Genomic DNA, 72,089 nt, shown 5'->3' on the forward strand with positions numbered 1-72,089 from the left:
TACAACATTGCTCAATAAAGATAATACATCATGATAAAATATTCAAATGTGGAAACATGAAAATGATGCCACCAACAAAGAAGCCCTGTAGATTATTGCAGATGAAGATGCCTCCGAATGGAATTTCACCAAGAGATATAAATGAACAATTGACCCCCCATAAAAAGATCATGTTGGCATTTGCAAATAATGGCAGAGTGGGCTTCTAATTTCAATAATTACAACTTCTCAAAATGAGATATAAGAGACTTCAACAAATACTGCTAGTGATCTAAACTGAGATCCAAGCAAAATACAAGTACCAAATAGGCCAAAAAATGACCAAATATTGAAAGTACAATTTCTACTCACAATCACTACAAACTAATGGCAAATTATGAAAGTAGACAAAAAATTATGCACTTTCAAAAAAATGACACCTGAAAAGGAGTCCATATGAGCCCGAACGAAGCCTCCAAAGTTGTAAAAAATGAGATTTCATGATTTTCGAAAAACCTGTATCCGAAAATCAGAAAAATCTTGCACCATTGTACAGACCATGAAATTATACCCCCCCAAATAAAAATTTCTCGAAAAAAGGAGTTCGGATGAGTGAGATATCACTATTTGAAAATTGCCTACAAAATTATAAAATCTGGAAAATTTCTGTCGCAACTTCAAACTTCAAATGCCTCTAGATTTGGCCTCCGAAGTCCGATTTAGATGAAACAAAAGGCAAAACTGACTTTCATGGACCTCTTCAATCCAATGGTGACCTCAAATTTGACCCATCAAGCTCTAATAATAACCTGCAATAAAAGGCTCCAAAATGCAAAACCCCAAATTTCTCTCAATTGGCAAACCAATGACAGTCTAATGGCTTTGATACCATGTGAGACATAGAACAGCTAGGAATTGAACCTAGGACCTTCCATACACTACTAGAATTCTCTACCACTGAGCTACTAGCCTCTCTTGGATCAGTCCATCATCAGTCCGAGTGTGGCTTAACACCAACACCCCCCTTAAGCCACACCTCTCGTGTGCTTGGGGCTCCTAGCCTGGACCTGGCTCTGATACCATGTGAGATTTTGCCAAGATCTAGAGGCAATGGAAAACACAAATAAGAGAGACAAAATAGATGATAGGAATAGACTGTATTCTATCAAGATGCAAAATACTGATCAACTAGATCATCAATTGTTCAATGATTGTCCGTACAAACAATATAGATGAGCCTGCTTATATAGGCAAGGCAATATGGATATATGAGCACACAAACATGACATGTGGCTCAATAAGAAACAAGGGTAGGTAGGAAATAGGTGTGGTAGGTAGGAGAAATAATATAATATTCCACAAGAGGTGGATCACCCACCGAAGGTGGAATTATCACTCCACAATAAGTGGATATGATAGAGTAGTAACACGATCAACATCATAAAAGGTGGAATTTATCCTACACACACTATACCAATGTGGCACAAACACCCAAGTGTCTCATACCCAAACTACTATTAAATGCATGTACCTAAGTAAACTTAAGTAAGGTGTAATAATATCCATGATGAATAATTATTTACACCAACACTTATTTATATAAATTAGGCTCATTCAAAACTAGGGATATGAAATACACTATTGATCCCCTTCACTTTTTCATAATAGAATAAAATCAAGACTATACCATGATAAACAATCTTTGAATGAGAATCATCTTCAAGTTACACCTTCCCTCCATCATATTCTTTATATCTTGTAAACCAACCTAAAAGCGAGTGTGATTAGATCTTGAGTTGAGATTTTGGGATATTGTTTGGGATGGTCTTGTGTATCTTCATTGCAGATGGTTCATGATTTGGTGCTCCTCAAGTTATCTTTCTTCATGACAGTTGTTGTCGTTTGAGTCTTCTTGAAGTTCACATGTTGATTGATGAAGAATTGATAAGTGGTGTTGGTGTAGTTGTTACTAATGATTCTAATGTGCTTGCTAGTGTTTCCTAATTGTGTCCTATTTGTTTTAATGATCCTCATTGATCGTTGTGTGAGTTTTTGGTGATTTTGTTGATCCAGTGATGTTCTTCGTGTTATACGGTTTTCCTGGTGGTGTAGCATGTTGCGGTTGATCTTGGCGTGATTTATGGTGGTGTTGCATATTTGGAGATTTATTTTAGGTCCATGTTATGTCATGTATATAATTATATTGGTTTGGTGGTTGATCTTTGTATCATGTAATGTAATTTTGTAATTGTGAGTTAAGGGTTTAGCCGACCTTGTTCTGATTAATTAAAAAAATAGGTTTTCATGACCCGAAACCTTTAACAAAGGATATTAAGATAAGACACCAAAAAGATCAGTGCTTAAGAACCACATACAAAAAGACTGGCAAAAAGCCAGTGAACTGAAAGGACAACAAAACAAACAACAACAAAGAAACAAAGAAGGTGCTACATAGTAATTTTCTTCAACAAGTCCTCCGCCTTTATCACCAGCTCGTCGTAAGTGGCCCCGACAGCTTTAAGGTCTTCCAGATCCTTGTTAGGCTTTTTGTCCTTCTTTTTGCCTCTGGTGCGGGTTCTGGGGCCTTGAGCTTTCCCTATTCCTTCAGTTTCCAGGTAGTTTAGCCGACCTTGTTGTCAAGGTTGATGAATTGTATAAATAGGTGATATTGTCATGTAATTTGGGTATTGAGGGTGTGTCTAGATTATCAGAGAGTAGTGTATGTACAAACAAGGATTCATCTTTCGGTGTTGTGATTGAGAAAAGATTGGTGTTGCAGAGCAGACAGTTGTGCTTAACCAGAACTATCATTAGGCATTTGGAGATGCTATTATTGTAATTGATTCCTTTTGGATTGTAGTTTGAATCTTGTTGTAAGTTAGTGAGACTTCCCTGAGGGTTGTAGCATTCCATCTCATTATATTTTGAGCAGTGAGCTCTAGGTAGTGTGCCTAGATGCATGTGCATTCCCCATTGTAATATTTTCACATACTACTGTAGAGTATTATCTTATTGTGGGTAGGTTCCCGTCGTGATTTTTCCCTTAACCGGGTTTTCCATGTCAAAATCTAGGTGTTGTGTGTTGTGCTATCTATTTGCTTATCTTTATTATTGTTGCAGTTTATCAGATCTGTATTTATGATTAATTTTGTTGATTCGGTGAAAACTGATTCACCCCCCACTCTCAGTTTTCCTTCTTTGTTGCTACTAACAATTGGTATAAGAGCTAGATCCTTTGGAAGAAGCTTAACCGCTTGACAAAGATCTGGGATGGCAACTAGAACTAGAGGTGTTAGCTTTAAGAAGGAGGGTTCAATATTTGATGGAAGTAACTATGCTATATGGAAGAACCAGATGAAAGTGTACTTGAGATGTCTTGGATAAGATTATTGGAAGATTTCAAAGAATGCCTATTCTTCTCCTTCGAATAGATTGATGATTGTTGATGAGATCAAGGAAGATGAATATAACATTAGAGCAAAGGAATCATTATTGAGTTCCCTAACTGGTTCAGAGATGACAAATGTAATGGGACTTCGGACCACACATGAGATCTGGGAGAAGCTTGAGACCCTGTATGAAGGAGATAAACAAGTGAAAGTTGCTAAGTTGTAGAGTTTGAAAGGGAAATATGAGATGTTGAAGATGGGAGAAGATGAGAACATAATTACCTTTATGTCTAAGGTGAATGACCTTGTCCAAGGTATCAGATGTGATGGTGGAACCCTTGAAGAAGATGAAATTGTTGCTAAGGTGCTGAGATCTTTGCCTCCTACTTCTAAACATAAGGTAGCTACTATTGATGAGACTCAGAATGTGACTACAGTAACAAAAGATGTGTTGGTTGGAAAGATTGTTGCATTTGAGTTGAGTGAATTTGGTGAATCACATGGAAAGACCGAGACAACATTTAGAGCATCTATATCTGGAAAGTAGAAGTATGATCCTGAAGAATGCAAAATATCCAGATATGAAAGAGAAAAGAGAGAGACGGAAAATCAAGAAAGAAAATTGGATGAGCTTGAAGCATTAATTGCCCAGAGATTTCCTAAGGAAGCTGGTAAGTATGATGAAAAATTGCCCTTGAAATGTTTCTCTTGCAATAAGGTATGACATTTTGCTTCTGGGTGTCCAGAGAGAATGACTAAGTATGATAGGCATGATAAATTTGATAAGCATGATATAAATGATAGATACGAGAAGCACAAAAGGTATGACAAGCCCTACAAGTCTAACCAGAAGTATAAGCATTAGAAGAAATGCTATTATGTTTTTTATGAAGGTGTTACAGATGAATAATTAGAAGGACATGAAGTGTTTCTTAATATTAGAGAAGATGGACCGGTACCTGTTGATTTCACAAGCTGCACTATTGAGGAGAAAGCTTTAGCTGCTAAAGTTGAAGAAAAAGATGAATGGGTGATTGATAGTAGGTGTTCACATCATATGACTAGTCATAAAAGCAAAATTGTGAGTATGGAAAGATATGATGGTGGAATAGTGAGATTTGGAGATGAAAAACCTTATGTGATTTGTGGTAGAGGTTCTATTTCCTTTGATGGTAAGCATAATACTGATGATGTCTTGTATGTTGAAGGTTTGAAGCATAATATTTTAAGTGTTGGAGAGATGGTTGACAAAGGTTATGATTTACAATTCAAGAATGGTAATTGTAAGATCCTAAATGCCTCCGATATAGAGATTGCATCTGGAACTAAGACTGAAGGTAATATTTTTCATTTGAATGCTAGTGAGAAAAGTTGTTTGATTGCTCAAATTGATGAAAGTTGGTTGTGGCATAGGAGAATGTGTCATGTTAATTTTGATTCAATGATTAAGATTAGTTCTATTCAAGTTGTTAGAGATCTGCCTAAGATTGTTAAGCCTGTTAATCCGGTGTGTAAGGAATGTCAATTAGGTAAGCAAACAAGAATTTCTTTCAAGATCAAGAAGTATACATTTGATGGACTGCTAGATCTTATGCATGCTGACCTGTGTGGACCTACAATTATTAGAAGTGTGTAGGGTGACAGATATTTTATTTTACTAATTGATTATTATTCTAAGATGATGTGGGTTGTCTTTTTGAAGGAGAAATATGAAGCATTAGATAAATTCAAGATATTCAAAGAAAAGGTTTAGACTGAGTCGGGATTGAAGGTGAAATGTCTGAGATCTGACAAAGGTGGATAATTTTGTTCTGATGAGTTTGATTCATTCTGTGAGAAGCATGGGATTAGAAGACAACTATCTGCTCCTAGAACCCCTTTGCAGAATGGAGTTGTTGAAAGGAAGATCATGTTTGTCTTGGATGTTGCAAGGACTATGCTGATTGAAGGGAATGTTTCGAAGATCTATTGGAGAGAAGCTATTAGCATTGTTGTTTATACATTCAACTGAGTTCATATTAAAGGTGGTACTGGTAAGACTCCTTATGAGTTATGGTTTGGTCATGTTCCTACTTAGAGATATTTCAGAGTATTTGGTAGAAAATGTTGTATCAAGAGAGATGACAACATAGGAACGTTTGATGTAAGAAGTGATGAAGGAATTTTCTTGGGATATTCAACAAAGAGAAAAGCCTACCAGTGCTACAATAAGAGAATTAGAAAGATACTAAAAAGTGCAAATGTGAAAGTGGATGAGAACCTTGGAAAAAAGATCAGAGCTTGCAGATATGATGATGGTCAGCACATTGTTCTAAATCCTATTCAAACTGGAGAATCAAAGCAGAATGATCCGGTAGAGACAGTTAATCCAGATGTTGATGCTGCTGGTGGAGAGGTGCAGGAACCTAAAAATTAGAACAATCAGAAGACTCTGAGGTATGTAAGATTGAATCATTTTGAAAATTATATTATTGGTGATAAAAATAAAGGTGTGATGACTAGAAGAAGGCTATTTGCTGAAGAAGTATGTTTGATTTCTAAAGTTGAACCTAAAGATGTTGTTGAAGCTTGTAAAGATGAAATTTGGATGAGAGCTATGGAAGAAGAATTAGATTATATTGAAAAGAATAACACATGGGAGCTTGTGCCTAGACCTAAAGATAATAATGTGATTGGTACTAAATGGGTATTCGGGAATAAATTGAATCAAGCTGGTGAAGTTTCCAGGAATAAAGCAAGATTGGTATGCATGGGATATTCATCGAAAGAAGGGATTGATTATGAGGAGACTTTTGCTCCAGTAGCCAGACTTGAAGCTGTTAGACTGTTGCTTGCATATGTTGCCTATAAATATTTCAAGGTGTATCAGATGGATGCCAAATTTGCCTTTCTAAATGGTGATCTTGAGGAAGAAGTCTACATTAAGAAACCTGATGGATTTTCATTATCTGATGATGGAGACATGGTATGCAAACTTAAGAAAGCTCTTTATGGGTTGAAACAATCCCCTAGAGCCTGGTATGATAGATTGGATAAGTATTTGCTGAAATTAGAATTTAATAAAGGGAATCTTGATAGTAATATGTATTTAAAGATTGAGAATGATAACATCTTGATTGTTGAAGTCTTTGTTGATGATATTATCTTTGGAGGAGATGATGACTTGAGTATGAAGTTTGCTAGTGATAAGCAGAAAGAATTTGAGATGTCTATTATAGGGGAGATGAAATTTTTTCTTAGGTTTGCAAATTTCATTAACTGGAAAAGGTATTTTTATATCTCAAACTAAATATGTGAAGGAATTGTTGAATAAGTTTTAGTTTGATGACTCCAAACTGGTTGGAACTCCTATGGTGGTTGGCTGCAAATTGTCTAAGAATGACGAATCTCCAAAAGCTAATCAAAGTTTGTACAGATCTATGGTTGGTGGATTGCTATATCTTACTCATACTAGGCCATACATTATGCATGTTGTGTGCATGGCTGCTAGATATCAAACTGATCCAGAAGAAAGTCATGTCACTGCTATAAAGTGAATATTCAGATACTTGAAGGGAAGTAGGGATTATGGTTTATGGTATCCAATGAATGATGATTTTATGTTATGTTCTTACATTGATGTTGATTGGGCTGGTGGTGTTGATGACCTGAAGAGTACCTCTGGAGGTGCCTTCTTTTTAGGCAAGAAATTGGTTTCATGAGCTAGTAAGAAATAGGATTCAATGTCCTTATCTACTACTGAAGATGAATACATTAATGTTGCTGGTAGTTGTACTCAGGTGGTTTGGATGAAGCAAATGCTGAAGGATATTAGAGTTATCTATGATGAGCCTATTGTCATATACTGTGATAATTCCAATGTTATTAACATGTTAAAGAATCTTGTGCGACATTCAAATACTTGAAGGGAACTGCTTTCAAGTATATTCAGATACTTGAAAGTCATGTCACTGCTATAAAGTGAATATTCAGATACTTGAAGGGAACTAGGGATTATGGTTTATGGTATCCAATGAATGATGATTTTATGTTATGTGCTTACATTGATGCTGATTGGGCTGGTGGTGTTGATGACTAGAAGAGTACCTCTAGAGGTGCCTTCTTTCTAGGTAAGAAATTGGTTTCATGAGCTAGTAAGAAATAGGATTCAGTGTCCTTATCTACTGCTGAAGATGAATACATTGATGTTGTTGGTGGCTATACTCAGGTGGTTTGGATGAAGCAAATGCTGAAGGATATTATAGTTATCTATGGTGAGCCTATTGTCATATACTGTGATAATTCCAATGTTATTAACATGTTAAAGAATCTTGTGTGACATTCAAAGACTAAACATATGTCAATCAAATATCATTACTTGAGAGAAAAATTCAATGAAGAGGAAGTGAAGCTAGAATATGTGTCTACAAAGGAACACATTGTTGATATTTTCACTAAGCCTTTGCCTGCAGACATATTTGTCTATTTGAGAGACAAGTTAGGGGTATCCACCCCTCCTCATGAAAACTAGGTGCATTGAGTTGCATCATTTCGATAGATTTTAGAGCCTTATCTTTCTATCTGGGTTGATGAGTTGATGCTGCTACTCAGCCGGAGTAGTGAATATGTGTTTCAGATGATTAATTGTTAGTTTATCCTAAGGGGGAGATTGTCCTTCTTTGAGGATGAGTTTTGGGGAGTGAAGCATAATGTGTATTATATCTTTGGCATTGTTTGCAAAGGGGGAGAGAAGCATGTGAAAAACTATTTTATCTGCTTGATCTTAGGGGGAGTCTGTTGGAGATGTTTTCTTTCTTTGTATTGATTGTTTTCACATTCATATGTTGCCATCAATGCCAAAGAAGGAGATTGTTGGACATTTTTGCTGCTAGGATATGTTGTTGTCATTGATGTCAACATATTCCTATGATTTATTGGTTTTGGTGATCCAGGAAGCTTAATTCATCATACCATATGATCCGGTTTTGCATTTTGTTTTTCTGATCAGTGCTTTGCAGAGTTCAGTATTTCCTCCAGTATATTCCGGTGTGATCAGATCTTGAGATGAGATTTTGGGATATTATTTGGGATGGTCTTGTGTATCTTCATTGTAGATGGTGCATGATTTAGTGCTCCTCAAGTTATCTTTCTTTGTGATAGTTGTTGATATCTGAGTGTTCTTTAAGTTTAGATATTGATTGATGAAGATTTGATAAGTGGTGTTGGTGTTGGTGTAACTGTTACTGATGATTCTAATGTGCTTGCTGGTGTTTCCTAATTGTGTCCTATTTGTTTTGATGATCCACATTGATCGTTGTGCGAGTTTTTTTGGTGATTTTGCTGATCCAGTGATGTTCTTCGTGTTATGCAGTTTTCCTGGTGGTGTAGCGTGTTGCGGTTGATCTTGGCATGATTTTCGGTGGTGTTGCATGTTTGGAGATTTTTTTTAGGTCCATGTTATGTCATATATATCATTATATTGGTCCAATGGTTTATCTTTGTATCGTGTAATGTAATTTTGTAATTGTGAGTTGAGGGTTTAGCTGACCTTATTGTCAAGGTTGATGAATTGTATAAATAGGTGATATTGTCATGTAATTTGGGTATTGAGGGTGTGTCTACATTATCAGAGAGTAGTGTATGTGCAACCAAGGATTCATCTTTCAGTGTTGTGATTGAGCAGAGATTGGTGTTGCAGAGCAGATAGTTGTGCTTAACAAGAACTATCATTGGGCATTTGGAGATGCTATTATTGCAGTTCATTCCTTTCGGATTGTAGTTTGAATCTTGTTGTAAGTTAGTGAGACTTCCCTGAGAGTTGTAGCCTTCCAGGTCATTATATTTTGAGCAGTGAGCTCTAGGTAGTGTGCTTGGATGCATGTGCATTCCCCATTATAATATTTTCACATACTACTGCAGAGTATTATCTTATTGTGGGTAGGTTCTCACCGTGGTTTTTCCCTTAACCGGGGTCCGGGTTTTCCAGTTCAAAATCTTGGTGTTGTGTGTTGTGCTATCTATTTCCTTATCCTTATTATTGTTGTAGTTTATCAAATTTGCATTTGTGGTTAAGTTTGTTGATCCAGTGAAAACCGATTACACCCCCCCCCTCTTAGTTTTCCTTCTTTGTTGTTGCTAACACCTCAAGTGTTGAAGGGGAGTTCTCTCTGTGTGTGTGTGTGTGTGTGTGTGTGTGTGTGTTCATTTACACATCCATTATTTTCTATCAAGCATATCTTTAATCTACTTGTTTCTTTATCATTTTTCTTTTATTCATCGCTATTATCTTGGTTATCCATGGAGGTGGAAGCATCAAAATGGGGGTCTAATTGAGGCAGACCTCTTAACACAACCCCAACAATTTTCTTCTAGTTTGTGTGTAGGTTCATCATCAAGGAAGGGAGATTTATTTGCTAGAGACTTCAATCGTGGACTGGTTGTGAACCTTCTTCATCCCTCTTTGTCTTCTTTTAACTGTTGTTATTTCATATTAGCTCTTTTGTTTAGCATAACATATTTAGTTTAGTAATTTTGTTATATCCACATTCACTGTAAAACTTCTATACTTTATTTGTACCAAATGTTAGTGTACCACATTGGTGTCCCATCTGTATGTGTTCATCCTAAGAATAGAGACTTAGAAAAGGTTGTTCAAAGATTTCAGTGGCTTGTCTATTTAGTTTTATAGTTTGTATTCCATGGCTCACCAAAGCAGGCCAGTAAAGTGAGGTAGTGCGAAGGTTGGTTTTTGTAATCGCTATCAAAATGGTTAGATGGATTAGTGTCGTGCCTATGAAGTGTATACCTACCGCTGCAACACAAAACACTCAATAGACCATTACAAGCATGGTTAGCAAATTTAAAACAAAGAAAGATAAAACCATGGCTAATCGATCTATTGCCTCCTAATAAATGTGCGTGTAGATTTGCTCTTAGATATAGATAAGAAAATTACAGTGACTTGACTACATCTAGATGGAGGATTTAAGATGATAATAATGCATTTAAGCTAGAAAAGAGAATGATTAAGCTACATGATCCAACAATTATGCTAGAAAATAAGCTAGATCTAAGAATGCAATTGCCTATAATAACAATGCTCAAATGATATGCTAAGATCAATATGCCTATAGTAACAATGCTTGAAATGCAAAATGAGATGGGATCATTATTGCTACAAAATGGGGTCTATTTATAGGATTTCAAAGGCCAGGGGTCAGGTGGCATGAGTCAACGGTCAAGATTAAGTATGAAGATATCAATGGTGAAATTGGAGGAGGTTGGAAAAGAGGTTGAATGAAAGGGAACATTTACCATCTCTATGGTGACAAGTGTCAAGAAGCTTTGCTCATGAGAGAGAAAGTGTTTAAGGAAAGGGGACATGTGGCCCAAGAATGCCATGTGTCTCAAGGGAAGAGTAGGTTTAATTAAACCCAGGGTTAGATGGAAGGGGTTATGTTAGAAGGGGTTAGGTTAGGTGGTTAGAAGTTAGGAGGCATGTGGGTAAATTTGAATTTAAAAATTCAAATAAGACTAATTAATTATCAATAACTCATGTTTTGATTTGTTTTAATTAATTAGAAGATTAGAAGAATTAATTGAAGATGGGGGGGGGGAGAATAAATTAATTTGAATTAATTAATCAAAGGGGATTATGAAAATGAACTTATTAAATAAATCCTTAGATTTATTAATAAGTAGATGAAAGGGGGAATTTAATCAAATTGCTTAGTGAATTCAATTAAATTGGGAAGGGGGATTAATTAAATAATTGCTTATTTAATTAATTATCTTCAGACCATTTTTAGGTGTATACAATTAGTAATCAACATAAATCAAACCATTTCAAAACAATATCAAGAAATATTAACATAAATTATAAATGGAAAACATGAATAAATATAAAAAAAATTACTTCCCTTAATTATCCCTATGCCATTTGTTCTTCTTTGTCCTTCTCTTCATGACCCTGATGCTCCAAGATTAACAAATGAAGATTTGGAGAGATGGATGGAGTTGAATGTGGATGGCTCTCACATTAGCATAACATAGGGTGAATGGACAGATGTTGAAGTGGATTTGGATGCAAACTAAAAGAATAAGATTGCTAATGGAGTGGATTTAGAATCAAAAGAGGTATTATAAGAATGCAATGAAAAGTGGATAAGAAACTGAAAGGAAAGAATAAGAATATGATGAAAGTGGATGATTTGAGATGAATGGAGGTTCTAATTTATAAACTTTGGGGATTTAAAATGGATGATCAAGATTGGAAGTTAAATGAAGGGTTGATTGAAGGTGAGGAGATGAGTTGGATAAGGCGCATAGCCTTTTGACATGTGGACCAAGTGTCAATCCTTGGGAAGAACACTTGGCATGGAGAAGAGTGAAAAATGTGCTCACACATCTTGGAAAGAACACTTTTCATGGGGAAGAGGGCAAGATTTGCTCACACATGTGAGAGAAAATCTTGGGAAGACCATGACTTGGCTGACAAGTGGAAAAACTTTTATCAAAGTGTAAAGGCTATAGGAAGGGGGGTTATGATATGTGGACTAAAAGGGAAAGGTGTAGGGTGGCCCCATGAGGAAGAAAATTTTCACACGTGTGGGAACCCCTTGGGTCAAAGGTGAGGTGGAGAGGTGAAATAACATGTGCATGCAAGTCATTTATGATGGGAGTCACATGTGGATTTGGGTAGGTGTGTAACATTTAAAAATAGAATAAATGTAAATAGGGATTAGGCTTTGGTTAATTAGCTTAATGAAGGGGTTTGAAAGGTGGGTTTGTAGAAATCACCAAATTAATTTAATTAATCAAAATTAGGAGGAGGATTGAAATATTACCTAAGTTTGAGTTTGATTTATTGAAATAAATTAAACTTTAGAGGAAATGAGACATATATAATTAATTAATAAATTAATTATATGGATGGTAGGGAGAAATTAATTAAATATGGTTTAATTAATTTGGACATAGGAAAGGGCTAACATGATTATACTAATTAATTATGCAATACAGGGTAATAAATTAAATATTAATTTAATTAATTTTATGTGTCTATAGTTTGTTCCTTGAAGTCAATCACTTTGAAAGTAGCAAATCCCATCCTCTACAATGAGTTCATATTGAAATAGGCACCAATATATATCAATCACACACCTTCAAATGCATGAGGGGCAAATACAACAACTAAAGAATCACCTTCATCCTAGAATGATCTCTTAGATTCATCATTACAAATTAATTTTCTATTCATCTTGTTCTCCTCATAGTCATTTCTTAGATGTCTAGCTTTCCATAGTGCCCTCAGTTCATCTTGAAATTATGAAAATATTTGGATCTTTCATAGGTTTGGATCTAAACTTATCTTGTTCCATATCCTTCTTTCATTTTTCTATAGATCGTTTGAGAACCACTAGGGCTTCTTTAGTCAATGTAGAACTGTTCCTTCACATTTCTTCAAAGAGTAAAGATGCAACCAATTTATCCATATTGAACTTGGTCGTAGTTCTATTGATGTCCATAGTAAGGTGGTCATGTGAATCTAGAAAATAGCATAGTAGACTCATACACCAATCCTCCTCCATTTTTTACCACATTGAAGATATTTAGATGTTTAGCCATAAATCTACCATCCAAATAAATTTATCCATTTTCTTTTGAAGGTTTTTTGCAGTCTCTTCATGCACATTCAACAACAGTAAATCAACCAAAGTGAGTCTAATACTTGACCCTTTTCTTGTAAATTCATCATGTCCAAATATTCTTATGATGTAGCTATAGGATTGGATCCAGATACTATAGCTCATAAATCTTAGTCTACAAGCACATCCTCCATAGTGAGATTTCACAAATCAAAGTTTATATTTGAGAGCTTCTCCATCCCTATCTTTGATATTCTTTTCATCTCTTCTTGCTATAAGATAAAAACCCTATCTATGAAAGATCCCACTCAAATGAATAATAGTTAAAAAAGCCCTCTACCCAACACTTGGAATTTGAGGTTATCATGATTTAATACCAAATGAAAGGAAACTAGAGACAAGAAAAAGGGGGTTCGAGGATTCAAATGCATACAATAATCAAGAATTGCGAAGAAAGCATAAACATACAAATGAAACCTTTATACCTCTTCTTACTCCCTCAGATTGAGACTTTAGTGAAGTGAAGAATACACCCCTTCCTCGCTTTATTTGATTAGCTCCTTGGTGGGATGTACATTGCTCTCCACTAAAACAACAACAAAGGATTGGATGTGATATGGATGGATTGACTAGCTAAGTGGGGAATGAAATGGGCATGATAAGGATGTTATGAAGAGAGTTCTAAGCCTAATTGGATAGCATGAACTTTCACTAAGATTTCTTGTGAAATGAAGGGAGGAGACTCTAATTTATAGATTGGAGAGGCCAAAATGGAGGGCCAAGATTGATTTTAAATGGAGGGCTAGGATTAAGAGAAAGTGGGAGAGAGGATTGAGAGGACAAGGTGTGGGATTTAAGAGATTTGCCATAAAGGTATTTATTGTCTCCACACACCTCAAGGTACATGGGGAAGAGATCCTTAAGTACATTGAGAGAATAAAAAGGAATTTAAAATTCCTTGGGAGAGGACAAGAGAATTAAAAATTCTCTAATAATAGATTGTGTAGGAAAAATAAAAGAGAAAAGGAATAAAAAATTCCTTGGGAAGAGAGGGCATGGGGAGATTCAAGGAATTCAAAATTCCTTGGATAGATAAAAGGGTGGCATTTAAGGTTGGGAGGTGAGATGGGAAAACCATTTATGGAAAAGAGTTGACTTGCTCCTAATCTTGGGGATTAAGATTGTGCAAATGATTAAGAGAGGTGATTAGATGGGCTAATAAGAGATTAGAATGCAAGTTGGAAAGTTAGGAGGATGCATGACATGATGAGAGAGAATGAGGGGGAATTTAAAATTAGAGGATAATGATAAGAAAGATTAATTAGGCTAAGTGAGGATTTAGAAGTGATTTGTAGGAATCACATGATTTTAGAAGAAAAGGGGAATAATCAATTTTGATAAATTGATTATAAGGTTGCAATGATAAAATGAATTAAGATTTAATTAATTTTAAGAAGAATAAAGACCAACACAATTTAATAAATTAATTATATGGAAAGGCTTAAATTAATTAAATATTAATTTAATTAATTTTAGATGTATAGATTTTGCCCCTCTTTGATATAGCGTCATGAAGTGATATTACATCAAAGAAGAATAAAATACAGTGGATAAAAGGGATTAAGAATAGTAGCATGATGCCCTAGTCATGATTTTAGAGGAGGGATGACAAGGTGGTAGTGGTATGCCCCCTCGAGAGTGTTAGCACATATTTTTACAAATTTTTTTTGTGCTATATATGGAGGCTTTTGCATATAGTTTCATCATAGGAGCACTTATTACTGGATTGTATGTGCAGGCGATGTGTTGCAATGTATTCATAAAAAAGGCATCACTTGGGCATATTCAAGGGAAGTGTTGAGTATGATGGCATTCTGGCAATCCTCATCTTCACAGTTAGTCTCATTGCAAGAGTAATTTTTGGAAGGTCAGCATAGAGCAAGGTTGTGAGCATGTGCAGAGAGGTAAAGGGTGTGGGAGAAACCCTTCAGTATGATTATTAAAAGTTGCATCCATAAAGAGGGCTTTCTTTTGCAAAAACTGCAAAATTTTGCTTATCGACATAAGTCATCCCGATGAGATCGTCTAAGGAGGAATGAGTATGTTGATAGGAGTAACTCATGTCGACGATGTTTCCTAAAGCGTGAGCGGTGGGAAAAGGTGCGACTAAGTGGAAATCCATCAGGGCAAGTTACGACGATGATATGATAGGATGTCGGAGTCATCGGGATAAGATACACTATCGACAATGAGGAAAAAATGTCATCCTGATACTTGATGGGGTTATCGGTGGAGCTCTTGCCGACAACTGATGGAGTGATGTCTTCATAGCGGTGACATCGGGTTATCGGGAGGTCCCAATTTATGTTACCCCAATACCTGATGCATTAAATGGAGAAGGCGACTCTATCAGAGAGACTCTCCAATAAAGTGATACCAAGCAAGAAAGGGAGTCAGACTCATCGAGATAACATACATTGTCGGGGAGATACGTTTTGGGTTATCCTGATGCCCGATGAGGAAGATGAGCTCGACACAAATGAAGTGACTACATTGGGAAATCCTATGCCTATAGACCGAAGAAACCTGATAAGGAGTGTAAGGTGCAAGAAGACTCATCAGGATAGCTTACCCTACCGGAGAAACATTCTTAAAGTTGTGCCGATGCCTGATGGGAAGAATTCCATAGAGGGCGGATCTATCAGGGAGACTATAACTATCAAAAGTGAGGGAAATACGCTACTCCGACACCCAATGAAGCAATCAGTGAAAGTTAGTGTGTGTGTGAAAAAGTGAACCTGTAGCTGCAAGCACAACACTTCAATTAAGTCATTATATGCATGGTTAGTAATCAATAAGCAATAAGAAATAAACCATAGCAAAGCGACTAATTGCCTTCTAAAAGATGTGAGTATAAGATTGCTCTCAGATTTTTATAAGCAATACTAGTGACTAGACTACACCAAGACGAAGGATTTAATCTATATGATATTAAGCTATATGGATGCAAGATGGATGAGCAATTCAAGCAAATCCAAGCAACAATGCATGCAAGCAATAATGAACGTAAAATGGATGCAAGTAATCTAAAAAAGCACAATGATTTCAATGACTCCAGAGCAAAATTAGCGTGATAATAATTTCCAAGCGTGTTCTCAAAAATCTCTGGGGTGAATTGGAATGAGAGCTGAAGACTGAATTTATAGAGAATTACAAAAAAGCTCAATTTAGGATTAATTGAAAATAATTGAGAAATCAGGTTGAGTTAACCTTGAGATAGATTCCAATTATAGTTTAATTGAAATGCATTCAAATTAGAAGTCCAAGTTGCATTGGAAAATAATAATAAATTAATTCCATGCACATCTGATAAAAATAGATAATTCTTCAATTTAATCAAGAAAAGAGTTTTCTTAATGCAACTGAACTTCTTTTTCTGAAAAGCTTTGAGTTCCAATTTTAGAGAATAATTCAACAATTCAATTAAATTGCTTTTCTGATTTCAAATTCTAAATTTAGAAAAAGAAATAATATCTCAAGTTTGATTTCTCTCTCTCTTCAATTCTTTTTTTTGTTTTGAGTTTTGATTTGTTTCAATTCAACTCTTTGTAATAAATTAATCCTTTTGCATGATTGAATGGCAAATTTATTAATTAATTAAATATGCAAAGATATTTAATAAATTAAAATGGGATAATTGATCAAAATGATTATTCTTGAAATAATTCAATTAATTAAATAAATATTTAATTAATATTGAGTGGTTGATTTGCCATGTGATTTTTTGATAATTAAGAAATTAATAATGTGCTCAAGATTGATTTAATTGCCTTTGGTTAGGACCTTGGTGATGTTGTCGAGATTAGGGGCCCATGGTTTAGATGACCAATTTTAGGGTATTACATTTGCCCCTCTTTGAATTAATGTGCGAGCAGCGCTTTGATTCAAAGAATGTGTGATGTCTAGGAGATGCCAGTTCTGAACTTGATTGATCACGAACTAGATAAAAAGTGAGGTGTTAGCTTGATTCGAAGCGACAAAGCTAAATGAGGTCTGATTAAAGTGATACCGATCCCAAACTTGATTGAACTGAGGAACGATAGAAAACAAAGATACTGAACTTGAACTTGATTGATCAAGAAGCGGATCTTACTGATCTAGAACTTGATTGATCTTAGATATAGTGAATAATGATAAAAATTGATCTTGAACTTGATTGATCAAGACACGATGAGCGAAGAATAAACCATCTAGCTTGATCAAGAAATGAATACTGAACACCCACTTAGATTTAGAATGACCAAAGAAACTCTTTAAACTTTTGATTGAGTTTAAACGAATAATCAGTTTGATTTGAAGCGATGAAACTGATTAATGTTAAGAGATTAATTTAGATGAAAAACAAATATCAGCTTGATTTGAAGTGATGAAACTGATATGCCCCTAGCGATTGATTGATTCAGATGATCAAGAGATTTCAACTTGATGTGAAGCGATGAAGTTGAGATGCCCCTTAGCGATGAGGATTTTAATTAGAAGGATTTTGCTCGACTTTTGATGAAGATTTGAAAAAAATTCTCGACTTGTGAGATGTGAAGTCATAAGGTCACGAGTATGCCCCCTTGGGAGCAAAATCAAAAGATAGTGAGGGTAGTTGATTATAGGCAATTGTTTGGCGAAAATAAGTGATTTAAGCACAAATTGATTTTGAGGATTTTTCTGAAGATTTGGCAATGATTGATGAGAAATTGAGCGTAGAGTTGATAGGTAGAATTGAAATGTGGATGTGTAGAATTGAAATTGAATTAAGATTCAGCGTTGAAATTGAGCGCAATTTGAAGAAAGAATGAGCATTAATGAAAAAAGTGCTAAGTGGTCAAAATTGTGAAATTGACTAGCAAGACAATCTCGAATTTCGATTTCGATCTTGAAAATGGAATCAGAGCAGGCACATTAGCCAAGGGTACAATTTTCGTGTCCATCGGAGCAAGTTGAAAAATTAGGTTTTAGGCTATATATAGGACAAAAGTGTCATTTTCAATTCATTTTAACCCTCCAAGTTTGAAAATTCAAAAAACCTTCTGCGAAGAAAAATGGTGGTCCCTACTCGTCAGCATCAATTCGAGCACCAAAGACGACATAATCGACCCCGAAACAACGAGCCAGTGGTAAGTGATCAATATTTAGCCTTTGTATGTTTCCAAATTTGAATTTTTTTGTGTATTTTTCACATTTTTGACGGGTTTGAAGTTGGGTTTCTTGGTTTATCGTGCAAGACAGGATCCTGTCTCGTACGAGAAAATGGCAAATTGTGTTTTTTCGTTTCAACCCATTAGATTTGTTGTACGAGAGAAACCCTTGTGTCGTACGATAGGCCAATTAAAAGACCATTTTGTCGTGCTATGTATAAAAATTTGTCGTTTGAGGGTATTTTCTCATACGATAGCCATTTCTGACTTGTACGAGATTCTGTTTAACTGTGTTTTGTCATTCGGAAAACAGTGACAATTTTTGAAAGTGTAAACATGAAATTTTGGTTTTGTATTTAACTTATTTGGATTTGCGTGATGTTTAACTCCTCTTGTAGGCTAATTTGGAATGTTTTCTGATGTTCGTTGTTGGGTTTTGCAGGTTTCTTTACCTCTTGTGCTCTTCAGATGTGTATATCCGCCCACGATGGCTTTAGTTCGGGATTTGTCTGAGGTTGAGTAGGCTCATGTTGATTTATGCGGCTTGGCTCATTTGATGAGATTACCTGATATCCATGTGAACCATGGGATGCTCATGGCGTTAGTAGAACGATTTCATTCGGAGCATAATACCTTTCATTTGCTGGTTGGGGAGTTGACCATCACTCCTTAGGATATGTACAGGATTCTTCGTATCCCTTTTGCTGGGGATAAGGTGGACTATGATACCGCATTGTTACCTAGACTGCAGGCACTGAGGAATGTATTCAGGGATCCAGATATCTTGACTCGTTCTATGAGTTGGGATATACTGATGAGCAGGTACAGTGAGGAGTATCCACTAGCATGTGTCTTAATAGGATTTATTGGGTGCTTTTTGATGCCAGACCGATGGCAGCAGGGTTTCCAGAGCGGATGGGGCCGGATGCTTGAGCGATTGATAGAGTCCCCTCAGAGACTTGGCTGGGGTTCTTGCTTACTGGCCTAGATGTATCGAGAGATGCATGAGATTGTTTATAGAGAGGGGCAGAGCATGGCTACTGGGGTGTACATTTTGCAGGTGTGGGCTTGGGAGCACCTTCCCGTGTGTCGGCCGATAGTGACAGACAATAGGGAGTCAGGACAACCAATCATTTATAGATATACTGGATATATCACGCACCCCCATCTGGGCTAGACAGACTACTGGAGATGGCAGCTCGATGACTTGATAGCTGTCGTATGGCGACCATATAGAGGGTTAGAGCCATGGGATGACTGGCGGGCAGTGCGCAGAGATCTATTTATCACATGCCTAGTGATTGGTAGATCGTAGACTGTTGTGGAGCGATTCATCGTTTCACGAGTGATGAGGCAGTATGGCCGGCCTCAGGGGATCTCACAGGAGTTTACAACATATGCTAGGTATGCGGACGAGGAGAGGTAGGGTTGGGGACCTAGGCTATCTTATGCCTTGGCTATGCAGGAGCTGACATGTTTACCTCGCTTGAGGTGGGATTACCTGGAGGATATAGCAGATGCGGGGGTATTGCCCCAGTACAGGGATTATTTGCAGCAGCATCCATTCCCTCAGTTTACGGATCCTGGAGAGCATGCTCCTCATATCGAGGATGTTGAGGATGATGCCCCTGCACCGGCATAGGGACAGGCACAGAGACAGGGTCATAGGTAGGGATAGGGCCAGAGACCAGATGCTCCATGACGAACTAGTGGTGATCCTGGTACCAGTAGCAGCGGAGTGCGAGCTGACATTGGACAATAGAGGGGTGAGGGTGGATCCCTTGGGAGAGTAGGCATGAGGTTGGGTGGGGGAGAGGAGGAGTGGGCAGCTCCGAGGCAGGTCCGTCAATGACGAGAGGAGCAAGGCGGAGCCACAGGTGGAGAGGGTGGTGGAGATGGTGGCGGAGAGCCTGCAAGAGAGCAGGGGGCTAACACGGGTCGGTCGATGAGAGCACGTCTTGCAGAGCTACAGTCACAGTTGTTAGTGGCGCAGACTCAGCTTGCGGAGTGAGATCGACAGCTAGCCGAGGTGAGGACTAAGCGTGATCACCAGATTGCGGCTTTAAGAGCAGAGTCGAGAGAAGAGATAGAGTCTCTACGACAGGAGGTCCTTCTCCAGAGCAGTAGGGCATCTTCTTATGTAGTCGCGTATAGTGTTGTATTTCCTATTGCACAACAGGTGCAACCTTATTCGCAGTATATGGCCAGATCGGAGGGAGTGTGAGCACCTTGACAGGATCCCGGGCATCAGGATCCTCCTCCTCCACCAGGCGATGAGGGAGAGGGTGCCAGCTAGATGATTCTTTTTGTAGCTCGAATATATTTTTTTTTTTGTAGACACACCCATTTGTGTTTTTGTAGCCTATACGATTCTTGCTCCGATGGGAGTTTGTACATGTCATTGGACATCCTTTTGTACTCTTAGACTTGAGATGATATATATATATATATATATATATATATATATATATATATATATATATATATATATATACGAGATCCGATTTGACTTCATTGTACTTGTGCCAATTCGATTATGAGATGTTTCTATATGCTTTATTCTATATGTATGCACTTCTTTTTCAGCATGAATGTATGTATTACAAATGATAATGGATGTCTATGTTTTTGTTTCTTTTCATATGCAAATAAATGAATGAAAATGAGCAGTGCAAATTTTTTTATTTTTTTGTTTTCCATGTAATAAGATGAATACAAATGATTAATAATAAAATGAATGAATCTACATGAAATGTTATGTATGCAACTAAACGTCTCAAAACACAAGGACTCGATCGGAGAAATAATGATAAATAGATCACTTAGCGTAAGAAATGATGATGCTTTCAGCTCACATTCTGAAGATAAAGAGATTATTATTATCACACCAAAATCACCCTAGATTCACTAAAATGCAGAATGAAATGCAAAATGACATGCAAAACGCAACCTAAACCTAGTCACTAAATTTAAAATACTTAAGATTCATCACTGAGCATAACGAACACAACAGTCAAGGTAGAGTTCCTTTCTTTTTCAATGTGCAATATTAATTATCTTGTCCGCAATGACCCTTATTTTTGTTCATATCCTTGGACAGATTTCGCAGGGACCCGAATTGCATCTTAAAGAAATTCCCTCAAAACAGACAAAGAAATGACATGGACCTCCCTGTAGTATACAATTAAGTGGAGTCAAGGTATGTGAGGTGATTTCACCTTAATGTGAAGGCTCTTATCACAGACACCCAACTAATTTATATGTTTCCAGATCATCGGGATCATTCCTACAAGCAGAAAACAAAGAAAATATTATGCCCCCAATCCTTGCACCTCTTAGTCAATACAAACTTCCTCGAGTTACTCAGGGGGATAATAATCAAAAACCAATATAAAAGACAGCATACAAAGAAAATTTTCCATTCATAGCTCAAACTGTTTAGTAATTGTTCTTTGTTATGTTGTTTTGCTTGTGAACTCAGTGATAAAAACTCTGTAGTAGTCAGGAGACAAGTGACTGACTCGGAGTGGCTGACCAGGTTTCACTGACGGAATAATGACTTGGTTGACACTGCTTAGGATATATAATGTGCTCTATCGAGTAACCTAAGACTAGGACATTGATTTGTTTCAAGTCATGAGGGTTCCAACGAACCAGGATGTCACAAAAGTGACTGAAAATATGTACAAGCGAAAGCAAAAGATATTTGAGAGCGGAAAATGCCAACGTTGCGTTGATAGATGGAGTGCTTGAGTACAAGAGGCGCTTGTTTACTAGGTTTTCACCTGCTTGGCAGAGATTCATTTTTTTTTTTTTACCAAGGTGCCTGTTTACCAGGTTTTCACCAGGGCATTTTCTCTCTCTTTTTTTTTTTTTTTTTTTCAGGATTTTTTATGATTTTTATGATTTCTTCAGGACATTTTTTGATTTCTTCAGGACATTTTCTGATTTTTTTTTAATTTCTTCAGGACATTTTCTGATTTTTTTTATTTCTTCAGGACATTTTCCGATTTTTTTGATTTCTTCAGGACATTTTCCGATTTTTTTGATTTCTTCAAGACATTTTCCGCTGTACAGTTTGCTGGAGCAGAGAATGCTAAGTAAAGAATCTTTTAAGGTGGCTGGTGTTAATCGGTTCTCGGAGCTGTTCTCCTTCCAATGTTGAGAGTTGATAGGCACCAGAGCCGAAGACTACAGTAACGATATAGGGACCAAGCCACTTGGGTTCAAACTTCCCTTTGTTGTCTCGAAACTGTTGATTTTTTGGATTTTCTCTCAGAACTAGGTCACCAACTTGAAATTCTCTTTGTTGAACTTTCTTGTTATACCCTCTGGACATTCTCTTTTGATACACTCTGAGATGATTAAACGCCATTTGCCGACGCTCATCCAGCAATTCGAGTTCTTGCAATCTAGATATTCTACGATCTTCATCAGTAACAAGACCTTGCAACGAAACTCTTAGAGATGGTATTTCTACTTCAATAGGTAATACTGCTTCGGACCCATACACCAAAGAGAAAGGTGTAGCCCCAGTAGGTGTTCTGATATTTGTTCTATAAGCCCATAGTGCTAGATTGAGCCGCAGATGCCAATCTTTCCCGGATTTGTTCATTGTTCTGTGCAAGATAGTCAGTAAGTTTTTGTTAGACGCCTCAGCTTGTCCATTACCTTGAGGGTAATATACTGATGACCAGTGTTGCTTTATTTTGAATTTCTCACAAAGTTCATCCAGGTCTTTATTCTTGAACTATCCTCCATTATCAGTCACGATGGACGAAGGTATCCCATACCTGCAAATTATATAGTTTAGGATGAATAAGGCGACTTGTTCACCAGTTGCTTTGATGAGCGGAATTGCCTCTACCCACTTGGTGAAATACTCAGTGGCCGTTATAATGAATTTATGTCCATTGGATGAAGCAGGATATATCTGACCAATGAGATCAAAGGCCCATTGCTGAAAAGGCCAATGTGTAATGAATGGTATGAGATCCCTCGCCAGTGCATGTATGAGATTTCCATGAAGCTGACATTTCTCACAAGTCTTAGCAAATTTTATAGTGTCTTTTTCTGTATCTGGCCAGTAGTAGCTAGCCCGTAATAGTTTCCAAGCTAAAGTAAAACCATTCGAATGAGATCCACAAATACCTTCATGGACTTCCGATAATGCACATTTTGATTCTTCAGTTTCTAGACATCTATGCAAAGTACCATCCAAACCTCGTCTAAATAAATCATTAGTTATGATAACATATCGCGAAGCGTTTCGAGTTAGGTTTCTTTTCTCGTTACGAGTAAGGTTTTTAGGGATAATTTGGTCACAAAGATAGGAATAGATGTGGCTGTATCGGGATGAATCATGTCCAATAATAGAATAGACTATTTGGGTCTCAGGAGAATCATAAGAAGGGTAATATAACTCTTCCACCAGGAAATCAAAGCGAAAATTGGACTCCTGTAGCTCAGGTATAGATGCCAAGGTAGCCATAGAATCGACTACTCTATTTGTTGATCTAGGAATTTGTTGGAATGATACAAAAGCAAAATACTTCTTGAAATCATCTACCATCCTCTTGTAAGGCATCAATTTCTCATCCCGAGTCTGATATGTATCATTGATTTGATTGATGATCAACTGAGAATCTCCATAAATATGTAATTCAACAACCTTCCATTCAATGGCTAGTTTTATTCCATTTACCAATGCTTCATATTCTGCAATGTTGTTGTGCAAGGGAATAGAATCTTAAAAGATTTTGGAATTGAGTACTTCTGAGGAGTAATGAATAGTATGCCAACACCTGAACCATTTTGAGTAAAGGACCCATCAAAAAACATCTTCCAGGGTTGTTGAGTAAGATGCATTATTGATTCATCTGGGAACTCAATGTGTAGTGGTTGAGTATCCTCAAGTGGAGCTTCATCAAGCTGATCAGCAATTACCTATCCTTTTATGGCTTTGCGTTCCACATATTCAATGTCAAACTCTGTAAGGATCATTACCCACTTTGCCAATCATCCGGTGAGTGTTTCTTTATTAAGAAGATACTTGAGTGGATTAATTTTGGCCACCAGCTTGACTGAATGTGTGAGCATATAGTGCCTTAGTTTCTGTGATGTGAAGACTAATGCCAAGCATGCTTTTTCTATTATACTGTAGCTCATTTCGTAAGACACCAATGTCCTACTGATGTAATAAATAGCTCTTTCCTTTTTGTTGTCATCCTGTTGTGCCAGAAGTACCCCCAATGATGAATCAATTGCTGATATGTATAAGATTAATGGTTTACCTTGAATAGGTGGCATCAACATCGGTGGATTTGACAGATACTCTTTGATTTGCTGAAGGTGTTGTTCACATTCTTGATCCCAATTGTATAATATGCCTTTCCTTAGTACCTTTGTAAAAGGTTGAGCTTTGTCTGCTAGTTGAGAAATAAATATTCTAATGGACTGGAGATGTCCCTGTAGACTTCTCATTTGACTGATGTTCTTTGGAGGTGGCATTTCCATTATAGCCTGGACCTTCTCAGGATCAACCTCGATGCCCTTATTTGAAATGATGTAGCCAAGTAGTTTACCAGATGTCACTTCGAATGCACACTTCTTTGGATTTAATCGGAGCTTGAACTTTTCCATTCTATCAAGTATAGGACCTAACTCTTGAATATGCATTGATCTTTTCATAGTCTTCACTAAGGTGTCATCAACATAATCTTCCATATTCTTATGCATCATGTCATGAAAGATAGTTGTAACTGCTCTTTGGTAGGTCGCTCTTGCGTTATTTAACCCAAATGGCATAACGTTCCAGCAAAAGGTTCCCCATGCACAGGTGAAAGCTGTCTTTTCTTGATCTCCAGGAGCGATTTTAATCTGATTGTAGCCGGAGAATCCATCCATTAGTGAGTACATCTCATACCCAGCTGTCATGTCGACTATCATATCAATATTTGGCAATGGAAAGTCATCTTTTGGACATGCTTTATTGAGATCTCTAAAATCTGTACAAACTTTGATAGATTTATCTGTCTTTGATACAGGTACTATGTTGGAAATCCATTCAGCATAATCTATCGCTCTGATAAATCCAGCTTTGAGTAGTTTCTCTAGTTCAGCTTTGACCAATAGTGCAACATGCGGGTGCATCTTACGAAGTTTTTGTTTAACTGGTTTTACTCTTGGTGTGATTGAGAGATGGTGCATAATGAGATCAGGATCTAAGCCTGGCATATCAGAGTATGTCCATGCAAAATTTATTTTCTTCTCTAGGAATAGCTGAGTGAAATCCTTCAATTCCTCTGCTGATAGTGATTGAGCTACGTGAATAATTTGTGGTGTGTCTTGATTCTCGATATTCACTAGCTGAGTTGGCTCGATCAATATGGAAGACCGCTTCTGAAAATGACTGGGCAGTATACCAAGTATCTCACCTTCAGGTGCCTTAGAGAGGTTTTCACCTTTGGGTACATCCTTTATTTTCTCTTTTTTAGATTCTGACATCGCCACAATGTGGTTTTCACCATCAGATCTTTTATTTTTATCTTTCTTGTTTTTGCGACTAAGATACTTGATATCCTCTTTAGTCATATTTTCACTCCATTCACTGGTGGAAGAGTTAATAGGTTCGACTGCATTGAGATAATAGGATAATGTATAGTCATTGGCAAAAATAGGTATATCCATGGGTTGATTCTGTAAAGTACAGTCAATCAATTTGGGATGTATTAGGGATAAATTTTGGATAGGTTCAAGAGCATTCATGGTATTGTTATCACAGCTGCGGATCGAAAAGTTGAGTTCCAGAATGATACCTTGCGTAAGTGTCTCAAGACCAGGAAGAGTCAGGTCATGATTATTAAAGTTCACGTTAATATTTAATCGATCTAATCCAATAGGCATACCTATAACATCATTGACTAAGTCGGACTGGATGTCATGTCATGGTTTAACAACAAGAAGACTAGTGGGCAATTTTTCATTGTTTGTATCAGATGATTTAGAATTTGAGGATGAGTGAGTATCTTCATGAACAAGACTATCATTAGAGTCATTAGAATCATCATAGTTATCTGATGGAGTTTCCAAGTCTCTTTTAGATGATTTAGTAAGCATATGTATGGTATCAATACTAACATCTTTAATGCTACAAATTCCTTTATATTGTAGTTCATTTGTCATTTGTATCTGACATACCTGTTGACATGGTCTCATTGTTTCTATGGCTTTTTGTCATCTACTCCATTCAGCTTCTTCTGGACTGACAACTGGTTCTTGTCCTGCAGCTTCTAACTCTTCCTGTGTAGTGCTATAACTGATTTGTTCTATTTTAGGATAAGGACACATAGATGAGAAGCTTTCTGGTATTGTTCCTTCTTTCAATGCTTGTTCATAATTTGCTTGCCTCTTTTGTCCAATTTCTTGTATTTCCTTCTCTAGTTTTAGGCGCATCAACTCTTGAGTATCATCTATGATACCACTAGATTCTTCTAGAGTTTCTGTAGCAGATGTGTCTGAAAGATAGTCAGGACCCCATTCATACTCATTTGAATCAGTCTCTGAATCATCTACCTATTGCCTGCCAATATATGTGACTGGAATTTTTAATGGTGCAAACAATTCTCTGATTCTTACAAATTCATCTCTTATATCTTCAGGACCCTCAACTTCTTGTATTATCGTAGCTGATACCATTGAAGCTTGAGCACTGACTATTTCTTCTTTCTTGACTGTTGATTCCTCTCTCTCTTTTCTACGCTCTTCTTTCATCTGTTTAGCGTTTTCTTCATGTAATATTAAAGGAGATATCTTTTTCAAGCCTTTAGACTTAGAAACATGTTTTTTTTCTGATGTCTTTTTAGGATTGTATCCCAGTCCAGCTTTATCATGTGTGGATTTGGTTTGTAGCTGAATTGGTTCAATAATACCTTCTTTTTGTTTGCCCAAAGGACCAGTACCTGAGTACCCCATGCGCTGAATCAGTTTGTAACCATGACCATACTGGTTTGAAGAAATCTCACAATGTCGTACCTCCTCATTTGGACTATCTTCCTTATAAAGCCAGTTAAGCACAACGTCCTCTTCTATTTCATCTGCCAAGGAGGTAGAAGACTGTATAAAGAGACCATCATATATAATATTCGGAGCTGGAGTTTGGGTTCTCATAGCCTCTGATGGCTTGCCTAACTATTTTGGCAATGGAGGAAGAGAAACTAATGATAATACTAGTTCTATTTTGTAGCTATCCATGCTGGTATCTATAATCTTCAATCTTTTTTCTAAGTCTTTGATCAATGTTTTTGGATCTTCATTTGGAGAGGCTACCCTATTATGAGGCACAAGAGTATCTGCACCTTTTGTCAATGCACTACAGATGACATTTATATCAGCCAGAATATTGACTTCAGCTCCATTATAAGGAAACTTTAAGCATTGGTGATATGTTGAGGGTATTGTCTTCATTTCATGAATCCATGCCCTGCCCAACAATATATTGTATGACAATGGAATATCGAGAACCTGGAAAAGGACATCTCTCTCTACCGGTCCCACTCTGATTGGTAATGATACCAAACCTTTGGAAGTCCTCTCTTCTTCATCATAGGCTTTAATTGTTATTTTCTTGCCTGGGTCAATGACATTTTCAGAGAATCCTAGTTGTATAAGCAGATGATAAGTACAGATATTCAACCCTGCGCCTCCATCTATCAAAACACGTTTAACTCTGTGTTTGTGGATCATGGCTTCAATATGCAATGGCTGGTTATGTGGATGATTTAATGAGTTGTCATCTTCCTCAGAGAAGGTCAAATAGTGAGGTGAAGCTAGATGACCCACCATAGACTGAAACCGATCAATGTCTAAATCTTTTGGAATGTTGGTAGTGAGCAATGCTTGGTGTAAAATTTCCTTGTGAGCAGATGAGAGCTGTAGCAATTCAAAAATTGAAATCTGAGCATTTGTCTTTTTCAACTGTTCAACCACGCCGTATCCAGAGGATGATGATGAGGAGGTTAATCTTTTAAATTTGTCTAAGGTTGATTCCTTTTGTTTATTTGGCACATCTATCGGATTTGATGTTTCTTGAGCCAGTTTGGAAGAGCTAGCTCCTTGGAGGGTGACTTTCTTTTGAGATCTGGTTAGAGCTTTTGCATATTGTGATTCATTTGGTTTATCTTGAACTATAATCACATTGCAATATTTTGAGTGTGAAGGTTCAATCATGTTGATAATGTTGTCCTGGCTGGCATAAGCATAATTTACCTTGGCACCTCCTTTGGTCTTTGAGGAATCACCTTGTTCATAAGAAGACAAAGGGTCTTTAAATGCTTTATGATCAGCATTGGTTGGGTGATTCCCAACAACAAATTTACCAGTGTCTATGAGATCCTGAATCTCATGTTTTAGCTTCATGCAATTGTTTATGTTATGACCCTTATTCTGATGGAAGTCACAGTATTCATTTTCTCTCCACCATCTTGGTTTGACATCTAGATCATATGGTCTGGAGTTATCTGGTAGTGTTATCAAGTTGTTTGCCAATAGAGTTTTGAAAGCCGACTCATATGATTCTTCAAGAGGAGTAAAATCATGCTTAGGTCTGGAAAGCCAAGGCTTTTCTTTGAACCATTCCTTTGTTTTCTTTGGCTGATTTTCTGCTGTAATTTCAGCGGCTTTAAGCGCTTGTGTAGCACTGGCCAGATTGAATATTGTTGATTTTGAGTTGGTTTTGACAGTGTGTACTACTCCATCATTAACAACATTCTTGTTGTTGTCTTTGGCAAATTTCCAATACTCGTTCTTCTCTTTAGAACTGGATCCTATTTGTGTTTCTTTCTAGGGTGTGATATCTCCCTTTTTTATGAGCACATCTTCCATTCGAATGGCACTATCTACCATTTTGTTAAATGATGGGTGTACTTGCATTTGTACGCTATATTTCATTTCGGGGACCAAGTTATTGACAAATATATCCATTTTCTCAGAGTTCAGGATAGGTCATGGGTACCTAGAGAACATCCTTCTCCAGCGTTGGAGAAAAGTAAGAAGAGGTTCCCCTGTTTTCTGTTGAGTATTACAAAGATCGATCATAGTCACAGGATGTCGAATGTTGTATGAGTATTGTTGTAAGAATAGTTGGATTAGTTCTTCGAATGTTTTTATTCCTTTGGGTAGACTTGAGAACCATTCCATTACTTGACCCCCTAAACTCCTTGGGAAGAGATGCATAAGGTGTGTTTGATCATGCATGAATTCCATACAAGCAGCACTAAATTCCCTGACATGATCTTGAGGATCTGAGGTACCATCATATTTATCAAATTTTGGGATTTCCACTCGTGAAGGGAATGGAGGCATGTGTAAATTCTTGTCAAATGGGAAGGGACATATTGCTTCCAGAGAATATTGGTTCAGGGGATTGTCCTTATTCTGCAGGTATATGAGCTTTGTTCACAAAGCTATTAACTATTTGTGTACCATGAGTATAGGCGAGTCTTTCCTTTTAGTAACAAGTGTCTGAACATCATATCCAACAGGAAGTTTAGCACCTTGATTTGCTAGTTCTAAGAAATAGTCTTCCTTTTCTCGGAGCATGATAGCTTTCATCATTTTTCTAAAGTCTTTTTCTTTCTGACAGTCAAGGATATCTTTTTTCAGGAGGTTCAGTAGCTTCGTTAGTCTCACTTGATGATGAGGAGTCATCATGATTTTCAGGAATATTACGGTCATTTTTGTTTCCATCATTGTTTTCTGTCTCACGTATAGTGGGAGATTTTGGTTCATCAAAAAGCGGTCCGCCTGATGACGATGGTATGTCAGTGAGGGGATCCTTCATGTAGAATGGATTATCTTGATAAGTGAAGGTTTTCTCTTTGGCCTTTGTCTTATGAGAACTCCTGGTTTGAATAGGCATTTTTATAGATTAGTGTGACCTAGAGTTGTTTTGTGATGCAGAGGTCAAGGTCAATTTCAGAGCTAGTTTGTTCTGTTTAGCGTATTGTTTTGGGAGAAACAACTGAGATTTTGTCTGATTTCAGGAACGATCTATCCTGTCTAAGACATTTTCCTGGGTTGATTCTAAAATTGTAACTAAGATTCAGTCTGATTCAGGAACAATATATCCTATGTAAGACGTTATCTAAGTGACTTGAGTTTGATAGGTAGTTTTGATTGAACTAGCTGAAGGGTGGTCGACCAAATCGTACAACAAAAAATAGCAGAGGTACACTATCTTGATCGGTTTTATGCTCAGGAAAATGTAGACTGTGTTTTTTGCAGTCTCTTCATGCACATTCAACAACAGTAAATCAACCAAAGTGAGTCTAATACTTGACCCTTTTCTTGTAAATTCATCATGTCCAAATATTCTTATGATGTAGCTATAGGATTGGATCCAGATACTATAGCTCATAAATCTTAGTCTACAAGCACATCCTCCATAGTGAGATTTCACAAATCAAAGTTTATATTTGAGAGCTTCTCCATCTCTATCTTTGATATTCTTTTCATCTCTTCCTGCTATAAGATAAAAACCCTATCTATGCAAGATCCCACTCAAATGAATAATAGTTAAAAAAGCCCTCTACCCAACACTTGGAATTTGAGGTTATCATGATTTAATACCAAATGAAAGGAAACTAGAGACAAGAAAAAGGGGGTTCGAGGATTCAAATGCATACAATAATCAAGAATTGCGAAGAAAGCATAAACATACAAATGAAACCTTTATACCTCTTCTTACTCCCTCGGATTGAGACTTTAGTGAAGTGAAGAATACACCCCTTCCTCGCTTTATTTGATTAGCTCCTTGGTGGGATGTAGATTGCTCTCCACTAAAACAACAACAAAGGATTGGATGTGATATGGATGGATTGACTAGCTAAGTGGGGAATGAAATGGGCATGATAAGGATGTTAAGAAGAGAGTTCTAAGCCTAATTGGATAGCATGAACTTTCACTAAGATTTCTTGTGAAATGAAGGGAGGAGACTCTAATTTATAGATTGGAGAGGCCAAAATGGAGGGCCAAGATTGATTTTAAATGGAGGGCTAGGATTAAGAGAAAGTGGGAGAGAGGATTGAGAGGACAAGGTGTGGGATTTAAGAGATTTGCCATAAAGGTATTTATTGTCTCCACACACCTCAAGGTACATGGGGAAGAGATCCTTAAGTACATTGGGAGAATAAAAAGGAATTTAAAATTCCTTGGGAGAGGACAAGAGAATTAAAAATTCTCTAATAATAGATTGTGTGGGAAAAATAAAAGAGAAAAGGAATTAAAAATTCCTTGGGAAGAGAGGGCATGGGGAGATTCAAGGAATTCAAAATTCCTTGGATAGATAAAAGGGTGGCATTTAAGGTTGGGAGGTGAGATGGGAAAGTCATTTATGGAAAAGAGTTGACTTGCTCCTAATCTTGGGGATTAAGATTGTGCAAATGATTAAGAGAGGTGATTAGATGGGCTAATAAGAGATTTGAATGCAAGTTGGAAAGTTAGGAGGATGCATGACATGATGAGAGAGAATGAGGGGGAATTTAAAATTAGAGGATAATGATAAGAAAGATTAATTAGGCTAAGTGAGGATTTAGAAGTGATTTGTAGGAATCACATGATTTTAGAAGAAAAGGGGAATAATCAATTTTGATAAATTGATTATAAGGTTGCAATGATAAAATGAATTAAGATTTAATTAATTTTAAGAAGAATAAAGACCAACACAATTTAATAAATTAATTATATGGAAAGGCTTAAATTAATTAAATATTAATTTAATTAATTTTAGATGTATAGATTTTGCCCCTCTTTGATATAGCGTCATGAAGTGATATTACATCAAAGAAGAATAAAATACAGTGGATAAAAGGGATTAAGACTAGTAGCATGATGCCCCAGTCATGATTTTAGGGGAGGGATGACAAGGTGGTAGTGGTATGCCCCATCGAGAGTGTTAGCACATATTTTTACAAATTTTTTTTGTGCTATATATGGAGGGTTTTGCATAGAGTTTCATCATAGGAGCACTTATTGCTGGATTGTATGTGCAGGCGATGTGTTGCAATGTATTCATAAAAAAGGCATCACTTGGGAATATTCAAGGGAAGTGTTGAGTATGATGGCATTCTGGCAATCCTCATCTTCACAGTTAGTCTCATTGCAAGAGTAATTTTTGGAAGGTCAGCATAGAGCAAGGTTGTGAGCATGTGCAGAGAGGTAAAGGGTGTGGGAGAAACCCTTCAGTATGATTATTAAAAGTTGCATCCATAAAGAGGGCTTTCTTTTGCAAAAACTACAAAATTTTGCTTATCGACATAAGTCATCCTGATGAGATCGTCTAAGGAGGAACGAGTATGTTGATAGGAGTAACTCATGCCGACGATGTTTCCTAAAGCGTGAGTGGTGGGAAAAGGTGTGACTAAGTGGAAATCCATCAAGGCAAGTTACAACGATGATATGATAGGATGTCGGAGTCATCGGGATAAGGTACACTATCGGCAACAAGGAAAAAATGTCATCCTGATACTTGATGGGGTTATCGGTGGAGCTCTTGCCGACAACTGATGGAGTGATGTCTTCATAGCGGTGACATCGGGTTATCGGGAGGTCCCAATTTATGTTACCCCGATACCTGGTGCATTAAATGGAGAAGGCGACTCTATCAGAGAGACTCTCCGATAAAGTGATACCAAGCAAGAAAGGGAGTCAGACTCATTGGGATAACATACATTGTCAGGGAGATACGTTTTGGGTTATCCTGATGCCCGATGAGGAAGATGAGCTCGACACAAATGAAGTGACTACATTGGGAAATCCTACGCCTATAGATCGAAGAAACCTGATAAGGAGAGTAAGGTGCAAGAAGACTCATCGGGATAGCTTACCCTACCGGAGAAACATTCTTAAAGTTGTGCCAATGCCTGATGGGAAGAATGCCATAGAGGGCGTATCTATCAGGGAGACTATAACTATCAGAAGTAAGGGAAATACGCTACTCCGATGCCCAATGAAGCAATCAGTGAAAGTTACCGTGTGTGTGAAAAAGTGAACCTGTAGCTGCAAGCACAACACTTCAATTAAGTCATTATATGCATGGTTAGTAATCAATAAGCAATAAGAAATAAACCATAGCAAAGCGACTAATTGCCTTCTAAAAGATGTGAGTATAAGATTGCTCTCAGATTTTTATAAGCAATACCAGTGACTAGACTACACCAAGACGAAGGATTTAATCTATATGATATTAAGCTATATGGATGCAAGATGGATGAGCAATTCAAGAAAATCCAAGCAACAATGCATGCAAGCAATAATGAACGTAAAATGGATGCAAGTAATCTAAAAAAGCACAATGATTTCAATGACTCCAGAGAAAAATTAGCGTGATAATAATTTCCAAGCGTGTTCTCAAAAATCTCTGGGGTGAATTGGAATGAGAGCTGAAGACTGAATTTATAGAGAATTACAAAAAAGCTCAATTTAGGATTAATTGAAAATAATTGAGAAATCAGGTTGAGTTAACCTTGAGATAGATTCCAATTATACTTTAATTGAAATGCATTCAAATTAGAAGTCCAAGTTGCATTGGAAAATAATAATAAATTAATTCCATGCACATCTGATAAAAATAGATAATTCTTCAATTTAATCAAGAAAAGAGTTTTCTTAATGCAACTGAACTTCTTTTTCTGAAAAGCTTTGAGTTCCAATTTTAGAGAATAATTCAACAATTCAATTAAATTGCTTTTCTAATTTCAAGTTCTAAATTTAGAAAAAGAAATAATATCTCAAGTTTGATTTCTCTCTCTCTTCAATTCTTTTTTTTGTTTTGACTTTTGTTTTGTTTCAATTCAACTCTTTGTAATAAATTAATGCTTTCGCATGATTGAATGGCAAATTTATTAATTAATTAATTATGCAAAGATATTTAATAAATTAAAATGGGATAATTGATAAAAATGATTATTCTTGAAATAATTCAATTAATTAAATAAATATTTAATTAATATTGAGTGGTTGATTTGCCATGTGATTTTTTGATAATTAAGGAATTAATAATGTGCTCAAGGTTGATTTAATTGCCTTTGGTTAGGACCTTGGTGATGTTGTCGAGATTAGGGGCCCATGGTTTAGATGACCAATTTTAGGGTATTACAGTTATGTCTATCAAAAGAAATTTAGATGTCATGAGACCACCAGATGGAGTGTTAAGTGATTTCACTCTGAAGGCCGATGGAGCGACTGGAGGAATAGACATAAAAAGGTTTCATCGGAGAGACATACCCCGATGTAACATAAAGAAAAGTTGACTAATAGAAAGGAAAGGTGGATCCATTAGGATAAGTCAAGTCTGGAGGAAAAAAGGAAACGGTCGGGGCGAGATCAGATGGATTGATCGGAATGACCTATACTGATCAGAAAGACAAAAAGGTAATTGAAGGAACGCAAAATACAGATGGTGCCAAGTAATTGAATTATCGGGTGGGGTTACGCCGATTAGCTGTTATATTGTCTAGTACGACAACCAATATTTAATGCTGATGATCAGGTGGGTTGAATCCACAAAAAGAAAATCTGATAAGTTTTTGATCATTATAAACTCTAGCCGTTGCATATCCAACATAAAGAAGGAGTTTTCGTGCTAAAATTATTCACAGTTTCTTTAGCCGTTGATATTATAGTTGCAGACAAGAAGCGTGGGTAATTTAAGAATCCAAGCATTTAATCATGGAGGCTTTTGGTTCACAAGGAAAGAGAAAGGTCATAGAGATTTCAGATTCATAGTCAACTAAATCAAAAAAGATGAAGTTTATGGAGGGTGTGCAGAAGCGAAAATTGAACCAGGACATGATTGACCAGATGGAGTCATTTGGTGCTAAGTCGAAGAGGTCTAAAACCAATTTGCTGCACAAGGATCAATTGGAAGATAAGTACAAAGGGGTTGGAGATATCTCGATAACCATAAGGGGTCACAAATTATTTTTGTATCACTACCTCAGGCGGAACAAGGAGATGCCATTGTCAAACCCTTGGATGACAAATTTGGGCAGACTGGTGGTCCTAAATGTTTTTTTGAATCTTAGATTATTGGAATTGCTCACCAAGAAATACAACAAAGAAAAAAGATACATCCAATTGCCCAATGGGGATCCATTCATCCGGATATCTATTGGGTCTATTCAAGAGGTTTTCAGCATGACATATGAGCCTTACATGCCCCTATCTTTTTCAAACTTAGAAGGAGAATATACCCAAATGGACACCACCCACATAGTGTGGAAGTTAGAAATTCACAAAAAGGAGAAGAGATGACTCATGGAGTAGGATGGTGCTCCTTTTGAGATTACCCTGTTCAGACAATACTTGCAGTATACATACTGGGCATGCGACCAGGTCTGCGGGGAAGAAGTTCCTGATGTTACAAGAATAGGCCCATTGGTGTTGGCTGCGGACATTCAAATGCATGAGCCAAGGCCATTTGATTATGCAACTTAACTGGCAGAGAAGCTACATGAAGGGTTTTTGAGTTTGCAAATAGAGCCTAACCCTACTTTCAAGTTTTACTCATTGCTAATGCATATGGTTTTGTTTTATGGTCAAATGCAAGGTTTGTGGCCAGGAGAATTAAAGGTGACTTCCAGGAATAAAGAGGGACATAACCAACCAATTCAATTATGGGTATCCCTATGGGACTCAAGGTTCGACAAATCACACTATGTGTTGTTTGAAGAATATTTTGTCAAGCCCTTGTGCAAATTGTTTGGGGTAGAATGTGAGGGGTCTATCTCACAAAAGATTAAGAGATTCTTGAGACCCCATGCTTTTGGAGACACTAGGGTCAACCATATATGGGGTGACTGGTTTGTATGCAAGAATTTTACTTTTTTTAGGGTTTATCATTTTGAGGGTGTTCCATATATGTTGCCTACATTAGTTCATGACACGATTGCTTATCTAGAAATTGTTAGGCAACTTAGTATGTCAAATGCAAAGCATTTGGGTGGTGCACATAAGCAGGTATTTATACCTGACACTTTGAATTTTGGAGGCTTCACCATTGTATCTACCAAGGCTTATGAGATGATAGAAAAGAAGTTGGTAGAGGAGTACAATTTGTGTGGACAACAAGCTCAGAAAAATTATGATCCAGAGGGATACATAAACCACTGCAGGAAGAGCCAAAACGTGGGAGAATACTTGCATATACCCATGGATGCTGAAGATTTATTTAGAATCAAGGAACATGATGAGGCTGATGCAGTCTTAGAGGAGATGAACCAAAAATTGGAAGAGCGGAAGCAGAGGCTTCAATAATGAAAAGAAGAAGGAGACTCTGGGAGTGAGTCTAATGAGAATGTAGCTGTATCTACCCTCCGCGCACCTAAACTAGAAGAAGTGGTAGAGAGCTAGGATCAAGCCATGGTGAGAATAAATACCAACACAGGTGTGAGAATGGAAGAGCATGCAACTTTTTTTGTAGATGAAGTTTTTGTACAGTCCAAAGAGTTTAAATCATTTTTGTACCATTACAAAGGGAAAAATTTGAGGGAAAGCATCCCAAATGTTACCCCAGAAATGAAGCAGAAATGCTTAAGAAATTGAAAGGAGACATTGATGCAGAAGTGGCCACAATGACACCACAGAGAGGGAGACAACTTCTCAGTGAGGCAGGTATCATTTTGTTCCCAGGATGGGACTTAAGTGCTTCTTTCATTTTTGATAGCTTGTTACATTCTGATAGTAAGGATGCAAAGTTTCTACATAGAGGGAGTTGATGACATTTTTATTGGATCAAGATATGATCCAAATGAAGAGGAAATGTTGCTTTGGGCCCTATACCCCCCAAATAAAAGACCCACGATTATAGATGTAGATAAGGCATTTGGGCATATGATGAGGCTGAAATTGGGAGAGGTTAATCCAATTGTCACTATAGATTTGGGGATTGACATTGCAAAACTGAATAAGGCCCAAATGCAGTGGGTGTTAAAGGAGGGCCAAAAATACAAAAAAATATATGAAGACCTGTTAAGAAGTCATGGTCATGAAGTACCATAGATAACTGATACTGGTGTGCAGTGGAAAAATAAATATGAGGACCAAATGAAAGAAAATATAAAGCTAAGAAGGAAAATCAGGATTGCTAGGGTGAATGCTGCTTATGTTTTGTTGACCAACAAGTTTGAGCATTTGTTGGAAGTTCTCAAAGAATTATGGACCAATTGTCAGAAGACTTAGGATAATATGGCTTCTCATGAAAGAAATTTGAAGAGGCTGAAGGCATTTTTGAAAGAGAAGAGTGCCAATGAGAAAATTGTTGAGAAGATCCAGAGAAGGTTGAACAAGCATAAGGAATTTGGTGTGGACATCAAGCAGGAATTTACTGATTGTAAGGATATTGTCAAATATGGTGTACCAGATATTGTGGATGAGGTAGAGCAGTTAAAGGACAAAGGGATTTGGATTGCAGAATGCTAGAATGTACTCAACACATCCCTTAATGTTTCCCGGGCATATGTTTTGGACATGAAAGAGACATGTGAGTAGATGGAGAGAATGGTTACTGATGCTCTGGAAAATGGGAGATGTTAGACAAAACCTGTGGTGGTATAACACATAAGAGAAACAACAAGAAACAAAGAACTGTTAGTGTTAATCAACCAAAGATTAGTCTAAGCAAGCATACCAAAAGAGACACTAAAAACATAATAAAGCATTTGACAATGAAAGCAAATACAATAAGGCATATCCAAATGCCTTCCACCATGCTTGTAGCTCCTCCCTTGTTCCTCTCCTCTCCAAGTTCCAAATTAGTGTAGCTCTCAACAACTTTTTGCACTATGGATGCCTTATGTAGGTTCAAGATTGAAAAATGATTAATCTAATGCTATGCAAGTGTGAACAAATGCTACAATAAGAGATTATCTAATTAGCTAGTGTTGATTTTAAACCAAAAGAGTGAATATGATTGATTTATACTAAATGTTCTCTAAAAATGACTATAATGTAAATGCATACAAGTTTTCGGGATGTGGATTATGAAGAAATGGGCTCTACTTATAGGAAAAATGGAGCAATGGATGGTTGAGATTGAGTAATCTCAACAAGGGTCAAGATTGAAGGGTTTAAGATCCATGTGAGGACTTTCAACCGAATCCTAGGATGAGAAGTGTCAACATGAGATGGGTTGAGAGGGGAGGGAAGAAACATTAAATGCTTGACATGACCTGAGGGTTAACTTGGGAGGTAAGGTTAATGTTGAGTTGAGTGAATAAATTCATTATTTAAAGAATAATGCTTTTATTCAATGGATAAACTCTTGTGCAAGAGTTAGTGGGGATAACCATGGTCAAAGCAATAAATGCTTGAGAAGATACATGGGTCACATGAGGGTTGAGTTAGGGGTCAAAGTCCCTAACCTTGGGTGCAAGTGGATTTAACCATAAATGTTCATGTAAGAGCCATTAGTGGTTTGGAAGACTTTAGAGGTTAGCTTTTTGGACACATAAAGAATTAAATGCTTTTCAAAGACTTTGGAGTCTTTGAGAAGTGACTCCAAGTTGCTTAGGAATGTGACAATAATTAGGGGATGGATTAGGCTAATTAGGAAGGGGTTAGAAGAATCTAGAAGGGGATTAGGATTGCAAGTGGGTTTGGCGAGTGAGGGAAAATAGGATTTTTATTAAAATAAAATTCATTTATTTCAACAAATAGGTGCAAGTTGCATTTTTAGGAGAATGCAAGTGGGGGGGGGGGGAATTTAGTGATTTAAATAAATGTTTTATTTAATTTATTTAAAGAAGAAAGGGGATTAAATGAAATAAATAGGATTTATTCATTTAATTGATTGTGAATTTAGTTTAATGAATTAATTAAAATAAATTGAATAATTTATTTAATTAATAGGAGAATGTTTGAAGATGAATTAATTAAATATTAATTTAATTAAATTGGATAGATTTATGTGACTACAGTTACCATGGAGATCGCTATCAGGGATATTGTATTCAACACTAGCACTCACGAGGATAACAAGTATTTGGAGCACATACAAAAGTGTGATACAATACTGGACGACCAGAACTAATTTTTTATATTTTATATCTAGTAGTTAAGCAGTTAGGTGTTAGGTTTTAGTCAAGTTTAGTTTAACAAAATGAAAGGGTGTGTCTTTTCATTTGAATCGTTTGGCTCATATATATAGTGAGTCATTTTTGTATCATAAGAGATAGACAATATTCTACCACTGGTTGGGCTACAAGTGTTATATTTTAGAAAACTCTAATAAAAATGAGGAGTTCATTTTGTGCAAACTGAATGTATTGGAGTATTTGTAAGTGCAGTTTTTGTGTACATTCTTATTCTAGAAGCTAAAATACAAGATTTCATGCTTTTATTTTCAGACTGTTATGTGTAATTTCTTGTTTGATGGAATCATATGTCCTCTTGATAAATCTTTTAGATTTGCTGTGATGTGCTATCACATGATGTTTTATTGAATGTAAAATTGGTTTTTATTGTTCATGCAACACATAATAAAACTTTCACAGTGATGGTTTTATAATTGTCTCTTGAGTTGATAGTGATTCTTGTCCACAAAGTTATTCATTAATGGTCAGATAAAGGCACTGGTCTGTTATTGATATATGTTGAATAAGCTTGTATGCATTAGGTCCTTATCAAAGAAACAAATCTTCTAATTTCTATTAGTACTGCCCTTTTTCATAATGACTTAAAGTCCTAACAGTAATCTTTTACATAACATATTCTCACTTATTTTATCAGTTTTAAGGGTATTCAATAAAAAGTACTTTTGTTAGCATAGTTGCAGGAAACCTTTTGCCATCCCTGCAATTGTTAACTCCCATAGTTTAAATTCACTTAAAATAAACATCTTTTGTGCTTGAGAGTGTAAGGTACACCCACCTGGGTTTAGTGGAGCCTAAAGTGCAGAGGGATTTGGTCTTCGACCATCCCTGTTCGTGGACCAAGGTTGATTGGATAAACTAAGGATTAGGAAAGTCTTTGGTTTCCCAATCTGTGGTTTTGGGCACCAACAGAGAGGACATGCGGGTTTTAAGAACACGAGTGCTCTCTCAAAATGGATAGGAGGACTAGAGGACTAAGGATGAAAAAAAGATGAGGATGATGAAGGGAGAGATAAATGAATAAATTGGAGTCTTAGGAAGAATGGATGAAAATGATGAAGTAGATGAATGGATGGATTGGATGTGTTGTTGTGTAGATATGGAGAGAAAATCTAGTTTGATATTGTCAAGGATGTATCGTCACCACTAATTATAGGAATCAAGATGTTATGATTATCCAAGGCATGGACTAGACTCTCAAACAATTGGTATCTCAATGCACAAAGGCTCACAAACATCGTGATGATGTAAATTAGGGGCTGTAGGTTCGTACAAGAGAGATGATAAAACACACCATACCACAAAAACATGCCCCATTATACACCAATCCAAGACATACCATGATATAGGATGATCAAGGCAACCATGAATAGGTGTAGTCCTAGGACACATGATAAAAATCAAAGCGAAAAGCTCAATCATGCATACAACATGCACATGGCCAACTGATATATTTTTCCAAGAGTAGGACATGAATTTGGATAGACTGACAAACATGGGAAGGATACATCCTGATGGGTAGGTAATGGATTTGGATAAATTGCCAAACATGGGAAGGATGCATCCCCATGGGTAGGATGATTAGATATATTGATGAGAGGCAACAAATTAGTTGGTTGTGTGAGGTTTGCAAATGAGAAGATTTCCATTGAGATTTGATTAACATGGTATGGGTGGGCGTTTAGTTGACACACAAGTCAATATAAGCTCAGATAGATGGGAAAATCTTAGTGTGATAGGGATCATAAGATGGGAAGGGATGAATGATTGGATATTATAGGATTGGATTATGGATATAGGATAAAGGGAGTGGGACCATTGAAAAGGGAGAACCAAGGCTTGGTAAAAGGATGGAATGGATGGAGAGATTGCTTGGATAGGAGATGGAGGGATTAAGGAGATAGATAGTGATAGGATATGGAGGACTAAAGGATGGAAGATAGGTGGAATGGGGATCCAAGAACTATGTTTCAAAGGAGAAAAATTACCCACTAAAGGTAGTACAATTAAGGATAGAAGGATAGTGGATAAAGATGTATAAGAGGGAAGGATAAGGTGTAATGGGTATGGATGGAGGAGGAATTAAGGCTTTTAGTTTCCAAAGAATGCATGGATATTATGTTTCTTCTAGATTGATCAAGATCAAAGGTAGAAATGAAGGATACAACTGGATATGTTAGGGAAAGCAAGATGGAAGATATGGATAGGATAGTTAATATCAAAGATAGGAAAGGAGGATGGACTTAGATAGGATGTGGATAGAGGATAAGGGATATGGAGGATGTGAATGGTAGGATGGCTTGGATGAAGCTTGCCCCCAAGTGTAAAGTGCAAGAGGATGAGGGGATTACACATGACACTTGTTTACCAAGTTTTCATTATGGTAGATACCCAAGACACCACAAGACGTGGTTTTCACCATTGGATGGATTTTTTTTTCATTACTTTTTTCTTTTTCCTATATTTTTTTAATTTTTTAATTTTGATTTTTTTTGGAATAGTTTGGATGGATAAGGATAAGGATAAGTGGATGCATGAAAGGGAGATGGAGGGAGGACTCAAGCATCTAGTTCCATGAATAGTAGCCCTTAAAGATGTGCTATATTGAACCAAGATAATTGGAGGTATGCTCATAGATGTTGGTAGAAATATATGGGGAGATGGAATGGATGGAAGATGGAGGAGGATAAGGATTTATTCAAAATCCTGAATTAAAGGGATGGGATTATGGAAAATGTATATAGGATAATGGATGGGGTCATGAAAGACTTGTGGATAAATGGATGGGGATGTTGGGAAGATCAACATTGGCGCACACCTTGAAGGGTAGTGGAGTTATGGAGGAGAGGATTTTAAATTAGATGGAAGATCAAATGTGGATTTTGGTACCCAAGGACCCAAAATAGATGAGGGGGATGATGGACTTAATATGGTGGATTTTGAGATGTAAGGGCCCAAAATGAATTTTGAAGATGGAGGATTGGAGGAATTATGAGTGGAGGGAGATTTTGGATTAACAAATTTGGATGCCAATTTGGATTTTACTTTGATATGTGTTTCTTCTATGAGTAGCTTGGGAATCCACATAGTTTTTTCTTTTTTCTTTTTGGGCCTTTGTAGCCTTTTGAATTTTTCTTTCTTTTGGATCATATTTTTCTTTTCTTGAGCATGTCTTTTTGAGGGGACATGTTGATCCTTGTATTTTTGTGGATTTATAGGTTTATGCATTTTAGCTTTGGCATCCAAATTACTTCCAATAACAATGGTTTGGGTGCATCAGGATGGATGACTTGAAGATTTTATGAATGGGATGATGGGGGAAGAGTGTGGGAAGGGATTCAAGAATGTGTACCTTTGTTGATTTTGTTTAGGGATTATTTGAGGTGATGTAGTGGTGTATGGAGGAATGTAAGGACCCAAGATGGATGAAAGGGATGAAGGGTTTGATTTTGGAACATAAAGACCCAAAATGGGTGTGGAAGATGGGTTATGGTGTGATTTTAATTTATAAGAAGGGATTTTAGATTTGTGAGGGATGGAAGATACAACAACATCTTGAGAATGAGCTTTGTAGCCAAGGCCATATGAACTTGTATTTTCTTGGACTTGAAGGGGTTCCAACATGCCTTGTTCATGGAGGCCTAACCCTTTGCCTAGGTAATTCATTTTTTCACAAATTGTTTTCTTAATAGGATACTTATTATTTTGGAAACAAGATGCGAGCCCAGTTTTAGGGGGATGTAATGTGGAAGGGATTTTAATCTCTTGGAGGAAACTGGATTGGATGAATGTGGAGGAGCCAAGTTGATAGGTATGGGATTCATGGATAACTTGGATAGGGATGATGAGATCTTATATAGGATTGGTATCTTGTAGGGATTAGGATCATGTGGAAGATTAAGAAGAATATTAGGATCATGACATGGAGATAAAGGAATACTTTGACCTTGACTTGGGGTGGGATCATGTGGTGGAGTGGGAGGGATTATTGGATCTTGGAAGGGTATCTTGTGATGGAGTGGAGAGGATACATGTAGTTTGAGATGGAAGGGGATCATGAGATGGAGTAGAGGGGATGATTGAATATTGACTTGGGAGGGAAGCATTGGATGGAGTAGAGGGTAAACTTATATTTTGAGATGGAGAGGGATTATAGGATGAAGTGGAGGGTAGACTTGAATTTTGAGATGGAAAGGAATCATGCAATGGAGGGATATTTTTATCCTGAAGTGGAGTGGAATCCATGCTAGCATGCTCTGGAATAAGGGCTTGACATGGTTGGAGCTGTGGGGATGGTGAGATGGAGGAGGATATGAAGTCTTAAACTTGGGTAGATGGAGGGATGGTAGTATAATGAATCTTAGCTAATTAAGGGTTGTTTTGATGGAGTGGGAATGGAGGGGGATGAAGGACTTGGGGAGATTGTGCAACTTTTTTTTGAGGTTGGGATTTTGTCTCCTTTGATTGTAAGTTTTGGATTATTTGTTGGAAAAAACCCTAAAGGGATTGGGATACTATGGATTTTTAAGGAGTAGGAATATGTGGAGTTTTAGCATTAGATGGAAGATTGGGATTATGGATTAGGGATTAGGATTAAGTTTGGGAGAACTTGTTGGATATAGTTGTTCATTGTTGCTACTAGGATATGTTGTTTTCATTTTTGTAAACATATTCATGTGATTTGATCTGGTGTATTTGGGAAGATTTTTTGATCCAGTTTTGCAGTTTGGTTTTGCTGATCACTGTTTTGTAGAGTCCTGTATTTCCTTCGGTATATTCCAGTGAGATCAGATCTTATGCTGAGACTTTGGGATATTTTTTGGGATGGTCTTGTGTATCTTTATTTTAGATGGTTCATGATTTGGTGCTTTGCAAGTTATCTTTCTTTGTGACAGTTGCTGATTGGTTGTGCTCTTGAGCTTTCAGACGTTGACCGATGAAGATTTGAAAAGTGGTGTTGGTGAACCTATTTTGTATGTTTCTAACCTGCTTGTTGGTGTTTCCTAGTTGTGTCCTATTTGTTTTGGTGATCTGCATTGATCATTGTGTGATTTTTTAGTGGTTTCTATCAATCGGTGATGATTTTCGTGTTATGCGGTATTTCTGGAGGTGTAGCGTGTTGCGGTTGATCTTGGCAAGATTTCCGGTGGAGTTGATCATTTAAGAATTTGATTTAGGACCATGTTATGCTATGTAAATCATTATGTTGGTCTGGCAGTTGATCCTTCTATTGTATGATGTAATTTTGTAATTGTGAGTTGAGGGTTAGGTTTTAGCCGACCTTGTTATCATGACTGTTGAATTGTATATATAGGTGATATAGTCATGTAGTTTGGGTGTTGATGTTGTGTCTGCATTATCAGAGAGAGGTTTGTGTGTGAACAAGTGATTTATTCTTCAGTGTTGAGTTTGAGGTGAGATTGGTGGTGTTGGGCAGATATCTTTGCTTAACCAAAACTTTCATCAGGCATTTGTAGATGCTATTATTGCAGTTCATTCCTTTCAGATTGTAGTCCAAATTATATTGTAGGTCAGTGAGACTTCCCTGAGGGTTTTAGCCTTATGGGAAAATATATTTTGAGCAGTGATCTCTAGGCAGTGTTTTTGAATGCATGCGCATTCCCCATTGTAACATTTTCACATACTACTGGAGAGTATCATCTTACTGTGGGTAGGTTCCCACCATGGTTTTTCCCTTAACCGGGTTTTCCATTTAAAAAATATTGGTGTTGTGTATTGTGTTGTTAAATTGCTTATATGTTTATTGCTACAGTTTGTTAGATATGATGTTGTGCTTAAAGTTTTATATTCCTGGTGAAGATTGATTCACCCCCCCTCTTAGTCTCCCTTCCTTGCTATTTCTCACAATTGGTATCAAAGCTAGATCCTCTAGTAGAAGCTTAACTACTTGAGGAGATCTAGAATGACATCTCAAGGTATTCTCTTTAAGAAGGACAATCTGAGGCTTGATGGAAGCAAATATACTATATATGGAAGAAACAAATGGAAGTGCACTTGAAATGTCTTGGAGAAGATTACTAGAAGATTACAAAGAATCTCTATGTTGTTCCTCAGAATGGACCATATACTCCTGATGAGGTTAAGGAAGCAGAATACAATATCAGAGTGAAGGAAGAGTTTCTTAGTGCCCTAATTAATTCAGAGATGACAAATGTTATGGGATTTCAGACTATACATGAGATCTGGGAGAAGCTTGAGATTCTATGTGGAGGAGATAAACAGGTAAAAGTTGCTAAGTTGCAGAGTTTATAAGTAAAGTATGAGACATTAAAGATGGGAGATTATGAGAACATACATTCTTTTATGGCTAAGGTGAATTATCTTGTCCTATGCATCAAATGTGCTGGTGAAAGCATTGAGGAAGATGAAATTGTTTCTAAGGTTCTAAGATCTTTGCCTCCTGCTTATAAACATAAGGTTGCTGCTATTGATGAGATCTAGAGTGTGACTAGAGTGACAAGAGATGTGTTGGTTGGTGTAGTGTCATAAAATTGTGACCCTTGCAATTTTAGACCGTATTAGGGTCCTCACGCATGCGAATCAAATCCCTAGGCTTGATTAGAGACTAGAGACTTGCTCAACACCTAAAAATTGCATCTTTCTAGTCCTCTGCACTGCTCGAACTACATCCTATCCTGGAAAAAAGGGCAGGATAGGGGTGTGGTGCCCCTGTCCCCTAGGAAATGGGCGTGGCGCCCTTGTCCCTACCCTATTTTGGGGCAGGACCCTTTTCAATTATGCTTTGGTAGTTGTGCATTGAGCAGTAAACTCCTCCAATGTTGGTTTGTGATGAAAAATCAGTCAATTAGCCCTAATTGATGAGTATATAAGTCACATTTTCCCTCTCATTTGCATAATTTCAACAAGTGGGAAAGTTGGATAAGTGATAAGGTGGGCATAAGTCACATTTTTCCTCTCATTTGCCTTATTTTGGGGCCCCCTCTATCATATTCTTGCATTGGACTTTGCATAAAGTGGGAAAAACCTTCCCTGTGTCGGCTTGTAATGAAAAATTAGTCAATTAACCCTAATTGACAAATATATATGTCACATTTATCCTTCCCATTTGCAGGGGTGAGAAGTTGGAAGTTTTCATCGATCACACATTCAAGCATTCCTTTCCAGCATTGAGAATTCACAAGTCTCCTTTCAAGGCTAGGTGTTGCATTCAAGTCAAGGATTCAACCATTAAAGAGGAGATTCATTCCAACATTCAACTTCATACAAGCAATTATATCAACATTCTATCTACAACCTCCCTTGAGGTGAATTACATTTCAGTCTTTCATTTACATTTACTTGCAAGTACTTTCTTTCATCATTTGGTTAATTCCAAAACCGGGGTTTGACCTGAAGGAAAAATCCCAATCCCAACCCCTTTTTCTCTCTTTTATGTGTGTAGGTTGTAGGTGCGCAACTGTACTTTTGGATTTGGACTCCATTTGCAGAGGCAGAAACCCTTTTCGTTTCACGGATTTTTTGAAGGATCGTGTACACTTTCGCCACTGTTCGGACAACTGTTTTTGAAATTCGTAGGACGGCTTCATCTCGACATAATATTGCTAGATCCAGTTGCACAGCTTCATCCTATGCTTCTATATCGAGTTATAATAAGATCTTTGCCACTTTTTTACTTGGTCATAAGTACACAATTCAATCAATTCAAATCTCATTCCAGAAGAGGTGATTAACTTACCATTCTTACCATCACTCAAAATTCAATCTCTTTCTCTGGAGGTTGAATCTAGTGCCTTTCCCATCCTCTTCTAATTTAATGCGTGAAAAGTGTTTGAAGGGAAATCCAAAGTGAAACTTTCATCTCTCCTTGGAGGGAAGAAAAACTTTCCTCTAGATCTCTCATTCGCTCATTTTTCCCAACATTAGATTTTGGTGAACCCGACGTCTTACATGCTTTATTATGAAAAATCATTGCATGTTTTTCATTTGCAAGTTTAATTTTTCTACAAACTTAGTGGTTAAACCATTCAAAACCCTAGTTTTAAAATTGAAATTGAACTTGTGTTTTGATTGCTATTGTCTTAGATTTGAAAATTGATTTGTTTGTCAAATTCAATTTCGTCCTTGTCTTGTTCAATTTGCAAATCAAATTCATAAAATTAAGTGGTTGATTGTCAAAACCCTAATTTTTAAAAATAATATTGAGCTTGTGCAAACATTGAATTTCCATTTAAATTTCAAATTTGTGACTGTTTTCAGAACTATCCTCTCTCTTCAAAATTTCAAAAATTAAGTGATTAGGTCATAAAACCCAAATTTTCAAAATTAATTGGATTTTGTACAAATTTCAATCAATTTCATTCAAATTCATATTTCTAAACATTCTCTAAGGTGTCCATCCCCTTTAGGTTTAACCCTTTTCAAATTTGCAGTCCAATTCCTTTTTTTTTCCTTCAAAACCCTAATAGGGTCCTATTTTCACATTTGAAACTTATTTTGCCTATCTAGAAATTGTAAAATCCACCATTTTTTTGGGATTAGATTTAAAATCATTGTAATATTTATCCCTGAAATTTTTTGAAAAAAGTTGGTTAGACCATGTGCATTTTTGCCACGGTCCTCGACTTTTTTCCCAAAATTTCGAGAGACTGTTATTGATTGTATTTAATAGCCCAAATCCAGAAGATTGCTTTTGTCAATTTTTGATACCTCTAAAATAAAAAAAATCTCCAAAATTCAACATTTAAAATTTTAGGAAATTTTTTAAAATTAAGAGGTTAATTATAATCTGCCCTGATTTTAAATTTTTTTTTTTTTTTTTAATTAAGTGGTATCCCCTTGGCCCTAATTTTAAAATTCCAATTTTCTTTGATTTATTATTTTGGAAATTGTGTCATTATCTTCCTCCAACAAAGTTCAAATTGTTTAATCATTATTTTCTTAAATTTTGCATTACTCAATTTCATAAGCTTTGTTCAAAATTCAAAATTTCAATTTTCCATCTATTGCATGAGTTTTACCACTATTAGTATTACCTACACTATCCCCATTAGATGAAGCATTGGAATTAAGGCTTCCCAAGGTTTAATTATGGAGGAGATGGAGCATAATTTGGGTGACTTCTTTAATGAGGATAATGCTAATTCTTCCCATCCTAATCATGAGCCCATTTATCCAATTGATGAATCCTGAGATGAACACAAAGAAGCTTTGAATAGAGTTTCCATAGATCAACTTTAAAAATTGAACAATCAATTTGATAACTTTAAACAATGGATGTCCCAAGAGTACCCTAATAGTGAAGCTCTTACATTAATTGAAGGCCTTAAACGCATGATTCAAAGTGATAAGAATTGAATTGATACATTGCATGGCATTTCTCATATTGTTGATTTTAATGTTATGCCTATCAAGAGTTGTGCTAAGAACTTAGGTTATTCACAACCTTCAAATCAAATCAATTCTTCTATTCCTTTGACCACTTCAATGGCTAGTATTCCTACTTCCACTTTAAACATCATGGCTACATCAACTCCAAATATCATTCCTACAACCATTGGTCATTGGGGCAATCCCTCTTGAATCTTCTTCATTTAATCCCCCATATTTACCTATGTCTTCCATAATTATTCATATTATCCCTCAACTAATCAATGCGACACAAGGGGGCAATTCATTCAACAATTTTGTTCCTCATTTAAGTGTCCCATTTCCTACGCCATCATCACCTATTCCTACTTATCAAAATGTACCACCACCTTATTCTCAATCCATGCCTTCTGTTGGAACCCTAAAATTTGCAATTTTTAGAATTCCAAATTCCAAGACAAGGAGCAAGAAAAATTCTGAATATATATATACATATATATATATATATATATATTGAATAGGTACAAGTAATATATTTTATATTTGTTGCACAATATGAAACCATAACATAAACACAATAATGGGCATAAAAAATGGAGTGTGAAGCACCAAAGGGGGTATTTACATCATTTAAAGACCATTTATCCATTATATACCCATAAAATAGCCTTAAAATACCTCTAATATGCCTAAACAACTTGTAAAGTGACATTTAATTACATAAACTAAGGCAATTTCGGGATTTGGAATTATTTTTATTTAAAAGGGGGGTGTCTTTTCACCCAAAGGGGTATGAAAACCATTCAAACACATATATATGTGTGATGCAAAATGTAAAGAGAGAAGAAAGAGAATAGAGATAGAGGAGGTGGAGGCAATTTTGTACTTTTAAACTTTTTATCAAAAATAACCAGTTGCATTTTCTTTCTCATATGTGTTGAGAGTTAACATATTTTTAGAAGGCAGTTGCTTATGATATTATCTAAAAGTGGATAAGGTTATTCGTGTTCTTCTAGTAAAATTTTGTGTTTTATATTGTAGATTTGGATCAAAAAGATTTACTCACGAATTGTAATTGTTCCTTGTATTTATTCCTTGGATGGTCTCTTAAAAGTTAGGGTTAAATTCATTCAAGCAGTTTACAATATAGACATTGAAGTAGAGCTCATAAGAAACAGTAACTGACAGACTCATTGAGAGGTGGTGGGATTAAAAACTGTCTCATAAGTTTACACAATAAGTCCTGAAGAAATATAAGACTTTGTAGCCCAAATAGGAGGAAAGGCACTGATCATTTGTAAACAAACCCTTTAACCATACCAGTTACCCTTTACCTTTAAGCATTAGGATTAGTAGAGTAGGTATAGTAGGTAATTTAGCCAAAGTGTAACATATATACTTTGTAAGACACATAGATCAATACACACATCTGAAATCAGTATGTTTAAGAAACTTATGCCATTCTGAGACTAGGAGATATCAGATTAAGACACTAAATCTGCTATAAAAAGCATTAGTTGAAGGAACAACTAGTGAGTAGGTATACCCGCCTAGGTCCTGCAGAGCCTAAAGTGAGAGAGTTAGTAACCAGATAGGTTCACTCTATAAGTTGGCCAAGTCAATTGGAGGGTTTGATCATAGGAGTTGGCATTTCCTTAGAACCCATCCAATCTGTTGATTTGAGACCCAACACCTTCCTTCAATAATATCACACCACCTTCTCAATCAACCATGTCTAGCATCAATTCTTCTATCGAAGAAACCATCAACAATTTTTCTCAAACTGTGTCTTCCTTACAACAACAAATTGCTTCCATGAGTCAATCCAAGTTTAGTGTGCCTACCTTTGATGTTGTGAGCCCACTTTCTCTTGATATTGTTAAAATCGTGCCACCTAAGCATGTGGAGGTCCCTCAATTGGAACTCTATAATAGAAAAGGTGATCGCCTAACGCATGTCAAAATATTTCAAACCTTGTGTATTGATTTTGCTTTTCATCAAAGATTGCTTGCGAAACTGTTTACAAGAACATTAAGAGACAAGGCTTTACAATGGTATTGCTCTTTGCTTTCTTATTCCATCACTTCTTTTCAACAACTAGAAAATGCTTTCATTCAACAATTTCGAAATAACATTGGTCCTAAAATCACTTTGACTGATTTAATGCATTGTACAAAAGGTATTAAAGAAAAAGTGACTGATTTCATTGGTAGATATAAGCATTTGTGTGCTCAAATTTCTTTTCATGTACATGAAAATGATATTCAAATAATTTTCATTTCTAATTTGCAAAAACATATCAGGGAAAAGCTTCTTTTTTCTGAGTTTACTTCTTTTTTTGCAGTTGTGCGCAACACTCCACAATTATCAACTGGCTATGAGTCAAATGGAGCAATACACTCCTATGGCTATGAGTGATAAAGGGGAGAATTTTCAACAACTGTTTGCAAAGTTCAAACCAACAAAAAGCTTCATCAAGTCCAATGATACAATCAACAACAACAATGTGAATGCTACAATAGGTGTGCTTTCCATTTTAAATTTTTCAAAATGTTGGTATTTTGGATGTGTTGCATTGGTTTTGTCATTGATGTCAACACTTATCAACACTTGGAGATTCTTGACTATGTTCACCGGCATGTTCAATGATTTATGCATAGTTACTGGTATCTGGTTCATCGACACTTGGAATGACTTAGAGACTACTTGGTTATGTCGAAGACATTATTTGATCACTTGGTTTTGGCGACTTGGTTATTGATTTATTCGGGTTTGCATATTTGTTGTTACCAATAAATAGGTCCAGGTCATGCACTGGCAAGCATATCTATTCCAGATCAGCATGACATGTTATGAAGATGATTTATTATTATTGTAAATGCATTGAGCCGACATGATGCATCACATAATGATTTATTTGTAAATGATTTTATTGTAATATCTATAGTGAGCCGACCTATTCAATTGGTCTTAGGTTATGGTATAAATGTAAGATCTCATTTGTGAGATTGATATGCGATTGGAAAAAGGATTGTAATAAGGTATATGTAAAAATAAGCAAAGCTATACATGCAGACATCATTTCAAGATTGAAGGATGGTATTTGAAGAAGGCATATCAGAGCTAAACAGGTACTGAATCCAGCATATGAAGATGCTATTTTGTGCAGTACATTATCATTGGATTTAACCATCCAATTGTAGTCAGTGTGACTCCCATTTTGTGATTGAGTAGTGAGCTCTAGGCAGCTGGCCTTTCTGCATGTGCAGACTCCATATTGTACACACATACTATCTACAGTAGTATCATTTGATTGTGGGAAGGCTTCCCACCGTGGTTTTTCCCCTTACAAGGTTTCCACGTACAAACATCTGTGTTATGTGTTGTGGATGTCATTGTCTTTCTATTTCATGCATTAATCTTTACCGGTACTGAAATTAACTGTTAAAACTATCAACTGACATAAAGTTTAGTTTACCAGCATTAAGCATTAATTTTTGGTTAAGTTAATTTTGGTTTGAATTTATTGGACAACTGATTCACCCCCCCCTCTCAGTTGTCTCCGGGACCTAACAATTGGTATCAGAGCATAGTCCTCTTTTTGCAGAAGTTCAACAGCTTGAGGACATCCAATATCTTCTAACCATTTCAGGAAGGACAGTCTGAAACTTGATGGAACCAACTATGGCATATGGAAGATCAGGATGGAAACACATTTTAATTGCATTGGAAAGGACATATGGGATGTTACAAAGAATGGTTATACTACTCCTACTCAAGGTCAACCTAATCCACCAAACCTGGCTAAAGATGAGGAAAATGATTGCAAAGCAAGAGAAGCACTTTTGAGCACATTGTCAGATCAACAAATCATGGGATTATCAAATAGATCTACTGCTAAAGCTATTTGGGACAAATTGGAAACATTGAATGAAGGAGATTCCATAGTCAAAATTGCAAAACTTGAATGCTTTCTGGTCAGGTATAAAAATCTAAAAATGGAAGAAGATGAAAGGATTTCTATTTTTATGGAAAGAGTAAATGAAATTGTTTTGGGTATACAATGTTGTGGAGGAACCTTAAGTGAAGATAAGATTGTTTCTAAAGTTTTAAGAGCTTTGCCACTGACATATAAAATGAAAGTTACTACTATAAATGAATTAAGAACAATGCCTAATGCATCAGTATCTAGAGACACTTTGGTTGGAAAACTTTCAGCTTTTGAACTTGAGGAATCTGGTCCTCTTGCTACTGTAAAGATAGATCTATCTTTTAAGACATCATCATCATCTGCAACATCATCATCATCATCATCTGAAAATTCTGTTTGGAAAGCCTTTTATGCAAGAGAACTTGAAGAAATCAGGAAGGAGAATGAAGAACTGGAAGAGCTTGAAGCACTGTTTGCAAGAAAAATGCCTAAAGGTCCAGTTGGATGTAAGTATGAAGGTAAAGCACCATTTAAATGTTTTAACTACAATAAAATTGGTCATATGGCTTGTAGGTGTCCTGATAGACATGCAAGATTGAAAGAAGAAGCTAAAAGGACATATAAGCCTAACCATGATTATTAGAGATACAAATTCAAGAAGAATAGAGACAGATCTTGTTATTATGTTGATGAAGGAGTTACTAATGATTTTGATGAGGAACCAACAGACAATGGATGGGCTTTTGTTGCTATAACAGAAGATCAACCGACACCTACTGTTCAACCTGTAGAGAAGGCCCTGACAGCTAAAATTGAAGATTAGGATGAATGGATCATTGATTCAAGATGTTCACATCATATGACTGGTGATAAGAGTAAATTCTTAACCTTTGAGGAATACAATGAAGGTCTAGTGAGATTTGGAGATGATAAACCTTGTTCAATCAAAGGAAAAGGCACTATATCTTTTGATGGTAAGCACAATACTGATAATGTTTACTATGTAGAAGGTTTGAAGCATAGTCTTTTGAGTGTTGGTCAACTAGTTGAAAGAGGATTTTAGTTACAATTCAAGAATGGTAAATACAAAATCTTAAATAGAATTGGTTTGGAAATCACAACCGATAATCAAACTAGAGGTAATATCTTTCATTTGAATAAAAATGAGAAATCATGTTTGATTGCAGATATTGATGAAAGTTGGTTATGACATAAGAGACTTTGTCATGTAAACTTTGACTGCACTGTGAAAATCAGTACAACTAAGGTGGTAAGAGATTTACCTAAGATTGTCAAACCTCACATTCCGGTATGTAAGGAATGTTAATTTGGAAATCAAGTTAGAGCATTCTTTAAGAGTATACCAGATAAATCCAATAATGCTCTTGACTTAATTCATACTAATTTATGTGGTCCAATAAGAACTAGAAGTATACAAGGAGATAGATATTTTATGCTAATCATTGATGACTATTCTAGAATGTGCTGGGTGTTAGGCCCAATATGAAAAGCTAATGTACTGAGAGGAGAGGGGTGAATCAGTACTTCAAAACTTTTCTTCAACAATAACTTTACTGTTATGCATAAACCAAATAGTGCAGTAACATAATATAAAGCTAAAACAAATAGATAACAATCATACATGATTCACTCCATAACACATATATTTTGGTTACGCAGAAACTCTTGGTTAGAGAGAAAAACTGCGGTGGGGATGGCACCCACAACTTCACTACTGCAATAATAAAGGTTGCTCAGTTAGAGCTACATGTTTAGCTATTTCTGATAGCTTACCCTGTCAGGAGTATCAATATCTGTTAGATCTACCTTTCTAAAGGATTTTACAACACTTAAACTAAATGTTGCACTTGGTTAGAGGCTTTACAATTTATAGACTTGATTAGAGTCTTTTACCCTGTTAAAGGTTTCTCTTACAACTTTAAAATATTATAATAAAAATCATTACAAATATCTGCAACTTTACATTTGGAATGTTATAGCAGATTCTATATGCTCAGAATACGATTACCTTGCTTATAACATACCTTGGTAACCCATATAGTAACTCGGTAAACCCTTCTGTTTACTCTATTCTTTGACTGTTCTCTGAAATCCTTCTTGATGACCTCTGTGTCTCTATAACAATCATAACACTTAGTGCTTTCACATGTCTTGCTTCATATATTTCTATATCTTCCTTTCTGTCATGCTACATGTATATATCTGATCTTAATCCATGTTGTATAAATAGATCTCTTATGTCGGTGATCCATTCATTGCTTCTATCTTACAAACATGATTTATTGAATGAATAACCATGCAAAATATTTCATTGGTTAGATGACCTCAAAATCATACACAATCTTTAAGTGCAATTTCCAATGTGATAACACTTAGATGTTCCTTGATCTTGTAACACGTTTCCATATGTATGTCCAGGTTCAATGAATATGGTAACACATTTCACTCAGTGTATATCAACTCGGTGTGTCATCTTTGCTGCTTGGTAGACATGGAATGATACTCAGTAGACAGCTCGGTGCATACTAGGCTCTGTGACTACTTTCTTCTATAACCGACCGGACTGTGCATACTGACTGAATATTTCGGTAGAGATAACCGACTAGACTATATAGAATAACTTTGAACATAAAACTAATGGCAACTTGATAAGTAGTAACAATCTCCCCTTTTGACATTAGTTGAGATGTTTGACAAAAACTACTTTCAAAGTTATAACTCAGTAATCTATATACTTGCAAAATTTGACTATACTGATAGTATATACAATAGTCAATAAAATAATATATCCAGATATACTCCCCTTATCGATATACTATAGAAAATTCTGATTTTGCATGCTCGGTGATCAATGTTTTGTGTGCTGCACTTGATCTTTGCTTACTATTCTGTTCACTGCTCACTCGGCTCGATATACTCCCCATGTATACTACACTCCTTTTGTTTGATACTTTGATGCTTTAAATACTATATCATCACTCCCCCTTTTTGACAAACATCAAGACTTAGTTACCATTTGGTGGAGGTAACTGGTCAAAAATGGATTTGTACTTTGTCCGTGCTTCGGTGAGAGCGATAGAGAGGGCATCCTTTACACTATCCATTAAAGAAGTCTATGCTTGAATATCAGCCAATAATGATATTAAGCCATCTAAAGTTCTTCCCTCTTGTGTAGTAGATAAGTATGTGGCTCGGTTAATCTGTTCTTGGATGGATGAAAGATGAGGAAGGAATAATGTCTGAAGTGTCATTATGTCCATCCTGATCTTGTGTTCTTCATTTCTTAGGTCCAATTGTTGAGCCATGAGATGTTGTAACTTTGTATAGAAATTCTGAACTGAATTGGGCTCTGTGGTCAACTTATTTGAGAGATCGGTGATCTCTTTCTCAATTGCTTCTGTTTTATTTTTGATGTCTTTAATGAATAAAGAAAATGTACAGAGTTTCTGAAATAAATAAAGAATGTGCTTGAGTTGAGGGGTCAACTCAACAATAAATTTGACAAGTTTGACTTTGCCAATAGCTATAGCTTTCTGTACCTCTTCTATCATTTTTGCAGTGAGCTCCTTTTCTTTTAGCTTGCTTAAATATTCACATGCATTGACTTCAGATGTCTCTATCATGGTTAGGAGTTCATCCAGTTGAATGTGGATGGCCGCATCTTTGGTTATTGTAGCTTCAGGTAGCATATCTGTTAAGAGTGCTTTTACCTTCTGAAGTACTTTATTTTTCTTTTGAATAGCCATTTTCTTCTCTTGTTCAGCCTTTGCTTTGCATAGTTCATCGAAATCAATGAGTGCTTGCCCCTTTAATTTGGATATATCAACATTGGGCAGCACTATTGGTTTTGACAAATCTACTTTGAAACTATGCTTTTTCATCTTCTTTTCTTTACCTTTCACCGATGGAACTAAGACAATGGCTTGTGAGGCTTGATTACCCTCAGTAGGTTGCTTGGGAGAGGCAACACTTTGGTCGGTTTCTTTAGCCTTTGTAGTGTCCTTGGGTGTCTCGGTGCTCGGTGTCTCAATTGCAACATTTTCAGTTCTAGAAGGATCTTGAGACGTCTGTTCTTGAGTAGTTCCTTCTCTTGCTATAGACTTGTGACCTTTGGTGCCTTTATCCGTATCCTGAGGGGCTTCGGTTGAGATAGTTTGATTGACCGGTGGATAAGGCTGAACTTATTCCAAGACTTATTTACTAGATACAAGTTTTGCACATGCATTGCCTTCTATCATTTCCTGTTCAGGTACCTCTGTATCCATAATATCCTCATCTATTTGAATGGTGTTAGCAAGGTCTTGCTCGGTAACATCAGGATATTGCTCGGTGACATCAACTATTTCAACTTCAGCTTGCTCACTGACATCCTTGATTCTAAAGATTTCCTGCCACTTTTCTTTTGACTCATTTTCCACTTCAATATACAGACCATTCATCAGTTTCAAGGCTCTTTGTTTGACAAGAAACTTTGAGTTGTAGGTTGTTAGATGTTCTTTTATTTCAACTACCGACATGTCTAGAAAGAGATGTACCAGACTTCTTTCTCTGATCTGTTTCTCTAAGTCCATTGCATACTTCCACCTATTGTCAATATGTAAATATAATTCATTTGGAAGTGAATTAGATAGTTCTAATGGAGCCAATAGGAATTTTAGAAGTGTGCAGATGACAGCTTCTTCAATTTGTCTCTTTTCATCTTCATTTCTGGATTCATACTTAACATATCTGAATCCTTCAAATCCACCATATTCTTTCAGATTAGCACAAAAATTTTCAACACTATGTACATTTACCTTCTTGCTCTTGACAATCTAAAATTTGCTAGCATCTTCAGATTCGGTGTCACTAGATTCTTTTGCCAAAATGAGTCTTCGAGTAGATTTCTTGTAAGTTTTTGCTACCTTGGGAACAATAACACTCTTTGTTTTCTTACTCGGTGACACTGCAGATGCTCTAGTGTTAGGTCGCTTTGCTGGAGGAGTCCCTGAGGCCTTTGATGTGTCCTATTTCTTTCTTTTCAATACTTTTCCCTTAAGCAATTCAGTGCTCAGTGTTATAGCTACCTCTTGGGCTTTAGATTCCTCTTCGGTAATGGCTATAGTACCTTTGACAGGTGTGGAAGAAGAATCTTCTCCAAATTTCTCCGATAATGCCTTTATCATCTTTGTTGCCTTTCTTGTACCTTTGGGTACTACAATGCTCAATTTTACCTTTTCCTTCACTTCTTCATAGGTTTCATACCTCAGCTCAGTAGCATGTCCTGGCAATGTAAGAAAGAGTTCTTGGTTCCACAACAATCACATAAAAATAATCAGTGTCTACTTCAAAACATATGTCATCTTTGTATTTTTCCACTAGCTTGGGTGGAATCCGATACCTGTTATGCATTTTCTCTTGAAACTTACTGAAGTAATCATCCATAATATCATTAAAATTATCTCCTAGCTTCTTAATGAAGTCATTGATCTGATGGGTGATTGGTCAGTGTAGTTCCCAAACAACTTTACCGACTGATGGAAATAATTTTTCAAAATAGAAAAACATGCATACAAGTAGTGATCCAAAATTTAGTGTATTAGCCAAGTTGTTCTTCTTCGGCTTCCTGATGGTGTTTAGATTCTCAAATAGGTTTTTCAGCAACACCTCACATAGATCAATTTTCATGCCCTTTTTCACAATTTTGTATGCTAAGTCTATTGCTGCACAGGGTACACTGTTTTCCCTTGCCGATTGGAAGAAATAGTAACCTATTACTCTAATGGCAAATTTTAGTTCTACATCAGTGACATTACTCAGTTTCAATCCTCTGCAATCTGATTCTACTCCAGTTAAACTGATCAATTCCTTCTGTGATATTATCTTTTGAGCTCGGGCATGATCATAAATAGGATAACCGGTAATTAGATGAATGATTTCCTTGGTAATCTTAAACGGTTGCTCCTCTAACCACATGAAATCATTGTGAACTCTGCTCAGAACAAACTTGACCCACTGGGGTTTGAACACACGAGGATAGGTTAGGGCTTCAGTTAATCCCTTGATCTTAATGCGCTCATACTTGCTATTCAATTTACCATCGGTGCACAATTCATCATATGTGTCTTTGATTTCAACATGACCAAGTTCTTCAACACGACATTTGGTGAAGAATCTCACATCCTCGACTAATAACACTCTATCCAGGATGAGTGAAAATGCGGTTTTGTCATCCAGTTCAGATGCAACTTTGGGAGTTAAAGAGTATTTTAGTGAGGGATTTTCTACATTCTTAACAATGATGGGATCTTGGATCTTAGGTGCCATTAGTAGATTTCAGATAAAAACTAACAAAATATCCTTAGGGTTTGAGGATTTTCAAACGGCAGATGCTTCACACTTAGCATATAATAATAACTTGATAAGATCGGTAAACCAGCTTAACAATGCATTGAGATTGATGTAAATACCTTGAATTTTTCTTTGTAGAAGATTTGATCGCCTTAGATTCACTTTGCTCTTCTCTCTTGAAAACTTGGTAAGTGAAAATGACCGTGCAAATGCTTTAAGTACACAATATACCTTATCGAGCTCCATACGGGTTAGGTCAAAAACATTAAATGCACTCGGTTCCACCAAACTTTCTTTCCTTTTCTTGCACTTTAACCGAGTAACCAAACTTCCTTCATTTACTAACTTGACAGGTTTCTTGTATTCACCGACTTGATAGGTTTCCTGTATTTACCGACTTGATAGGTTTCCTGTATAGTGCTCCAAAAGACTTTGATAGAATTTCAAACTTACTAATACATCTTTAACTATGCAGATTTTGACTTAAGTACATAATAAAATAGGAACTGTTAAGATTTAACCTTGAGAGAATGCAGTCCCTTCATACCTTTATTGATTAATTTGGAATGGGTGCACCTAACTCAGTAGGTAAGGTGCTTTCTTCATTTGACACAATTTCCTTCTTTTTCCAAATCATCTTTAATTTTTCTTTTATTTCCTCAATGTCTTTTCTAGGTTGATCTCTGCAATCTCCAACCAAGTGTCCAACTTTGTGACAATGAAAACATGCCATACTAGGATATCTCCATGATCTTCGGTTGTTCATTCCAAACCTTATAAAATAGTTGGCACTTATATGTCCATATCTTCCACAACATTCACACCATATCCTTGTATTGTAATCCCATGGTACTGCAGAATACTATTGGTAAGGATCTGTGTGAGCTCGGTAACCTCTAGCATTTGCTCGGTGTGTAGACCACATATAGTTCTTTTGCTTAAGCCAACACTTCTCGATACTATGTCCATATCTATTGCAGTTTTTACAAAACCCTTTGAATTTTGCCTTCATATAATTGTTAATAGACTTTGTCCTACATTGATTAGATGTGTGACCATATTTATTGCAATTGTAACAATAACCATTGGACTTAGTGACATTCGGTTGCTTACCTTTTCTGATTTGGCACATGTTGGCAGTGTGACCTTGATTTCCATAGTAGTTGCAAATAGGCTTCTTTCTTTTGATGTTCTTCTTGATTCCAGCTTGCTTTGATGATTCTCCTCTCTCGGTAGTATGGATTCCCTTCTTGGTAGAGTCTTTTCCTTTGTAACTGAGTCCTGCATCTTTGTTGGGTCATCTTGTGTTCAGTTGCTCATCCAACATCTTTGATGCTTCATAACTCTTCTTCATTGTTTCTTTGGATTTCTTTTCTGTTTCAAGTTCATCGGTCAACCTTGATACTTCAAGTCTCAATGTTTGATCTCACCATCTTTCAGATTTGCTTCATGATGTGCATAACCTAGTTGATCTGACAGGTTTGAATTCCAGTCAACCTTGTGATTTCATCATTGTTATCAGATACTAAGGCTTCAAGTTGTTGTTTCTCTCTTTCTAGATCTCTTACTTTATCCTCGACTGTCCTCAATACATCAAGATTTTCAGTCATCTATGTGCTGAAATGTTCATGTTATCTTTTCATTGCTTTTAGTTGATCAACCAGTGCTTTGTTCTTTTCTTTCAATACTCCAATCATTTCTTCAGTCTCTTTAGACATACTGTTCTCAGATGATGTCTCAATTTGTTCCACTAACTCTTGAGAGTCCTGCAAATCATCAGATAATCTTCTTCTCACTTTCAAAGATTTTTGCATTTGCCTTTGCATGTCTACAATCACTTGATTAGCATGATCCAACTCTTCTTACAGATACATAATCCTTCGAGATTGTTTATAGCCTTCCATTGATAAGATCTTTCTCTTTAGGTAGTTAAACCCTTTTCCAAGATTGAAGCTCTGATACCAATTGTTAGGCCCAGTATGGAAAGCTAATGTACTGAGAGGGGAGGGGTGAATCAGTACTTCAAAACTTTTCTTCAACAATAACTTTATTGTTATGCATAAACCGAATAGTGCAGTACCATAATATAAAGCTAAAACAAATAGATAACAATCATACATGATTCACTCCATAACACATATATTTTGGTTACACAGAAACTCTTGGTTAGAGAGAAAAACTGTCGTGGGGATGGCACCCACAACTTCACTACTGCAATAATAAAGGTTGCTTGGTTAGAGCTACATGTTTAGCTATTTCTGATAGCTTACCCTGTTAGGAGTATCAAGATCTGTTAGATCTACCTTGCTAAAAGATTTTACAACACTTAAACTAAATGCTACACCTGGTTAGAGGCTTTACAATTTATAGACTTGATTAGAGTCTTTTACCCTGTTAAAGGTTTCTCTTACAACTTCAAAATATTACAATAAAATCATTACAAATATCTGCAACTTTACATCTGGAATGTTATAGCAGATTCTATGTGCTCAGAATAAGATTACCTTTCTTATAGCATACCTCGGTAACCCATATAGTAACTCGGTAAACCCTTCTGTTTACTCTATTATTTGACTGTTCTCTAAAATCCTTCTTGATGACCTCTGTGTGTCTGTAACAGTCATAACACTTAGTGCTTTCACATGTCTTGCTTCATAATGTTCTATATCTTCCTTTCTGTCATGCTACATGTATATATCTGATAATCCATGTGGTATAAATAGATCTCTTATGTCGGTGACCCATTCATTGCTTCGATCTTACAAACATGATTTATCGAATGAATAACCATGCAAAATATTTCATTGGTTAGATGACCTCAAAATCATACACAATCTTTAAGTGCAATTTCCAATGTGATAACGGTTAGATGTTCCTTGATCTTGTAACATGTTTCCATATGTATGTCCAGGTTCAATGAATCTGGTAGCACGTTTCACTCAGTGTATATCAACTCGGTGTGTCATCTTTGCTGCTTGGTAGACATGGAATGATACTCGGTAGACAGCTCCGTGCATACTGGGCTCTGTGACTACTTTCTTCTATAACCGACTGAGCTGTGCATACCGACTGAATATTTTGGTAGAGATAGCCGACTAGAGTATATAGAATAACTTTGAACATAAAACTAATGGCAACTTGATAAGTAGTAACATTAGGTTACTTTTCTTAGGGAGAAATCTGAAGCATTTGGGAAATTCAAACTATTCAAGGTGATGGTAGAGAATGAAACCAGTAAGAAAATCAAATGTTTGAGATCAGATCAAGGAGGTGAGTTCACATCTAAGGAATTTAATACATTCTGTGAAGTGAATGGAATAAGAAGACAATTATCAGCACCTCGGACACCCTAGCAGAATGGAGTTGTAGAAAGAAAAAATAGAACTATTTTGGATGCAGCTAGAAGCATGATATCAGAAGCAAATCTACCTCATATGTATTGGAGAGAAGTAGTGAATACAATGGTTTATACATTCAACATAGTTCACATCAAAGGAGAAACTGATAAGACCCCTCATGAACTATGGTTTGGTAATAATCCCACTCTTAAATATTTCAGAATATTTGGAAGTAAATGCTATATTAGAAGAGATGAGTATATTGACAAATTTGATCCTAGAAGTGATGAAGGAATATTTCTTGGTTATTCATCTAAGGGAAAGGCATATAGATGTTTTAACAAAAGATTGCAGAAAATTGTTGAAAGTGAAAATGTGAAGATTGATGAACAGTTTAGAGGTAATTCAAGGTCAATGGACTCTGAACCGGCAATAGAGATAATCACAAATGAACCTACTATGAGTACACGGGTACATAATGTTGATCTAGTTACACCGGCATCATATGAGGATTCAACAGTCACTGAAGAACAACAACAAGTAAAAACACCTAGGTATGTAAGATTGAATCACTCTGAAAGTCAGATAATTAGAAATAAATATCAAGGAGTTATGACTAGAGGAAGATTGGCAAATGAAGAGGTATGTCTTATTTCTCAAATTGAACCTACATCAATTAGTGAGGCATGTGAAGATAAATATTGGATTAAAGCTATGGAAGATGAATTGGAACAAATTGAAAGAAATAACACTTGGTCATTAGTTCCCAGGCCTAAAGACAAAAATGTAATTGGTACTAAATGGGTTTTAAAAAATAAACTTAATGAAGATGGAAAAGTAATCAGAAGCAAATCAAGATTAGTGTGTAAGGGATATTCACAGAAAGAAGGAATTGATTACAATGAAACCTTTGCACCGGTAGCTAGAATTGAGGCAGTTAGACTATTATTGGCTTTTGCAACTCACAAGAATTATAAAGTATATCAAATGGATGTTAAGTGTGCATTTATGAATGGAGATCTTGAAGAAGAAGTTTATATTGAACAACTTGATGGATTTTCTTTGACAGATGACAAAGATATGATTTGCAGGTTAAGGAAAGCTGTATATGGATTAAAGCAAGCTCCTAGAGCTTGGTATGCTAGATTGGACAAATATCTCTTGAAGCTTGGCTACACTAAAGGTGATACTGATAGCAATCTATATTACAAAGTGACTAATGATGACATATTGGTTATTGGAGTTTTTGTTGATGATATAATCTTTGGAGGAGAAGATGGATTGTGTAAAGACTTTTCTAATAAAATGCAGCAAGAATTTGAAATGTCTATGATTGGAGAGATAAAATTCTTTTTAGGATTGTAGATTTCATAGACTGATAAAGGTATATTCCTATGTCAATCTAAGTACTTGAAAGAATTACTAAAGAAATTTGGCATGGAGAACTCTAAATCGGTAAGCACACCTATGAAAACAACTAATAAATTATCTTTGAAGGATGAATCAACACCTATTAATCCAACTAGATACAAGTCTATGATAGGAGGTTTACAATATTTGACATAAACAAGACCTGATATTATGAATGTAGTATGTATTGTTTCAAGATTTCAGAGTAATCCTAAAGAAAATCATGAATCAGTAGTGAAAAGGATTTTCCGGTACTTACAAGGCACTACAAATCTTGGCTTATGGTATCCTAGAGATGAAAACTTTGATTTATGTGCATACATAGATGCTAATTGGGCAGGAGATGTAGATGAAAAAAAAAGCACCACCGACGGAGCATTTTTTCTTGGTAGCGGATTAATTTCATGGTTGAGCAAGAAACAAAGCTGTACATCACTATCAACAGCAAAATCAGAATATGTTGCAGCAGCAACTAATTGTACACAGGTATTATGGATCAAGAAAATGTTGATGGACATAAAGGTAAAATGCAAGGAACCTATAACTATTTACTGTGATAATATGGCAGCAATTGATATATCTAGGAATCTGGTATTTCACTCTAAGACTAAACATATTTCTATCAAATTCAATTTTCTAAAAGAGAATGTTGAAGCAAAAGAAGTGAAGTTGGTTTATGTAAATACTAAAGAGCAGATTGCAGATATTTTCACTAAGCCTTTGCCTAAGGAGACTTTTGAATATCTCAGAGAGTAGCTTGGAGTTCTACCCCCACCAGTAGAGACTTAGATAGTTGATGTTTGTCATCAACCGACAAAAATTAACAGAAAATTTTTATTCCGGCTTTGTTGAGGAGAGCTACTTCTCAGGGGGAGTAGTTGGATAAATTGGTTAACTGGTATTTTGTAATAAGTTCTATGAACTATTTGTATTTGGTTTTGTATTACTTTGGCATTTGATGTCAAAAGGGGAGAGATATTATGGAAAAACACATTATCCTTTGGGGAGAGATTATTCATAGGGGCGAGACATTATGTATTTTGATTTCTGGTTAATGATCTCTTTGGGAGATTGTTGGTTTTTGGTTTTTGGCATTTCTATTTTAACACTTTGATAGTTTTTCCATCTTGTGTTGCCATCAATGCCAAAGGGGGAGATTGTTAGTATTTTGGATGTGTTGCATTGGTTTTTGTCATTGATGTCAACACTTGTTAACACTTGTCAACACTTATCAACACTTGGAGATTCTTGACTATGTTCACCGACATGTTCAGTGATTTATGCACAGTCACCGGTATCTGGTTCACTGATAGGTTATATTGTTCACTGACACTTGGAATGACTTAGAGACTACTTGGTTATGTCGAAGACATTATTTGATCACTTGGTTTTGGTGACTTGGTTATTGATTTATTCAGGTTTGCATATTTGCTGTTATCGGCAAATAGGTCGAGGTCATGCACCGACAAGCATATCTATTCCAGATCAACACGACACATTATGAAGATGATTTATTATTATTATATCTGCATTGAGCAGACATGATGCATCGCATAATGATTTTATTGTAATATCTATAGTGAGCTGACCTATTCAATTGGTCTTAGGTTATGGTATAAATGTAAGATCTCATTTGTGAGATTGATATGCGATTGGAAAAAGGACTGTAGCAAGGTATATGCAAAAATAAGTAGAGCTATACATGCAGACATCATTTGAAGATTGAAAGAAGGTATTTGAAGAAGGCATATCAAAGCTAAACCGGTATTGAATCTAGCATATGAAGATGCTATTTTGTGCAGTACATTATCATTGGATTTAACCATCCAATTGTAGTCAGTGTGACTCCCATTTTGTGATTGAGCAGTGAGCTCTAGGCAGCTGGCGTTTCTGCATGTGCAGACTCCATATTGTACACACATACTATCTGCAATAGTATCATTTGATTGTGGGTAAGGCTTCCCACTATGGTTTTTCCCCTTAAAAGGTTTCCATGTACAAACATCTGTGTTATGTGTGGTGGATGTTATTATCTTTATGTTTCATGCATTAATCTTTATCGGTACTGCAATTAATTGTTAAAACTGTCAATTGACATAAAGTTTGGTTTACCGACATTAAGCATTAATTTTGGTTTAAATTTATTGGACAACTGATTCATCCCCCCCCCTTAGTTGTCTCTAGGACCTAACACAAAAGAGAAAGCCAGTTTACTCTTTTGAATGAATCTTTACATAGTATTATGTCTCAGTTGTGTTGGTGCCCAAAACCACAGATTGGGAAACCAAAGACTTGCCTAATCCTTAGTTGATCCGATCAGCCTTGGCCAACGAACAAGGATGGTCAAAGAACAAATCCCTTTGCACTTTTAGGTTCCACTAAATCTAGGTGGGTGTACCTTACACTCTCAAGCACAAAAGAGGTTTATTTTGAGTGAATTTAAACTGTGGGAATTAGCAATTGTAGGGATGGCAAAAGGTTTTCCTGCAACTATGCTAACATAAGTGCTTTTTATTGAATGCCTTTAAGACTGATAAAATAAGTATGAATATAGTTGTATTATGCAAAAGGTTACTATTAGGACTTTAAGCCATTATGAAAAAGAGCAATACTAATAGAAATTCAGAAATTTGTTTCTTTGATAAGGACTTAATGCATACAAACTTATTCAACAAAGATTAATAACAGATCAATGCCTTTATTTGACCATTAATGAATAACCTTGTGGACAAGAATCACTATCAACTCAAGAGACAATTATAAGATCATCACTGTGAAAGTTTCATTATGTGTTTTGATTAAGTAAAAGAAAGTATTTGAAAGGTACCAGAACCTTGTACAAACCAGGAAAACATATCAGCTATAAAAAGTGTCTGATCACTTCAAAAAGACAAAATGAACCCATCGATAGGGATTAGCTAACATAACATAACATTAAAAACCCAAAACAGACAGCGAAAGGAAAGCACGTGGATAGTAAAAAGATAGAACCTAGGACACCAACTAAAATCTAAATACTATTCATAATTTCCTCAGTGTGAACAACCATTTGTTTCATGTTGTTCATTGAGGTCTTTAGTTCCTCCATCTCATGACCTTTGATGTCGCCCTTAATCTTTGTGTTGGCTCTGGTCCTCCTTTCATGACCCTTCTTGTCCAACTACTCTTTATCACCATCCTTCTCGGCATTGTTCTCGAACCTATTGATAAGGATGTTCATGTTGTCCACCGACGATTTGAGGATTTGGAAATTTTGGTCAGCAATCTTCTTGACGTTGTGTTCCAACCTGTCAATTCTGCTACCGAAATCATTCATTTTGATTTCCATTTCCTTTCTATCTCCCATCTCATTGACATTTTTTTCTGTAGCTATGATTTTTCCATACATACATTCAATAGCTTTTGCATTATGCAGAACAACAACCAATTCTTTAACATGTTCAGCCAAGGGCTTATCACCAATCATAACTCTAGCAATAGCCTACGTATCTGTTTTCAAACTGTTGATATCCTTCACCATGGTCACGATGGTCTCACAGAAGGCCTTAATAGTATCATTGTCACCACTACCACTTTTATCCCCTTTATCCTCCTTATGCAGACTTGTGGTATTCACGACCTCAATATTGTCCATAACCGGGTTGCCCTCCCCTTCTTTATCCTGACTCTCAACCTTCTTGTTTTCATCAGCCTCCTCCTCAGAATCAACCAGAATATGGTTGATATTAGAATTATTACCCTTTTTAGTATTCTTTCTCTGAGCTTGTTTTCCAGTAGCTTTCCCTTTCTTTTTTTTAACAATTTTTTTCTCAAAGGAGTTGGTTTCAGAATCCGACATACCTGATTCCACAATAATCCTTCTCTTCTTGGCCCTATTCCTCCCTTTTTTGCTAGTTTCTTCCGATTCTCCCTCGGTCTTTGATTCAAAGTTAAAACTGCTAGCTTCACTCTCCGTTGTCACATCTCTTGCATTTTTTCCCTTAATAGGCTTTTCAATGCACTTCCCCTTGAGCATTTTATAAACCGGGACCATGAGCCCCTGATGGAGGGCATGATCACCCTTAGGGTCCTTCTGGATCTCCTTTATAGTATGATCCATTGAGCATGCAAGGTAATAGGGAAGGCTAACCTTTTCTTTGTGATGAAAATGGTTGAGTAAAATGAAGTGATGCCCGTAGGCTCTAGTAAACCTACCATCTAAAGTAATGTATTCAATAGAAGCGAATAAGACAAACCTCCATGACCTGTAAATTCTCTTCGAGGCATGGTAGGAGTTGTCGATTTTAATCATCTTTCTCCTCTCTTCATCCGTAACAGGAAACTTGTCTGCTGCTTTATCTGATATGCCTCTGTCCGTATAAAATTTCATTCCCTCAGTCATCATCCCCGTGGCCTCGACAATGACCTCTTCATCAACATTCATCATCTAGGATTCGATAAGAATTTTTCTATTTTTCTAGTTCTTGATGAAATAGCTAGTGATTGTGGGATCTTTCCCAATTAACCATTCCATGAAAACATTCAGACCCCCCTGTTGAAGGATATCCCAGGCTTCTTTGTTCTTTCTCCAGTCAGAGCAAGAAGTAGGTTCAAATCTTTTCTTGTTACCTCCCATTTTTTCGGCACCTTCCTTGCAATTCCTTCTCTCAATTTGATAGCCTCTCCTATGGTTTCTATGGTTATTCTGTAGTAACGCACAAAATCCATGCCAAATAATAATGATAAGACACCTATATAAATGCTCATTATCTTCGAGAAAACCCTGCATCGAAAAAGGCGGAAAGGTAATTAGAAATAATGATTAAAAGTACCACATTGCCTTGTCTGGCTCTAGTCCTGATTGAGCAAGGATTTCATTTCACTTGCAATCTCCATTTCACCATAACTAGTAATGATGTCTCCTGATTGGCAAGCCAGGTTGGTTGCCTAGTCAACGCAGGAGTTGGCCTCCCTGTACACGTGTAAAAACACACATTTCAAATTCTTTGCTGATTTTCCTAGTTGCTTTAATAGCATTACAAATTGACCAAGATGGCGAGAATATAATATTTAAACAATTGATTATGTTTAAGGAGTCTCCTTCACACCAAAATTTTGTGCATTTGGCTTCCTTGGCAAGGATCATCCCATGGTAAGCCACCATGGCTTCAGCAACATGATTAGTCTGATTTCCTATGGGAATACATTTTATGATTTTGCATATTCCCCATTCATCCCTTAGGACCACACCACATCCTGGAACACCCGGGTTACCCTTTGAGGCCCCATCACAATTGATTTTCATCCATCCCTTGGGTGGGCTGATCCATATCACTCCCTCTCTAGGGTTGCTCTGAAAGTTCTCTTGAACCTTTAATCTCCACTTTTTGTAGATAAATTGATCATCCTTATTGTGAGGATTATCCATACCGCCTATGATAATCATATTTTCCACTATACTTCTTATTTTTTCAAACATAATTTTAGCCTTAGTAGTCTTTTCTCTGAAAACTCTATCATTTCTCTCTTTCCATACGCCCCAACACATGTGAGGTAAAGCAATTTTCCATAATAAGGTAGTGGTTTTGTTTTTTGAAGGACGATGCCATGAATTGAAAATCTCCTGAATTGAGTTGGGGAAGCCCCAACTGACTTTGAAGTGATCCAGACAACTACCCCAAACATCAGCAGAGAAAGGGCAATGAAAGAGCATATGGTTTATAGTCTCCTCATTCTGCTTACAAAGAATATAGAAACTAGGCATGCTAATACCTCTTTTTTTGATATTCTCAGTAGTAAGAATTTTATCTTGAAGGGCTATCTAGAAGAAAATGTTTATCTTAGGGGTGAGGCCTTTCACCCATGCTTTAGCCCAGCATGGACTTTCCATGTTGTAGAACTGTTGATGATACAAAGAGGCAGCTGTAAAAGTACCACTAGCTATGAGTTTCCAAATTAAATGGTCTTCTTCTTCAATCCTCACCATAGAGTTCATGACTTTATTCAAACTACCCAAAGACTGGTCCACCTAAGATAAGCCCTTCCAATGTCCATCTTTCCAGTAATCCTCCACCTTGGTTCCAAATCTTTCTTTGCATTGATTCTGAAATCTGTTCCACTCAAAATTTTCATTCAAAGGGGTCTCCAGAATCCAAGGGTCTTCCCCGAATTGGATAAGATTCCCTTTTCCCAATTTCCATTTTGCACCTTTGGCAATTAAGTCTCTTGTCCTAGAGACATTTTTCCATATATTGGATCTAATTGGGATAATCTCTGTTTTGATGAAGCTTTGAAGGTTCATACATTGACTTTTATATTTGTTATCCCATATCATTTTCCACTCTCCTTGATTTCTATAACCTCTCCAAATCTGCTTGGCCATAAGGTAATTGTTTATGTCTCTTATTCTTCTAAGGCCCAGACTTCCTTTCTTTATAGGCTTGCAGACCTTCTCCCATGCCATCAAGTTCATTCTTTTCTTCTCCTCAACCCCTGTCCATAAAAAGGATATCTGAATCTTTTCAATGGCCTCAACATACTTAGCAGGAATCCTAAACAGACTGATAGCATAGAGAGGAATACTTTGAAGAGTGGATCTTAGCTATTGAACCTTACCTACTTGACTAGGAAGAGCACCCTTCCAGCAAGACAAATTTTTGTGGAATTTATCCACCAGGGCTCCCCAAAAGGTATCTGAAGGATCATGGCATAAGGGGAGCCCCAAGTAAGAAGCATATAGACTACCGATTTGACCACCCAGAATATTACTAATTTTAATCCTCCTTCTCTTCGGGGTATTGATAAAATAAACAAAGCTTTTAGACCAGCTTATAAGTTGACCAGTGGCATTTCCATAGTTATCCAAAGCCTTTTTTAATCTTCTAGAATCCTTCACTGTAGCTTTCCCCATTATTATAGAATCATCAACAAACTGCTGATGGGAACATATTTGATCCGCCGAAGAAGGATTCAAACCACAAAACTCCCTTTTCTCAACCAACTTTCCAATACATCTCCCCATACATTCCGCCATAATGATAAAGATAACTGGGGATAGAGGGTCCCCCTGTCTGAGACCTCTAGAAGCTTTAAAGAAAGGAGAGGGAGATCCATTCATTAAAATAGAGAAATAAGCTGAAGAGACAAGTTGCCTGATAAGGCTAACACTTCTGGAGTTGAAGCCAAAAGCAGAGAGAACATCCATCATAAAATCCCAATCCACTCTATCATAAGCTTTAGAGAGATCAAGCTTTAGAAAAAAACCTTCTTTTTTAGAGAAAGACAAAGAGTGGATATTTTCGTGGACAACGATGATTGAATCCAAAATTTGTCTACCCAGGACAAAGCCGCTTTGCTGAGGCGAAATGATGGAGGGGAGCAACTTAAGAATTCTAGAGGTTAGAACCTTGGAGATAATCTTATAGAGAGAGTTGCATAGACTAATAGGTCTAAAAAGATCCATTGAGTCAGCCCCCATCTTTTTGGGTATAAGAGCAATAAAAGTACCATTAACTTCTTTCAACATTTTTCTAGCACCAAAAAATTCTTTCACAGCTCTGTTAACATCATCTCCAATAATATGCCAGTACATTTGGAAGAAGAACATGGGAAAGCCATCCAGACCTGGGGCCTTGTTACCCTCAAAGGAGTTTACAACTCTCTAAATTTCATCATGGGAAGGGATGGCAGTCAAGTGAGCATTCTGATCATCCCCTAGAATGGTAGGTATACTGTCCAGGAGGTCCCTTTGGGCTTGTATATCCAAATTCTGATCCTTAGCAAGTAAATTGGAGATAAAATCCATAGCAACCTTGCTCATGGAATCATCATCTACTACACATCTGCCATTCACTTTAATCTAAACAATTCTATTAATGGCCTTATGTCTCAAGGTGGACATATGGAAGTATTTAGTATTCCTATCCCCCTCCTTCAACTAGACATTTCTTGATCTTTGTTTCCAGTGGGTTTCCTCTTTAGCTATAATATCATGATATCTCATAAGAATAGCATCTTCAGTGTCTCTAGACGTATTAGTATAACCATTATTCTGTATCTCATCCCAGATTTCCTTGAGCTCTAAGAGGATTGTAGCTTTTGAGGTAAAGATATTCCCAAAGCATTCCGTATTCCACTTCTTAACATTATCTTTAATAATCTTCAGCTTTTGACCACTTTGTACATGGCGTTTCCTTCAATACTAACCTACCACCAGTCCTTAATCTTACTTTCCAGATCCGGGTGTCTAGTCCACATTTTTAAAAATCTATAAGGGAAATGTCTCCTTCTATTCTTTACTTCAGCCATGAAGGTTATAGGGTAATGATATGATCCTACCCTTATATGAGAAGATAAAGAGAAGTCATGAAGGTTAAACCAATCTAAGGAAAGGAGGGCTCTATC

This window comes from Cryptomeria japonica, chromosome 9 (genome assembly GCF_030272615.1).
Source record: "Cryptomeria japonica chromosome 9, Sugi_1.0, whole genome shotgun sequence".
Classification (NCBI taxonomy): domain Eukaryota; kingdom Viridiplantae; phylum Streptophyta; class Pinopsida; order Cupressales; family Cupressaceae; genus Cryptomeria; species Cryptomeria japonica.